Below are 72,089 nucleotides of genomic sequence, written 5' to 3'. Positions count from 1 at the left end.
CTCGTGCTCCTATGTGTCATTTAGATTAAAACAAAAATTCTGAAGTTAAATATCACTGGAAAAAGATTAAATATCTACACCATAATCTCTGAAAAGAAAAGAAAATCCTAGGGTAGGGCAAGGGTTGTATTTACAGAGAGAATGACAGCTGGTCCCTCCAACCAAACCAGGTCAAACTTGTCCCTGTCCAGCCCAAATGGTTTAACCCTTTGTGGCCCGAGTTCCCCTCTGGGAGCCCCTAAATCTCACAGGTTTATCCCTCTCACCAAGGGGCTGGAAATCCACCAGCATTAACCTAAGACATCTGCTCGAGAAAAAAACCTTCTTTCTTCTGCTAATGGTGTCCAGGTTTGAGAACTTTCTTCAGGACACACAACGACATACTGTTTTTTCCCTATACAATAAAGCCATTTTGGTAATGTGGAGGTTATCTGCAAATGGTAAATATTCATTGTTTCTCTTTGATTCACATCCTAACAGCTAGTATCTGTTCATCTTGAGACTGACTCAGTGTAATTTACTCATTCGCTTGGGACTTTTCAGGGGTGCAGACTGCACATTTCTGATAAAAAATGACAACGTGACTCAGTGACTGCCCTTTACTAATGTCAGTCATTTCTTGGCACTGACTCTGCTGAAGATCTGAAGTTCTAACGCGACCTACGTGTTACTCCTGTATTTCTCATTACATCAGTACTGTGTATAGTTGAGTGGCCTGGAACTGAGCCAAATGACTTACCAATCCCAGGAGACAGCGAATTTCAAAAATGGCACCGATGCAGCCAAGGAATCCCATGAGCAGGGAGAGAGCGCCCACACCAATCAGAATGTAAGAAGCGACCTGGAGCGTGGTGGAGGACTCTTCTGTTTGTGTGGGGGAGAAAAAAAAATTAGCAGGAAGAAGGTAAACCACTGGATATATAGCAACACCTACACCAAACTGTGATGAAATTCAGGCCAAATTTGTCTAATGAGTCAAAGTTAACCAAGATCTTAGTGAAACTGAAATCTGTATCAAAATGACTTCATGGGCTGCACCTTCTCATTTCAGTTCAGCCTTTGACAAACACATATGAGTCAGGGAACATGATGCTAGGCTATGACTACTCTGGCCATCTAAACAAAAGTGAGATTAAAGCAAAGCAGAACTCGATTTTGTGTCTTGAGACAAGGAGGTCCAGTGGAGGCCCAATGGAGAGATGAATTTTCTTGGCAGTGTCTGCCTGGTATGTAGAGGAGGTCTAGCGTAGACACAAGACAGAGCTGGGGGTTGGTGAAGGGGTAGAACACGACAGACATTTTGTCCTCAATCCAAGTCCAGTTCTTTTTTTTTTTCCCTGTCTCTACTGGTAGAGCTCCAGAAGTCCAGTTTGTCTGCTAAGAACCTGGCTTCAGATGCTGTGTGTTCAGTCCAACATATTCCAACCACGACCCAAGAACACACACTCTCTCTCTTTATGCCATATCCTCAGAAACTCAACACAGATAAGACTTCTTTACAACATCTCCAGCCAAACCCATATGGAATCAGTCATTTCAAGATTCTCTACAATCTGCTATTGCATTTTACTTTTGTGGCTTAAATTCTAAAAAGGACCAGTGCAATGTGCCTGGCATCTGAAGGATGGTAGTCTACTCGAGTCAAGACTCACCAACAACAACTGTTCATATCATATGATTTGATGCTTACATTCTACTCTTCATCTAGTAATATCCAGAATACCCACACACACACACACACACACCAAACACATGGCATTCCAGCCTACAATTGTCTCTGGGCTGTAGATTATATAGTACATATACATAGTCCTACATATCCTTTGATATCTATATATATCCACACACAGAAGCTATTGGATAATTGAAGGTTCACGTGAAGGTTTCTAAGTAGAGAGGAGGTGGTGTATATAGATTGGATGGGTGTGACTCACAAGGATATCATTTGAAAGTGGAAAATGATAGCACTATGTGAGGTACCTTCCCTTCCCAATGGCACTCAAAAGCAGACAGAAAAATCTAGATGCCACGTGGTTCCTTGGAAGTCTACGTTGTTCAAAAAACACCTGTGTTCACCACAAGCACTGACTCACTTCCACTATAAAGAGTGCAAACACACACAGAGAGGAAGTTTTGGTATTACGCAGAGTTATATCACATTTACAACACACTCAAAGGGCATTATGGAATCAGACAGTGTGAATGGACTACCTGAAAAACACTGGGTGTTTACATATATGCCTTAATATATCAGTGCCACACATTCAAAAACTGAATTCTGTATGCTAATTTCTAAAAATAAAGTGTTTCTAGAGACTAGAAACTTTCTAGAGGCTGGTACTTTCACTACTGCATAAGAAGTTATTGCACTGGTGTTATCTCAGTAATCATGTGACTCATGGCAGTGTGTTCTTCTAGATCACGTAAGGTAAGATCCTTTACTGAAGGCTGTGAACTAATGCTCCCTTCAATATGTGCAACAGCTGTCTGGTGAAAAATGTTCTGTTTCCACTGAGGTCAATGTGTGTGTGGAGGCGTCTGTTCCCCATTATTGGGTCAGGGACAAGAATTCATTTACCTCACTGACCTAGGTCTAGGAAATAGGAAAAAACAAGCTCCCTTGGTGCTTTTTTATAGAGGCATTTGCTTACACAGAGGGATTCTTCATGCCATCCAAATCAACCCTCTTAAAGAGCAGAGGGCTTGATCTGTTTTGTACGAACAACAAATGTATCTTTAACATCTCTGGTAGTAAAGCAATGACATATGAAATGGTGTGCCAGTCATTCACAAGACCTTTGAGTGTATTACTGTGGTTACAAAAACACGTCTTCCGGTCCATTTAGACATTTAGCAAACAAATGTCAAAATGGAATGGGAAAACAGTTTTATTCAAATAAATAAATGAGAAGCAGTTACGCAAAAGAAAACAGTCCTATTATGAGGGACTGTTGCTAGGTAACAGTTAAAAATATAAATTAGTCATACAGAGATTTACACAGGGGATGTCTTTTTGTCTTTGTCAGTACTGACATCAGCCAAAAATTAATATTCTGCGTTAACCTCTTGATGAAAACTGCACGTCTGTATATTCTAGCAGTCAGAATGGCTTTTGGTACTAAACCGCAACCACAACTCAACTGTCAACTTCAATTTCAACTTCAGTTTTAAAGATTTCTTCCATTTGGATGAATCAGAACTGCTGAAGACACGGACTCTGTGAGAAAAATATTAAGATTTATTGCTGAGCTGAGGAAGCAACAGAACAACAATGATGAGTGTGCAACACGGAGAGGAAGTCAAACCTAAATGTGGAAAATGCAGGGCAAGTCTCTGCTGGGGAAAAAAAAAAGAAAAAGAAAAAAATGACATGTACAATTCTCAAGCCTCTTTTTAAAAAGCCAGGCAGCTGTAAAGGCACTCTATTAATATAATCCTGGCTCAGAGGCAAGGAAAGAAATAACTGCATGGAAACTAAAAACACAAGGAGATCCTGTTTTTTGACACAGCTCAATGGAAGCTCAGAGCGAGTGCCACTACAGTCAACAAACAGGACGGCCTCCTCAGCATAGAGAGGTCCCTCAGAAGACCTCCAGGGTACAGCATTTGACCGCCAGGCCCTGCCCATGTTCCCAGAGTGTGGGGTTGGAACAGGAGGAGGGGGGCCTGTGAAAGCCTAGGGGATATCCTCAAGAGTATCAGGACTGGAGGACAGTCCGATCAGTGCTATCTGCTAAGGAGCAGCTGGACAATGAAAACAATAGGGGTATGTTCCAGACATGGTAAAAATGGACTTCACCTTGTGATAAGCAGACACCAGTTATCCTGGAAGCGATTGGAGTGGGGTGAGGGAGGGGTTACGAAAGACCTCAAAATATGATTGCAGGAAGTGGCCGTGGGGTGGGGTAGATGTGGTCTGACTTGGCTTGCTCCAAAAGCTTCATCGAAATCAGGTTGTGTAAACAAGTCAACCTACTTATAGCCCTCTCCAAATGGCTTCCAAAACTTCAAAAGGAAGACTGTCCTAGAGAATGTCCTGATCGATCCCTATTCAGCTTGATATACTGCTTTCACTCACTGACTTACATTAACAGTTATGAACAAGAATTACAAACTCTTCCATATAGACATTTTTTCCTTCCAAATGCAGTAAAAAAAGAGAGAAAGAAAAGAAAACATAAAAACATTTGTACAGACTTCCAAAACCAGTAGAAAGTTGCCAGAAGACACTCCGAAGAATCACTCATACATGAGCTTAAACTGAACAACTACTGCTTTGGGCAATGGTCCATCTGGGCTGAGCACACTGCAAGCATTTATAATATATCAGAGAGATTTATGTTAGTTTCCATGGCCTTTTTTTTTTTTTACAGTGGGGCCTGTGGCTGGCTGAATGACTTCAGCTGTCTGTGTTAGTCAGTATGTGAAACATGGATAGTTGTGTGGTATCTCTGCAGGGCGACATCTGGTAAGACTCTGGGACTGCACCTGAAATCGTGGGTTAGGTCTATATGCGTCTCTGCTCTGCATTTCAGTTTCACTCTGTCTTCCTCTTGTTTTTCCTCTTCCTTTTTTTCATCCAGCTCGCCTTCAAACTGTGCCACAGTTGAGGAGAGCGTACACACATCAGTGAATTTGTGTGTGTGTGTGTGTGTGTGTAAATACAGGGTTTGTAAAAAGAGATTTAGGGATCACATAGTTTACTGGAGAATAAGAGGGAAACCTCTCCACCATCTTTGATACTCTAATTCAAACTGCAGTGGGAACATGGCCAGACACACAAGCATACACTGGTATTTACAACCAAACACAGAGCTTGCAAGCAAGGCCAAAGATGGTAGAAAGACACAACACAATAATGAGTTGCTACCACAGACAGATTTAAAACACTGCCATCCCACCTCTTCGCCCTGACGGCGCTATATAACAGGGGCAATGATAAAGTTACCATGAAGATCAACGTAAGATCGCTGTTCATGACCGACTCCCTGTCCGTCATTACAGGCACCCTACAGCACGGAAGAGTGACGTGTTAACACGGGAGGAACATGGTAACGTCTATGAGCAAAGGACTGCGCAGACGATATTGCTCTGACAAAGTACAACAGATCGATCATATCAGACTTATGAAAGACGGTCTTAAGTAAGGGTAGCCACAAAGGATGTGAAGAAAGCAAAAATGACAGACATAAATCAGTCAAAAAAAAACAACAAAAATGCAGATAATGATTGCTGAGAGCGTGCATGCTCATGTTCATGCTCAGAGTCACCAAGACAGAGAGGGAGAAAGAGATGACTCCAGCAGTTTTAATGAGGATCAGAGCAGTCAGAGAGAGAGAGAGAGAGAGAGAGACAGAGACAGAGAGAGAGAGAGAGAGAGAGAGAGAGAGAGAGAGAGAGAGACAGAGAGAGAGAGAGATAGAGAGAGAGAGAGAGAGAGAGAGAGCGAGAGAGAGAGAGAGATGTCCTCTTGTGACAGTCTGTGAGCAGAAAGTGGGCAGTAGGAGCCCTGGAGCAGTGACCTGCTTTTCTGGTGGGAAGGCACAGTTCTTTCATGGTTTTCTTTTGTGGGTCACATTTTTTGGTTTACAGCTTACATCCCTCTGATTTTACAGCCCTGTTCCCCTGAGAACATAAGAATGGGGCCAACTAGATGAACAACAGATTAGCTGGCCAAATCGGCCGAGCATATTATTTTGGATGGATAACACTGCTTCCTTGTGATTCGTTTTTTTTTATGTTACGTCCAGCACCAGACATGACGGCCGTCCACTGATCCTGTGTACTCTGAGCTGGAGGTCACATTGACTTGGAGCTGAAGTGCAAAAGCAGAGGAGACGCTCTGAAAGAAGCAGGAACTTACGGAGGACCGCGATGAAACTCTTGTTGTCCAGAAGGATCCATAGTCCAAAACCCATGATCACCCCTCCGAATAACTGAGAAGAAAGAGAGGGAGAGGAGTTAGTGAGGACGCGTGCGCGTTTATGTTTCCCACACCACCACCCTCTCTCGCATCTGGCACTCATCAGTTAATGCCATTGTGGAATGGGAGAGGATGCAGGATGTGGACTGTGATTATCCACATAACTGGCACTGGAAATACACAGATGCTTTTGACTCAGTGTGTTCTTTTTTTTGGGGGGGGGGGGGGGGGGTGCTTCAATAGACACATTAAAACATTTTCAGAGCGAGAGAGAGAGGAGAGAGGGACGGAGAATGATAAGAAAAAAAGAAAGATGGAAAAAGCGAAAGATTGAGATAGCGAGAGAGAGAAAGTAAAAGAATAAACATGACAGAAAAGGAAAGTAAGTGAAAACTAATACTGAGGGAGAGAAAGAGATAAGACTGAGAAAAAAAGAAAGAGAAAACAGAGAGGCAGAGATGGAATAACAATTAGGCAAAAGGAAAGCTTAACCCCCTGGAGTCTAGGCCAGTTTTGGGAATGTTTGGATGCTTATCACTTCATGCTTTTCACTGCAGCGTTCTTCACATTACCTCATTTGTGAAGCCCGTGCGACAGTACATGTCTTCCTTTATAACTCAAACTCCTCTACAATCTTATCTTGTTGCTTTTGGCAGCTGACAGACAAAGAGTACAAGACACAGATACATTTTTTCTTTTTCATTCTTCTTGTCTCCTAAAGTTGAGGGACTTAACGGGTTTGTGTCCAGACCCTCTCTGCACAGCTACAGGCCTGAGGGTGTTTACGACCTGCCGGCTCAGAGACCTTGTTTCCTACAGTCAGGATCTGAGTTAAACACCTGCATTAGTCCAAGTGTAGTGAATGGCCTATGAAGTGTGAGCTGTGCAACAGAGGCTGGCTCCTTCACTGGAACTACAGAGTTAGAGGCAGGAAAGCTCTGGCCTGCTTTGTAATTACAATGGCTCCAGCCCTCAGAGGACACAGCAGAGATCAGAGACCAGGCATACATACATACATACATACACATACACACACACACACACACACACACACACACGGAGCTTATTTAGTTACTGGTCAAGCCTGCTCATCATCCGCCCCCTGCATGAAGCAGTTTTATGGCTGTGAGTTCTAATTAGCCAGCGCCTCCTGTGGTTTTATCATAAACCTCTCTCCCTTCCTCCCTTTCTCATCTCCCTTTGCAATTTACAGGCTTGTGATGCACTTAAAAGGGCTGAGGTTTCTGAAGTCTGATTCACTAAAACCTCCAGCCAGAGCAAAAGGCTTTGACTTGTTCATATCCAGGACCATCTAGGCAACTGACTGATGTTTACTTCAAAACTAACATATGGCCAACATTTTACTTCTGTTCTGTTGTGTAAAGCAGTGCTTGCTGAAAGTTACAATATGTAGGAATATTCATGACCGGGTGTATAAATATCATAAACAGCTGAAGTTGACATATCTGTTTTTGACTTGGCACTCATTTTCTGAGAACAGAGACCTAGATGTTTATGCAAATGACCCAGACTGTAAAAATTCAAATAGCACTATGATGGAACAGTCATCTCTTAATCAAAAAAAATGGAGTGTTGAGAGAAGACTCTACTTATTCTACCTGCTGTTATTTGGTCTTTTAACCCTCGCAACTCCCTGTAGTTGTTTCATGTACAGGATGTTAGACGAGTGCTGTGTTAATAGTGTGATATTAATGACGTCCGTTTGAATGTCTCAACTTACAAAGAAAAGCAGGTTGAACAGGAATAGGAAGTACTTGGTGGCGGTAATGCATCCTTTTCCCATGGCTGCAGCTCTGTGGAAGAGGAAAAAGAACTGTGATCAGCATTGTCATGAAATCCCTATCAGATCTCCACGGTCAAACACACACAGCGCAGCACAGCACAGCACAGCACACAGTCAAACCGCCAGACGGTGCGCAATAAGAAAACAGAGGACAACACAGTACAAAGTCGGTAACATCTGTGTCTTTGGGGATACCAGAATTGTGTTGCAGAGATGATCGCACTGAACAATGCTTTGCTACATTGTGTCTGAGCTCTGTGACCTTGTGTAAACCCTGGATTAGGGTTAGTGACACAGATCAGCCTAGCCTATAGCCTGACAGCATTTATGGGCCTTTATGTTACATGCACCATTAGACTCTCAATCTCTGTCATCCATCACATTTTGTTTGCAGCAGGGCAATAACTGTTTAAGCCCCCCCCCCCCCCCCCCCCCCCCCCCCCCCCAAAAACCTTACACGTATGCATCTATGGGCCTTTTGCATCGCAAAACCATATGTAAAATAAGGCTGCGATGTGTGAAGCATTCTGGGAACTGAATATGTACAGCAGTGTCTGCAGGAACACTTCAGCCAACAGGCAGAAACAGCACTCTCCAGTTCCACAAGGTCGGGCAAATGTGACCAAAAACGATTTGCATAATTTTATGTATAAATGTTTTAGCCTACAATGCAAAGTTTAGCCTGTCAAAATATTTGATTACTGATTGTTAACTGACTGAGTCAATATGTCACAACCACAATATGAATGTAGAGAGATAAGCATGAAGTTCGAGGTGAGCGGTGGCTAGTCACATGCCATGTACACCACTGTCCAGAGGGTGTCCACACGAATATCGTGCTATCCACGTAGCAAATGAACTATATAAATATCACTTGTGTGAAAACCACATGCGAGAGAATGTGGAATGAGGCCGCAGAAGGCAGTCTGGCTTGCCAAGATGACGCACATCACGAGCGCTCTACACAGATTAGTTATTAAAGGAGAAGATTTGATAGGAGAGCAAAACTAAATGAAAAGAGAACAGTAATTTGCATTCTGGGCATTTAAAAAAAAACGTGCTGTGGTGAGCTGCAGCAGGAATTACTCTCTAACACAGAAGATCAGTACATAACTAACTGTTTTTTCAGGCTGTCATCATTCTCACTGGACCTCTTTTTTTCCACAAGCATCAAAAATAAAAGTGCTGTGAGGGTTTTTTTTTTTCTTTTTAAAGGGCTGAATTTATCTTGTTAGGGTAACACCCGGAATATCAAATGACAGGTCCCAGCACTGGGTGTGTTAACCCCATACCACAGCAGAATATTTCTCCTCACCAATATTTGGGCAACATTTTTCAATCCTCCTACCCATCCTTCATTCCTCCTTCACTCTCCTTTTCCCTTCACGCGCCCTCCGTTCCCGATCCATAATGGAGCTGTGCTGGGCGGAGGCCTGAAGCATACAGGGGGCTAGACGGTTACAAAATCCAGTTTGGCATACTTTTTCTGGAGCATGTTTGTGAAGTCTTTCTATCCGAGTGCACTGTAACTATTCTGTCATTATCACTATCGTTATCTGCTATGAGTCTGTCTTTTTTTTTTTTTTTTTGCACCGTTTTCCTTCCACAGGAAGCCTCAGCATTATACAACGACCTGTGTTTCTTTCTGTTCTCTGTGGGTTTAAACTGAAAAAAAAAAAAAAAATCTAATATTCAACATCATGTCGATTACATGTGGACGAGGAAGCATGTGTGGCCAGACAGGGAAAAGTCGGAATGAGTTTCACTCTCATGCACTTTCTCCGCTCTGCTTCCTCGTTGTGGGCCGAATCTTTCGCTGACAGTGATGGAAAAAAAACACTTCTTAAAAGAGAGGTGGAGAAAGGGAAAGTTCAGAGCGTAGCTGTGCATGCGGGGAGCACAGCTGCAGTGCATGTGTACACAACCTCAAGCGATCATGTCTATACAGAGATATTTGCATAAGTCTACACTTCAGGTATAAAGGCTTTTCATTAATCCGCACGGAGGTGGGACAATAGCCCACAGCTAAAGGTGACGGTTAACCAGACGGCAACCAGAATGATTCTGATCCCAAAATATGAGGCCCACCAAGAAGGTAAAATGAGCTACAATGCTAAAACTGTCACTGTCCTTAAATGCTAATGTAGCACTACTGATGGAATGTCTCTGCAGTCAAAACCTCTAGTGTGTGTGTGTGTGTGTGTGTGTGTGTGTGTGTAGTCAAAGGGCCTGACAAAAGAAAACAAATCTACCTTGAAAAAAATGGATAGGTTCCAATCCAACTTAAATCTACAGTCAAGCTCTATATATCTCTGTTCCATAATCCATTCCTGTACATCAGTAAGGTCACCTCTATACCCCACACAGTGTGTGAAGAACACCCCATTCTACTATACCTTCTTTTCATCAATCCTATATTTCTATGACCCCTCTCCGGGCCCCCAAAAGAGCATGGTTCCCAACACCCCTCGATCCCTCCCTAACAGAAAAAAAAATTATGACACTTTGCCCCAACTCTGTCCCATTCATACACGACACAAAGCAAGCCTTTTCCCAGGCCTTTTAATGCGAGACAAAAGACTACGTGAACATGTCCCAGCAAGCTTCACTTATACAGGGACATTTGCAAATAAATGATCCAAGTCGTGAGGTTCTGGCTGGGATCACATGATGTGATATAACCCATACAGTCTAGACGAGTTTCCTTCTGCTTATCTCCTCAAGCAATAGCCGAAAAAAGGCTTTAGCATATAACAAAAGAGATTGGCTCTACTTCACAGCATGACTTCGGTAAATGTTTGCAAACTTGACTTGGATCAGCCTGTTAAGTTCATAAGCAAGTCTGTCGTTCTTCAGGAGTGTTTGGGAATGGTTAAGCACACGCAGCACTGCGATCACCCTTAAATATGAGCTAACATAAACAAGGCGCTATTTATGTTCTCATTTACCACTCCAGAAAAAAATCCCTGTATTTATCAAAAAGAGCCAAGCTTATAGCTACAAAAAAAGGCATCCGCAAAAGCTCTGCAGTCTAACACTCAAGTCTTCTCAGAGGCTCACACCCTTTCCCACGGTGCACGGACACACACACACAAACACACACACACACACACCCCTAAGCCTCCCTAATTCTTGCAGTAACCGTGATGAAGCCATTACAGCAAACATCTCACGGTGACCAGAGCACCCCAGTCACTGTTAGCTTGTTAAAGAGCAAAGCTAACACAGGTTGCATACAGTAGCTCAGATCATACTAAAGAAGAAAACTGTCAGCTACTATAGTGTGTAGGACAAAAAGCACACAAACTCCACGCCCTGTTTCTGGAGGGTAGGTGACCGTGTCACGTGAGGTGGCAGACTCGATCATGAATGTCGTGTACCTGAGACTGGCAGCTCACCAAAAACAAGTCGGTATAAGACAAGCCTGCTTTGCTTTTTTGTATAATTAAAATGATGGGATTTGACTGGTGGTTGGCAGGTGAAGTGAAGGAAGACCAGCTGTATGACCTCTATGAGCTAAACACAAGGACTGCCAGATGACCAAAAAAAAAAAAGAAAGAAAGAAAGAAAGAAAGAAAAAACCCCTCCTGGCAGAAAATCAATCAGACGCCGCAAAACGGACTCACTGATCAGTAAAACAAAATGAAAACACCACTCAGGTTTGTGCCGCTGCTATAGAGACACCCAGGCACACCACAACGGAACCCTTAACCCACAGCATAACGCAGAAACTGTCAGGTGACACTTGTCACTCAACATTCTACTTTCCAAGAATAAATTAGGCCTAGGAGAGAATCCTATCTAAACACAAATAAGAGAATGATGATTTTTAGCGAAAGAACCAGATGAACCACAGCTTGAACCCTCTGACAGTAGACTTGTTCACACTTATCATCATTAGTCTGAACTGAGAACTAGATCTTCCAGGAAGTCACTTACAGGGCAGTGTACAGTCTAAGTGTGATGTACCACTGACAGGAAATGACAAAGGAATGCAAAGGTTACAAAAAGAGAGGGGCCAAACAGGGATATAATTTCATTTTTACTGTTCTTTTCTGGGCTCAAGTGAGTCAATCAGTGGCACTTCCAACATTCACCAAGGCGTCAGGCTGAAGGGGGTGATTTGTCACCGACTAACACTGCAAGTGATTTGCTTAACAGCAATGCAACACTGAGCATGCAGCTTTTTTTAACACCATGAAAGAGTTGCAGTGGAAAAGAGGGCCACAGATATATGTTTCTTCTCAAGTAGCCAAGGATGAGTTTTCTTCAGACAGGGAATGAAAAGGTTAAAGTGTTGAAGCAGAGGAAAATGCAAATCCCACAAGGCGATGCTTATGCATTCATCCTTGGGATTGGGGCTTCCCACAAACTAGGATATTTCCAGAAAACTTTGCTCAAAACCAACACCAGCTTCTAAAAGTGAAAGTGTGCAAGTGTAATGACAAAGAGCTCATACAAGAGTCAACCAGAAACTGAAAATAAACCTGGAATTCCTATCTTAGGGAATCTCCCTAAACACTGATCTAAACTGTTAGCGCTTGTGTCAACCAGTCCAATGCTGACAAAGAATCAATGCCAGTATGTTTCTCAGAGAGCAGCTGAGGACAAGAGGGGAAAAATACTCGTGTAGTACTCTCCTAAATGTTTTTCAGTTTAGATTACCAAACTGAATCCTCATAAGGAAAAAGCTGCAGGCTATATTTGTGGCTAAAAAGAAACAGAACATGTTGAAATGTGCTGAAATTTCCAAGTCACAACAAAGTGCTCACTGAGCAATTAAAAATCTCACATCATGGCACCGTGGGTTAGTGCTGGCACAGAAAAGAAGTCTATATGACTGAGTAAAGTTTATTGACTGATACAGACGCTCAAGGACGGACAGAAGGATAGTCTGCAGAATGCACATTTCATTGGACATTTGACCTCAGCGTTAGAGTAAAAGCTATGCTAGTTAGGTATTTACCTAACGTTACCGGGAGGGACACTTGTGCGCATGTTGAATATGAACAAATGAAAGTGAAAAGAGTTTGCCCCGCTCCTAAACAACATCTGTGTACTGACTTGTCCGTTCTGGATTCCCCTTCATGAGTGAGTGGGTGCTGATTTTGACGACAATGAGGCAAAGAGTATGACCCCTGCCAAACTGCTCAGACCATCATTATGGCAGCAACTATCGGTCTAAACGAAAAGACTTGACCTATTTCCACATTTGGGTCGTTATTACAGTATCCCGTAGGCATGACATTAAAAACCACACAACATACCCAAAGCCGTTAATGGAGGGGACAGGATAAACTGTGAGAGCAGACGGGTATAAGCCACATCTTTTGTTGAAACAATGATCCTCACTCAACTGTCCGAATTTAGTTCAAGGGATAGGATTAGGTTAAGGAGCAGATAATCTTTACACATTTACAACAGAACTACAGTTTTTGCTTATGGGAAATGTGCCACAGAACAGCCTTACGTAGATCAAGGCATGCCTTAAACAACTTTTTAGTGTCTCACAGCTTACAATTCGTGTGTTTAGGTAGAACGTGAGCGGCGGTGATGTAGCGACACAATTCACTTTTAGACCGACAAGAAGTTGTTAAGTACTTAAGCTGAAAAAAAAACCCCTGTTGTTTCTGAAGTTTCAACTAAAACCGGAATGCATGAAATGAGGTTAAGTGACATTCATCAATAAAAAGAACCTGGGCGCCAGAGGCGCTAACTCAAAGGTGTAGAACCGAAGATGTCGAAGAATATACCAATACGACATGCAATATGTCACATAAGCATGACACGAGACATAGTTTAAAATACAAAGAAAACAAACCAATAAAAATTCTTGTTAATCGAGTTGAGTCGAGTAATGGTTAATAGTTTAGCTAGTCAACATTATTTACATAATTGTGACTAAAAGTTTTCTAAAAAGAAGTTAACGGAGTTAACCGCTAAAGGTGGCTTCGCGCACACGTTTCTTATATTTTAGCGACACATGAGTTAAACACACAAATAAGTAAAGAAATGCAGAAACCACTTGTCAATTAGTGAGTGAAACGAACATTATAAGCGCGTGCTTACGTCTTAAGAGAGCAGTACGAAGAAGGGATCCTCTAAAATGACAGCAGTCCTCAACTCTGTCTTGTTTCACTGTGTGTCCGTATTGTTGCTTGAGGCTTATGCTATAGCATGGAAAAGCGTCGCTGCCACACGATAGAAGATACTTTCTATTAACCCTATCCTTTCAGATCCAAACCAAGTGGAGAAAAAGATGAAGCGAGATCGTACTTAACCAAGAGTGTGGCTGCTATCCCTCGAGACTACTGAAACTGTAATTTAGTGGGTGGAGACAAACGCGCTTTTAACCGTTTCTAAAACAATAACAACATGTTTTTGACAACGAGACGCTAAGGCATGCGTGTATAAAATCTTCAGAAGTACACAGTAAAGATCGAGTACGAAAGACTAACAAACAAACGAAACCCTCCTCACCCTGAAGTTACGATTTATAGCGTAGGCTACATTTTTAAGCCTCCCATGCAAAAAGTTTATATCAATAAATCTCTAAGTGAACAGAGTCTGATCCGACCTGTAGGAGGCACAAAGGTTAGCATGACATTTCTATTAAGATTTTAGTACACAATTGCAACGTTTTCATCCATACACATTGCCACCAGCACCACCACCACCAACAATCAATCAACAAACAAAAAAATAAATAAATAATCGTACTAAAAAAATTGAACTCTCACCTGGATGATTCTTATATAGTTTAAAAGTTTGAAGTATGCAGTATCTTCATGCTGTCTAACCTGACAGATTTTCCGGGGTGGATCTATTGGGGTTGTCTATCAGCCAATAAAAAAAAAAAAATACTATGCAGATGATCAGAATTCCATTAATGGATTGAACTGTACATCAACCAATACGAAAAGCTAATGTCCCAGAGTCAGTCAAGAAACTGAAGCTGAAAATTGAATTTAAGAGCGAGGTAAAATCTTTAAACGTATCTCAAAATGAACCACAAAATACTTACAGACAGAGAATCAAGATGCAGGTTCTGGCCTTCGCAGCCCCCACCTAAATATAACCAAAAACCTGTGAGAAAGCCTGAGGAGACCTCTCAAACATGCAGTGCAAGCAATGAGAACTGAGGACGTTTCTCATTAGTGATAGAAAGACACTTCTCCAGCTTCAGGAAATGTTTGAAAGCTATTATGGCCGCTAAATGATGCATTTAGCAACTCTTAACTGACAGTTTTGCACATGCAGTTTTCATTTTTGAAATAACGACTGTTAAAAATAGCATTTATCAGTTAAACTTTGTACAAAGACATTGTGTTTAACTTTATACTGAGAAGATGGGGCGGCGCCCGGGTAGTTTCTTCTCACTTGGAGATTCAACGAATTGCAAGCTTTGATCAGGTATTTTCCGAAGCATAAGTTACATTACAGAGTAATGTAAAGTCTCTGCTTTGAAGAATGTGGAGAGGGTGTTTTAAGTTCTCAGTCAAACACAGGAGACACAGCGACAAAATATAAAACCATACAGAAACATTGCGGCATGTTACAAACACATGCTCCTAACCACTACACTTCACAGAAGGCAACTCCTGAGCACCTGCATAGTCTTGCACAGTTGACTCTAGAGTTGTTAAAAATCTGTACCCAGCCTGAAGTTATTCTTGCCAAGACCTTTAGATTTGACAACATAATTACCCTTTACAAAGGCATACTGGGCGAGGGGAGAGGCAGACTTATTTGTGTTAAGGCATGACGGAGAAGAAACCATTGTGAAATGGCATGGTGGGATCTTTGCATGCCATTTTGATTGCTTTGTGTTGAGTAGAGTTTTGCTCAGGATATCCTGTTTGTAGATGGGTTACTGACAGATACAAGACATCAAAGAACTCTACACAAAACACCTTTAAAATCAAAATTACTTTAATGTGCATAAAGATTTCCTGCTTAATGAGCACATTTCTGCAGAAAGCCTTGATAAAACATATTTGTTCACCACAAAATGAAATGCAGGATTTTGACTAATGCAGGAGGAGCAAAAAGCTAATACAAGTAAAATACTTTGATTTAACTTCAGCTATTTCATTTGGCAGAAGCTATTTAGACAAACTCACATGACATGGATCATCCAAAGAACAACAGATACTGACAACAATATTTAAATCAGACATTAGCTGCACAACAGACCTTGATTTAATCACAAATTCTTAATCCCATCGAGATTTGACAAGACACAACAAAATGCATACTCAGTGTTTGAAAGATTAATTCTATCCTATTACTCTTCAAATAACTCCTTTGCTTCTCTTTTTGTGACACCACAAATGCTAACTCCACACACATGGAAAGTCCACCATCTACTCCTTTGTAAATAATGACAAGGAAATCTTTTAAAAACCCTAAATATGTGTTTGGTTCAGCCTCAGACAGTACTAATAAACTGTCGATGTAGTGACTTAACAAAAACCTTGAAGTAAAGTACTGTTTTTTTTAATATTCCTAATTAAAAGCATCTAGCAGGACTATCCCCCCCTCCCTTCCATAGCAAATAAACTAAAGGCTGCACCATGTCTCCCTGTAGTTCTCTCTCTCTCTGTCTCACACACACAGACATCAGTAACCACAGCCTGTTCCTTAAGAGACCCGTAGGGTTTCTGGGTCAAGCGGTGACCACAGTTAATGTAGGGGTTCTTACTAATGTGCCTACGCCCTGTGTGTAAGAGAATAACGTCACCTCCACTAAACTGCCAATAATAAATTGTTGAACTGATTTTAGAAAACTAGTGGAAAACCATGGCTTTATGTGCGCACTTGCATGTAAGGGCGTTTGAATGAGAGGGGTTCGATACTTTTGGAAACACTGCACTCTGTAGGTAGACTACAGTACTGCAAGCTACAGCACTGCTATTTGTGATTTTCATGCAGGATGTACCAGTATTCACTGGGGGGTATTCCAGAAAGCGGGTTTAGTGAAAACTCTGAGTTTGTTAACTCACAGCAAGTAGTAAACCTCCTAATAGAAGATTCTCCTAGCAAAACAAAGCCATAGGGCTCTTCTATTAGGAGAGCTACGACTTACTCTAAGTTTTCACTAAACCCGCTTCCTGGAATACCCCCCTGGTGGTGTACACAGCAGCGAGTACAATGTCACTTCAGTTATATTTGAAAGGCAGACTCAACAGCACTCTCAAATTTGTTATATATTTCTTTATTCCAAAACATAACACTGAAAATCCATAACAACTATTCTCTTTAAATACAATATATACATACACATTAGAAAACAAAGCAAAACAAAACAAACAAAACCATTGTGACATGTTTGCAGATTTTGACTGCCTTCAGAAGAAGTCTCAATGCTGTTTTCTAATAGGTTAGTATGGACAAAGTACATACTGCAAACAAGTCCAGAGCAGAAAGATAAAATGTTTACCCTTTGTGACCTTAGGATTTGAGTCTCGTAGTAAGGAGAGCATTGATAATGATCTGCCTCAGCAGGCAATTATAATAATCATCCTTTCAGTGTCTTTTCATACCCTGATGAAGTTAAGATAGGACTTGTGTGGCACTGACACACTGCTCAGAAGCTTACTGATTAACAGTACAATCAGACTCCTAATTAATGCCGTTGAATGAAAGATAATTAGGAAGTATACATTTGGAGTGGCTGTGAAAGCCGGTACTCAGTGGAAACTTTGATAAGATATTGTGTTTAGAACTTACTTTAGTTCATAACAAAGCGATTTTACAGAATACCAAAATACCACTCTTTTTAGACCAAATTCCTTGAGAGCTTCAGCTCTCCAGTCTATGAGAGAGAAAAAAATGTCTTGGTCTTTCTCTGGTCTACGTCTAAGGCAACTGAGATTTGGCTTTTTCTTTCCTTACTGTGATTACCTCTATTCAGCAGAGTAGGACGAGAGGTCGTGACAGGCAGAGTTCAATGCAAATGCTAATTAAAGAGGACAATTTCAGCCTCCCAGTGTGCTTAAGCCAGGCAAATAGGGACAAGACCTTCAAAACATACAAACACACACACACACACACACACACACACACATACCTGCATCAAAATGCAGACATAATACCTCTATCAGGAATGATCATACTTTCTGTACTATATGCAATCTACATGAGGAACTCCTGAATTAATACAACTGTACTTTTCAATAACAGTTCTCTGTATATAACTCTAGAGGATACGCCTTGTTTTGTCAAAATACTGCCAAAGCAGTGTTTGTTTAAAGGAACATGACCTTTGATCCAGGAACAGAGGCGTTCAGCTCTGTGTTCACTGTTGTTTTAGCTGTTGGTTTTTTCCCTGTTCAAGGATATGCAAAACTACTTTTGGACAACAGATAGCAAACAGCATAACAGATTACATACATACAAACAAGCAATACAGATATATGGGATTTGACTGCTGCCACACACACACACACACACACACACACACACACTCCTATGGTACACTTATTTTAAACTCAAAACATTTCTGCTTAGCCCTAAACCTGTCCAGAGTAGTTTTCCACTGCATATGAATACCTTTACCATAACCACACAGCCATCATAAAAAACCCTTAGATGTGTACCCAACCCCCTCAAAATGGCGGCTCCATTCTACACCTGAGACTATATACATGCAGTTCTCAACTAGAGCTGATCACCACATAATACATACATAAATAATATCAAAATTTAGTTAAGCATTGGAAGAAACAAATCCAGACACACTCTGGTAATTGGCCAATAAATACACTCTTAACATCATTATGTATACGATGGAAAATTATACAAACACACACAATTGTTCTGCTCTGTCTGAAAGGATCGTGCTATTGGCAGTGAGCTGACAGCTGAGTGCGTGTGCAGGGTGGCTCCTATCCTAATAAAACTTTATTAAGGCAACACTAGAGGTTGGTAGTAATAAAACTGCTACATTGAATGAATCTGACAGGGTGACTGTGCTACACTGGGGGTGCCCTGTGCTTCCTACTGAGACTTAAATATTCTTGATCAAGTTTCACTTCTTTATCCGCATTCTAACGTCACGCTCGAACAGAGAGAATTTTGCAGTCGTTTCACTAGAGGCATGCACACAACATAGCTTAGTTAAACTGAGTAAGAAATAGCTAAGTTAATTTTCACGGTGAAAACATGTTCCTTTCCTTTTTCCCCCTAAAAGAAGTTGTTTATCTGTCCCCCGAGGACCACTTCTTCATAACCTATGACCAGGTGAGGCTTAATTGGAGATGTTTATAGAGGTTGAGCTGTCTTGTAAGCTACATAGACTAAACGCAGTGTTAACCTGACCAATGACTTACACTACTCATCACCACTTGGTAATATAGTAATATCATCATGGTTCCAAAGTACTGCACTCCTCAGTAATTGTTTGGACTATATATAAGAACACGGTCAAGGATAAGGTACTAAACTCTACCCATAAAAGATCTTTCGATGCTAAGGTGCCAGACCAGTCAGATCAACTACAATCAGCTGCTTAAAGAGACAATGCTCTCCTCTGGATCACAGCAGCTGTCTACAATGATATTCTGGATTAGAGAGAGAGAGGGAAAAGAAAAGAAAAAGTGTAAGAAGAAAAAGAGTTTGACACTACTCATACAAGTCAGCTCGTGTTAGCAGTAAGAAATAAAGTAAAAAAAGAAAATAAACAAAACAAAAAACATGAACATAAGCCTAAGCCCTGTAGGAAGTCTCTTGGTTCTCCAGTATGAGCAATGGGAAGCTGTGTTTGTAGCACATCACCCCACTTACGGTTCAAATACTACATTTTTTTTTAATTTTAAAAAAGAAATAACTACATAAAATACACCATTTAGTGTTCACTATCCACAATTTAGGGTACACCGAGTCACATGACTAGTGGCTAAGAGGTTGTCAATTTCAAGTAAAAAATAATAAAAAAAGAAAAAAAAAAAGAAAAAACAATCGTACAATTTTACCAGATCATACAGACAGTTATTATAGCATTCCAAATGTAGCTAGAGTGTGACAAACCTCAGTCGTTGATAATGCTGACTCAGAAAAGCTACACAGTGACTCTGCACAATCCAACAGAACGACAGGATATACTTGATGACATTTTACACACTTTGAGTGAAAAAAAAGAGCTTTGTAGTAATGAGGCAAACTCCTATGATATCTGTAAGCTGTGAATTACATAAAAAAAAAATAGACTTGATTCATGGGTACTTAGTCTTTTTTGATGTGGGGCTAACCTTGCAGAGGTTAACTGGGTGTTTGTGGCTGTATTACTGTATAATTCTTCTCACCCCAAAAATTTAAACCCAGTGACTCCTACAAATCTACACCCCACCCTCCAACAGATCTCCCCAGTGCTGCCCCTCTTCCAGCTTCGGGAAAGCGGATGCAGAGGAGAGATCAGATTTTCTTGGGCCTGCGTCCAAGGTGGTAATAGTAAGACAGGGTGATCACGAGGAAGAGTATGCGGCTGAGGAGGAGGAGGATGGCGGCATTGGACACAAAGCCCAGTTCCACCAGCGTCACAGAAGTTACTGGAACATATATATATATATATATAGAGAGAGAGAGAGAGAGAGAGAGAGAGAGAGAGAGAAAGAGAGAGAGAGAGTGACAGAAAAAAGAAAGACATCATATTAAACAAATTCTCTGAGTTAGGACAGACTCAGATATGTAACAGGTACACAGACTGTCAAAAGAGTGCCACAGATCTTTATTGTTCTGTTTCCTAAAACATCAGAGTATTATAAAATAATTAGTATAAGAACCAAGCAGTTGGGTCATTCCATCACTAATTCATTATAAAACATTCAGGGACCATATTATCAGTTCTTCCCAAGCTAAATATATAGTGTTTGCACAAGTTCAAATGTGGGATTCACAAAGCTGTCTATTTTAGCTCAAAGCCAAAATCAACGAGTACTGATAATGTAATGAGTTGAATCAGGTGTGTTTGCATAGGGCAACATTGGCCAACCTAGTTTTATCAGTGAACAGGAACTACAGCCCTGTACTTCTCCATGGGCCACACAAACCAATTTCTCTCCACACTGCCACCAAAGATTTACAATATTTAAAGAAATTATGGGTAATTTTTACATTTATATTTTAGATTATAACATTCATTTCAGTTTTTAGCATATGTAAATCTTTGTGATCGCACACATACACTGTGAACAATGAGCAGTGAATTTGTCCTCTACATTTAACCCATCCAACACACCAGTAGTGAACACACACACCAGACGCAGGAGCAGTGGGCAGCATTCCTTGCACCCAGGGAACATTGGGGTTAAGTGCCTTGAGTTTGATTCCTGGGAATCAAACTGGCAACCCTCCAGTCATGAGCCCGGTTCTCTAACCTTTAGGCCACGTTGCTGGGCTGTACCAGTCTTCTAAAGTTCCAAGTAAGCAACATTAAAAGAACACTAACTATACTTTAGGCCTGACATTCCACCAGTGAATGCGTAACAGTTCTTTCTGATGTATTCCACTGATGAAAAAATTGGCGTTCAGATATAATTTGATCATTTTCACTCAAACGTGCCCCTTTTGCAGCCGCCCGCTTTGATCCATATTCAGTGCACGTTCTTCCATCAAGTCAACCCTCGACTCGCAAATAATCTGCTCACTAAATTTAATCAAATTCTGTGAATTAACAATGGGTGTCTTTTTTTCCCCTCTCAACTTGAAAAATGAGAGGAGTACAAATGAATAAGTAATCAAAGAATTATAGCTTTCACATTTTTAAATATTTTAAGATTTATACGGGCCACAGGCTGTTCATCACTATTGCAGGGTTTACTAAAAAATGCTCAGTGTTACAGATAGTCAACACAGGAATAATGTGGAAAACGATGTTTTTAAGGCTTTGAGATTTTTGACTGTACTCTGTGATCATTACCACTAGATGGTGCTGTTTGCTTATCCAGAGACCAAAAAAGTCTATCAGTGAAATCTTGAGAGAACATTCAACTGAAACGAACCTCAATTTAAAACCAGCTATTACAGCTGATCAGAGCAATCTGAGAAGACCAGACATCACTGGAAGTACGCTAAATGTGAAAAAATTACCAAGTAATCACCATAATGGTGAATCATTACTACTTAAACTTATGCTAATCATTTTAAATTTGTTCAGGAGTTGTGAGGTTTGGCAGGACAGGGGTACCAGGGAGGAATTAATCAGGAAAAACACATACATTACAATGGTGAGTAAATGAGTCCACTGGCTCTCACCTAAAAACTGGATGGCGAAGTAGCACGCTTCACTGAGCAGAGTCCACTGGATAATGACCTTCTCCGCCGTGTACAGGCCATTCCACATGATGAGAGACAGACCTGAAAGGGGACAGACAACACAGATATAAAACTCAAGACATTTGCAAAACACAAAACGCAAGGCATTCTGTGGTAAAGCTGCTATATTTTGCAAAAGCAGTGTCGTTTCAGTGGATTGGATATGACCAGGTAGGGGGGTTCTGTAATACTTTTTTTTTTTATTTTCGTGTCTTGGTTACCCTCAAGATGGTCTGCCTAAAATAAAGATTACTGCATTATTTGTGCTTATCAAACCTACTTTTATGGCCTGTAAAACCATAAACACCATTGTTGTTGATGGCCAAGCATTTACTAGCTTTAATATTGCATTAGACAGACTTCGTTCTATTTCTCTGTTTCTCCGTGTTTCTGGATGCTATTAATTGTTCTCTTCTCACATTAAGACCTTACAGTCCCGCCTCAGTGTGTTCTCTGTTCTTCTCTCATTCACTAGTCAAAGAGCTGCTGATTCAAGGCAGGAGTGTGAGCAGCGGTAGGAATCTGCTTGCCCACCAGTTCACTCTACACTTGGATTCAACCTCGTCTGGGCTTTAAGACTGCCTGTGCCAGACACTTGAGGCGGTAGGCAACGCAGGTTTACATATATCCTCTCCATTGTTCTCTGTGTTTTGTGTTTACCAAAGTAGAATGCCAACAAGCATACTGGAGGCACACAGAGGGAGGGTTCTCAGAGGCGGTTAATGAGGGGAAGGAAAAGAAGGATAAAAAGGACAGCGTGAGTTAACAGAGGGAGCCAGAGACACAGAAAAACACACAAAAGCAGAAAAGTCACAGAGAGAGACAAACAGGGGGAGAGAGAGAGAGAGAGAGAGAGAGAGAGAGAAAATGTTGACTACCAGCCATAACAGAAATCTGGTGTAATTTCTGTTGTCAAAGCATAGCATATTTTATATCGGAGATGGTTTATATCTGCGCCACCTTTGATCTTAAGACACTTTTGCTGTTTGACACAGTATAGAGCTATCTTAAATAACGCACATTACCGCAATCACTCTCATTTCTAATCCCTTTTGGATGGCAGGTCAATAGAACTTGACGTGGCATGTCAAGGGTGTGGGGTTGGGCTGGTGGTTGTGTTTTTATTGTTTGCTACTGCTGGCACTGAGTAATGAAGCAAATTAAGAGGAGACCTAATGTGCAATTAACCAAGCGAATCACTGTCTGAAAGTGCAAACAATTTATTCCCCAAGATTATTTCATCCCACCCACTCACCCACCCACCAACTCATTCATTCATCTTACCCCCTCTCCTCCCAACTCACTCCCACACACCACTTTGACAGGGTTTGGTATGTGTGTGTGTGTGTGTGAGTGTGTGTGTAGAGTGAGGTTTCTGTGTACTGAGAAGAATGGAGAGGCTTATGGAAGACTGGATGAGTGTAACTGAATGACAGATAAGTCACCTTTGACGCAATGATTCGGTATAAATCTCAGCTCAACACACAGTGCTTCCTATATGCAGTAGCACAGGCTCTGACTGAGATGTACTACAAAACAGAGGAAAGAGGGAGAGAGGGAGAGACCGAGATAGAGTCAGAGAGACAAACTTACTCAGCAGCGCTCCTCCGTAGAGACGTATTGAAATGCTTGTGACTGTTTGCTCCTCTTCGAAAACCACTTCGTATAGCTGGTTGGGGAAAACCAGTGCCTATAGGATGCCGACGATAAAAAAAAAACCCAAAACAAAACAAAGCAAAAAAAACATACAAACATCAATTACTCTGAAGCCTCACAATACCAACTGCTTCTTAGCAGTAAAGTTGTCGACAGTTATTGTTCACTTGAATGATAATCGTCTCAAACAAGCAATGTAAATCATTCCCCAGAGGCATAACTTTATAATCCCAAACTGGGATGGAGACAGAGTACCTGACACAAAACAACTGAAATGGGTACTGCTAGACATGACAGCTCTATTGTTTCAGTTGTTTCCACTGTGCCTTTAGTCACGTTACTGACACTGGTTCCTGTAAAGGTCTTACCAGTCTTTCATGCTTATTTTCCACAGTTCTGTTCTCTATGAGTTATTTTTTTTTTAATGATAGCCATGCATGTTTCGCTGCACTCACCATCAAGGCCATTGCTGTGAAGACCACTGCGGAGAACAGGATCCATATCCTGCGGCCAGAGACAAACAAAATGAACAGCTGCCGCAATGACTACCATTCTGTTAGAGTAACAATCTGTTAGATTGTATTATGTTTATATGAGAGAGATTTGCCAGTGCTGGCTAATGATAAGCAAAGTTAAGTGTGCAGTCATCCAGTGGCTGAAAAGCAGTGGGAAAAGCAATATTAAAAGCCACTCTATTCATTATGGGGAAGATAATGGAATGTTACTTTTAATTAAATTGAATTAAATTAGCAGCAGGTGCAGAAAGTTAAAATAACATTCTTGTCCAGTCTGATCTTGACTAACAATGAAAAGAATATTATTATTAATATGTGGCCTGTTGAAGTGGAAGTTAGACGTTTTCTGCATAATATGAAATCATCAGTGTGATCTTTCTGATATGCTGTTACAGGAGACCAGAATTTGACAATACTTTTAATTGTTCGCATCTTGAAATCCAGTGAAATTTTTCAATTCATGGGCAACTTGAGTAAAACAAGCTTTAAATGCTGTCTGAAAGCCCAGTGGTAAAGGACTCAGCTTCACCTTGCTTCCTGTGTGAGCGAATGAGAACAGTAATAACCAGTTACCACAACACATACAAGGCCTTGTGCTGCCTCGTATTAAATCCTTTTTGATATTTGCAAAATATTGATTTGGGACTACAGTTCTGAGAGATCCACCACTGTTTATGGCATATCTACACAAACCTGTTTAGTTTTCAACACGGAAAATTAATATTCTTCATGTAGAAGAAATACAGATAAACAAAAGTAACTGCCCGGGTAAGTACTAAAATGGGTCTAGATGCCGACCAGAGTGAGCATCCCTTAAAGTCAGCTAAAATATTCACATCGTAAAAATCATCATCAATGGTTCTATTATATCACTTTAATCTACATCTGGTTATACAGTTTTTTCTCTAAGATAGTCGTCCAAGAGTGGTATTTTGTGAGGCCTGCTGTTTTGCCTCTCTGTGGCGCAGGTTTACTGAGGACCCACAGTGGGGAGTCTCTGGTCTCCTGAGCCACACAGGAGGATGGAAAGTAGGGCTGTTCAGACAGCTGAGGGGTGTCAGTCCCATACCTGAGTCCCACCGGCTCCCGCACCGCAAATTTCATCTCATTCCCCAACATCTGACTGATCTGAGACAGAAACGGAAACAGGGAGGGAGAGGGAGAGGGAGAGAGAGAGAGAGAGGAGAGAGTTAACACGGATGTGTACAATAATTAAAATGTTTCATCATTATTCATCATACGTCATATCATACATATTCATATTCACATCTAAATCATGTTCACACACCAGTATTATAATATGAAACACTGTATAATTTCTAGCCTAATATGAACATCCATCAGGCTGAAGCATGGAGGGCCAATTGTGCATGCTATGTTATATACGGTTGTGAAATGACAATCACTGAGACGTCTCTAATTAGAATACGTTCTTTTGTCACTGATGGACCTGACAGATATTCAAATGAAGTCGAAACCCTATTAGTGAGGTTCTCTAGCAACAGGTGGATTAATAACGGACCATATTTAGCGTAAAATCTAATTTAGTAACATATTAGCCAATTCCATTGCTCCCCAGACCAAGTCGTCCCTGTTATTTACAGTTTCCTCACAGAGCAGGTCAGAATATACAGCTGGGATGACCCACAGACACCCACATGTTCAGAGACTACAGCCAACATGTGACTCAAGTTATCTGTAATGAGTTATTCACCACACTAACCCTGTTTTTGGCTTTAAATTCATATTTTGTATCTTAGTGCTCATCACTACATCATTCAATGTGTGTGTGTGTGTGTATACATTACACACACACACACACACACACACACTCACCGTGCTGACATAATGCCACAAATACCATGCCTGCATATTAACCCTGAACATGAACTACTGTAAAATTAGACAATTCCAATTTAACATGTAATGGTGTAAATTAGCTGCCATTTCTCTCTACACTGATAATGATATTACTCCAGAGAGGGAGAGAAATGATTCTTAAATCTTTGAATAATGAGCGATAATTCTTAAACCCGTTCCAGGGGGATCAGAAGTCGCTTCACAAATGTATTGTCACTCAAGCCTTTCACACCTGACACGACCAATCAACTCCTCACGCAAGTTAAACCCTTAAAGCCTCCTTATGCTTACAGCAAACATTCATAACACCACCCTGGTGGATGAGATGAAAAAACGTCATGAGAGAGTAAAGGAACGAACCATGTTGATGTGTCTGTAGTGGCACCTAATTGTCCAAATGACTACAAAAAAACCGACAAAGTATACAAAAAAACATGGAGCTGTTCCCTGTAACTGTAAAAGGTTCCCTGTAACTGTAAAAGGACCACTCATGCATGGCCATTTTTAATGACTATCGCTGCTCAACGTCTAAAGCTTTGGTCTGTCCCAATCAGCAGACATACAAATGAATTTCAAGACTCTATTCGGGTTCATTTACAGACTCCCTTGCCCTCAGAGAGATGGACTGACCAGTGAAAGCACCACTCTTTGGTTCAATAACATCAGCTCTGTTTTGTGCTTGTCTTTTTTTTTTTTTTTTTTCCTTTAGTAGAGGAGGAGACCTTTTCTCTTTGAATCACATGCTTGGATTCACCGTACAGAATCCACTGCTGTTGATAGTAGGTCATGTCTTTATTAGGTACCTCTGCAGAGAGCTGAAGTGAGAGAGCCAAGGAATTCACAGTTCCTGCACAACTACGGCACCAGTGAGAGATGAAAGTTGGAGACTCTGGTTTGAGTTCTGTTTATAGCACTGCTGTTGCTTGACTGTTTGTTGTTTTTCGTCTGCTACTTTTTTTTCCGCCCATTGGGTTTTGTGCTGATTCTATGCTGTATAAACTCAAGAAATCCCAAACTACGAATTCCCATGAAAGAAAAGAGTTGGAGAGAGTGAGACAGAGAGAAAAGATAGAAGATTAAAAGGGGAAAGAGAGAAATGGCTGAGAGATTGACAAAGGATAAGTCTTGCGAGGAGAAAGGACAGGTCCCTGAGGAGAAGACTCCAGACCGCGTGGCTTGTTGAGACACAGTTAAGGATGGGCTTTAGGCTTCAGGACAAATTAAGTTTTGTCTTGCCAGGATGCAGAGCGGTGGGCAGGAGCTGAACAAAAAACACACTCAAACACACACACACGCACACTAATCTGCTAATCAACCCTTTTTTCTGCATGGGTGACTAGCACCATGGAAAACAAACAAAACCAACAACTGTGATTTTTGTGGATTCAGGGATTGTTTGGCTCAGTTTGAATCGAGTCTGTAAACAAGAGTTTCTCCTATCTAAAACACACACATGCTCACACACACACACACAAACACAAACACAAACCCAGTAAGCCAACCTTTAAGAATTCATCCGTCAATCACCTTGGACTGATTCAGTTCATTAAGTAAGACAGACAAAAAACACTATTATTATGATAATAGACACAGATGAATTTTCAGCTTGACGGAGTGTACCACAATCAGCAGGAAAGCAGTCTTCTGCATGAGAAGCCAGAGAAATGTCAAAAAAATTCAAATGGAATTAATAGGATGCGGCGTAGAAAAGTAGACCTCTGTGACTATTTCTTTTCTTAAGCATTGCCAATTGCTATGCAACACTGCGAAAAGGGGAAAAAAGGTGCAATTACTTTTAGCTTAACTGCAAGCCTAATAAATCTGACATGGGAGAAGTATTTAATTGGACTGAAACTCTCTGAACAGACCAGGGTCTTGGGTTCAGACACTGTACAATAACATATCCTTTAATGAACAGACTACACTCTTTCTAATGGGTTGTCATACACACACACAGACAAGCAAATACAACTAATTAAAAAATGTTTAGGGATATTTCCTTTGTGTCAAGACACATAATTGTCACCTTCAAAGTGTCCCCCACCCTCTTCTCCACAAAACCTTTTTCGGAATATCTCAATTTCTATTTATGAAAAAAGCTTCCTGTGACCATACACGAAATTCTCTCATTTGTTAAGAAATGTCATGTTTTGGCAGGTAGAGACTTGTCAGGAGGTTAAATATCCCATCCAAGCTCTTCCGCAGCCTGCACGAACCTGTGGCAATTGCCTTTTTGAAATGGCTCACATTCCCTTTTGGCAAAAACTGGTGAAACATTAGTGGACATTCTTGCAAAGTAACCTCCTTAATACAGCAGCCTGTGTGTATGTATCTATATCTATCTATCTATCTATCTATATATATATATATACACACACACACACACACACACACACACACACACATATATATATATATATATATATATATATATATAAAAAATACACACATATATATACACACATGCATATGCATACACATGGGTTTCCGTTAGCCGGTAATTACCGGGTTTTGCCTGGTAAAATTTATTTTAAAAAAACAGATAAATTAAAAACTTGCTGGTCAAAATGTCTGGTAACAATGCTGCGATGAAAAAAATGAGAAAATAAAATGTTACCTGGTAGCCTATAGGCTACATTTGATGTTATGTAGGCCAAGCCTTTTTTAACAGGCCACAGATGTTACAGGTTACAGATGTTTCGTAACAGCCTATATTTTAGCAGCTAATGTTGAGGTTTTGCTCAATCGTTACTGTTCAGTTGCTTAATCGTTTCTGTTCATTAAATGGTCAAACTGATTTGAGGTCGTTGTCATTCTTTTGTCAATCTAGGTGTACATTATATTTGCGTTTGTAGCATAGATTGTTATTGAAACGTGACCGGTAAGTTTCAAATTCGTCCTGTAAAATAAATTTTTCCGGGCACTGGGCCGGCTGAAAAAAATCCTAGTGGAGACCCTAATATATATATATATATATATATATATATATATATATATATGTTTGTGTGTGTGTGTGTGTGTGTGTGTGTGTGTGTGTGTGTAAGTTCTGTCCAATCAGATGGAGCCATTATCAAAGACATGGCAGTTCAGTGCCTAAAAAAGTAAAAGAGGAGAAAGGTGGCAGTGACATATCCTTTGATAGAGGTTTTAAAGCCAGAGGTAGTTTTAAGGTTGCCTACGTCATGACATCATCAGAGAGAGTGGGAAGATCAGAGGGAGAGAAGTAAAGAACAAAAGGGAAAGACCAGCACTTTTTTCCCCCCCGAGGATTCTCTCCTTCTGTCTCTCTGCTCCTGCCTCCTTAGCACTCCTGTTCCTCCCTTTCCTCTCTGTCCCTCTCCCCCACCCCTCTCTCTCAAATCACAAATTCTCTTTTATAGCATGTGAATGTCTTGCTTTCATTTGCAGTGCATAAACACATTATCTACACCATTTTACACCACCTGAACTGTAAAAACAACCGAGCATTTCTGTGTGTGTGAGTAGCACTGAGGCTTTTCCTGACACAGCGGTGACAGTGTGACTGTTTGAATAATAGTTCCACATCGTGTTTTTTTTGGAAGGTGGGGGGGGGGGTGTCGAGGGGGATGCTTTTCACAGGAACAGGCCTCAACAGCCACTGTAACTCAATCAGCATCACCAGTACCTCTAGTCATCAAGAATCCTTATTCAATCTCTGGCACTGGGCAAGGGCAGGAAAGGGAAGAAGTAAACAATACCGTTTAGGAGGAGACGAACTGGGACTGTGTGATTGCCTGCTCTGACATCCATCACAGACTGGCAAGCACACACACACACACGCGTGCGCGCACACACACGCGCACACACACACAGGCACACACACACAGGCACACACACACGCTCACAGAGCTTTCCCGCTCTAATAGAGGAAGAGCATGCTTACTGCAGTTTGAGATACTCCTCGTTAGATATTCGAAACCATCTGTATAATTTAACTGGCTGGATGAACAAACCGAGCTCATTCAAAAATCTCAAAGATGGACTGTGAAAAATCCAGAAGGTATATTTGCCACTTTCAGTTCTGGACGTTCACAAAACTCAATTTATTTTTTCTTCTAGCCTCTAGTTAAAACAGCTGATTAGCCAAATCAGCTAATTACCAAGCCCGTCATTAGCGGGAGCAGGCGTGTCGGGACTGAGCAAAAGTAAAAATATGCAGTTCTGTTCAGCAGCATGACTCAATGTGATAAACAGAGCTTCAACTCTGATGTTGGACATTGTGTTATTACAGCCGTTGAAAAGAATATTGTCTGTCCTCATTTAGCTTATCCGGGAAGCTTTGCTTACACACACACACACACACACACACACACACACACACACACACACACACACACACACACGCGCACAGTGTGCACAGGAAGAATGAGTGGCTCTTTGCGTCCTTCCCTCTTTTGTTTTGAAGCCGTTTGAAAGTAACGTTGTCTCTTCTTCCTCCTTCATGTGAATTCATTTAATGGTGGTATAGGGCTCACTGACATATGCTTTGTGTGAATGACTGATCCCAACACTGCTTTGTGCTCCACTGAATGTGTTTTTTCTTTAAACAGTGTGAGGCACAAATATACTACTTTTAATAATTCATATACCAAAGCAACCAGTTTGTATCCAAATACCCGAAGCATTCAATACTTGAAGAGCACAGCACAAATCATAGATAAGCGGGTCGAGAAACTATTATGTAAGTCTAGACATCTTTCCTGCATGAGGTGTTGAATAAAATAGCCCAACAGTGAATCCACAAATCTCAGAGCTCTCCTACTGCCTTCAGATCCTGGATTTTTCTGCAATGTGAAGGCAAGCATCAAGAAGGGTAGACTGCAGTAGTCTTACTGAATAATCCAGACTAAGTGGACAACATCTTCTGGTTGTGTTACTTCTATTCAAAACCTTACATTTTATTGCATAGGCTGGACACGCACACACGTGTTAACGAACTGGCATGATTAAAAAGTAATGCTTGGACTGACTCATATTCTCCACTAACACTGCATTGTAAGAGGACTCAAGGGTTGAGGAAAAAATCTTTCAAAACACATACATATTCTAGGTCAATGAGATTCAGTACTGAAACACTAGAATGAATGAAATTCAAATGAGGAACACAATATGAATCAAATCTCAACAGGCGTCGTTAGAATCATAACGAATGTCACACATGGCACCACGGCTATTTCTGTGACTCAACCGAGGATTGACAACCCGTGTGTGTGTGTGGAAGCAACTGACTTGTTTTGTGAAGTAATCTCAAAAACAATCTGTGAAAATGATGGAGAAGAGGAAAAAAAGACTAATTAATGGGTCTTTCCACCAGAAGTAGAGAAAAATTAAAGGAGGGGAGTCACAGAGGTATTTTATTTTGAAGAAAATGAATCCTAGCACTTAGCTTCTGTTGTCTTTGTTATGCAACATATTTCAGTAAAACATCTGAAAAGTCACGATAAATGTGTACTCAGTGTTCTATGGCTAGGTGAGAAATAAAACATACTTGGCTTTTCTCATTCTGCTCAGGCACCAGTGAAATCAGGAAAATGAGACTTGCTGCAGGGAGTGTGTGTGTGTGTATCCATTCCTTTACTTGCTTTTTGTTTTCTACAGGTGCATGTGGTTCTCACAAACAATGTCCAAATGTGTTTACACGTTGTCCATTTGAAGTGTTTTTAAATTTTAAAGTTCAGCATCTGGAACAACTTCCAATGGGAACATATGCTATTTATGCGGGTTTGAAAGCAGATGTGTTCAAGCGCAGTGTGACAAATTGGTGCCGACCTTTGACCTGTGCACCTCTCCGTCGTCATCCTCGCCCCCGACGCCCAGGATCTTCCGAGTCTTGAGTCTGCTCACCAGGTCAGTCTGGCTGTGCTTCTTCATCAGAGGGGGGTGAGGTTTAGCAGCCATACTGGCAGCCTGCGGGTTGGGGGCGGCAGGTAAGGGGGAAAGAGGCAAGAGAGAAACAGACAGAGAGATGAGTGAGTCACTGAGCAGGTAAGTAAGTGAACAGAATATGAAATACTGACTGTACTGTGAGAGTACATATTTGTGTGTGTTTGTGTGTATGTACATATATATACACACACACACACACACACACACACACATACATATATATATATATATATATATATATATATATATATATATATATATATATATATATATATATATATATATATATATATATATATATATATATATATATATATATATACACACACACATACACACACACACACACACACACGAGTATGGGTCCCAGTACTTCAGGCTATTCTAAATGTTTCAAAATTCTCATTCCAGATGGAAATATTTGAGTCACTTCTATGATTTGATTTGATTCAATAAGGCATATCCCACAGTGGTTAGATGAGTCACTGTAAAGAGAATTCAGTAAACAGACCCAGGTCATTACAGCAGGACAAGACCACGATTAAACCAAACAGGCCTGCATCTGTGAGAGTTTTTTCTCTCTTTCTCTGCCCGAGCCTGTTGTTAAACGATTTTTTTTTTTTATCCGTAGTACAGTGCCTATCTGCCACTTCAACAATAACAGGGGCGATTTGTGCTTTGTGTGCATAGTATTGGAAGAGGGGGTCCGCTGCTGCTCTCCCTCGCCCGTGCAGTTTCACTGTCACAATCGATAAGTGGAGGGAAGAAGCGGCACCTGAGTTCTCAGTGAGCTGTGTAGGGCGTCGTGTGCTGCGGGGAGTCGTTTGCCTGCTGGGCTATGAGACAAAGCCATCGCTCCGTCATCAGAAACAAAGCATCTAAAGCCCTGCAGTGAGGGGGCTCAGTGTGACTGCTGCAGATCAGTTGTTTGTCACAATTCTACCCCAAAAAATAGAACCCCCCCCCCCCCCCCCCCAAAAAAAACAGATGCAGGGCATATGCAGATGAGTTTCATCAAAGTGGTGCATATCAGCTGGAGCGGATGCTGTCTCATTTTCTCTGTTCGTCGGGCGATCGGATATGACTGTCTGTCACTCCGTGGCAAGCATACTTAATCACTAAATTACACAGAGACACGTTTAAGCTGTGTGGAATAGAGCACATGTACAACCTTTTTTATTGTCCCTTGTTTTTGTTTTTCATTGGTTGTTTGTTTTTAGAAACACAGACACATGCACAAACAGAAGTTTTTGTTGTTGTTGTGTTTGTTGTTTTTCCCAATTTGAGATGGCCAATTATCCCTGCTCTTGCACTTTGGCTAAGAGGGTGAAGACTAGCACACACTTCCAATGGTCTGTTTACAACCAGCTGTGGTAATGTAAAAACTTTTTTTTTTTTTAAATTATAGCTACTTAGTCTTGTAAAATTACTACAATTTGCCTGAAGGGGATGAATATTCACTTAACCCTCTAACTTACATAAGACACTCAATTCACAACAAATTGTGCTAATGAAAGGGGGACACACAAACAAGAAAAAAGGAATTGTTCCTGGTCTGCCAGAAATCCTGAGTCTCAGCTGTAAAACGTGTCTCTGGTGGGCAGGATGGGTAGGAACTTCCTGAATTCCCACACAGTAAACAAACAGTATCCAGACAAATACACCAGGCCAGTACAACACAACAAGGTGCTGTTCAATACGTTTGGGGGGATTTAGACTCCCCTATGTCACTATATTGACATTTTTTAAAGATTAAACCAGATAGACAAATTACATTTCATCATCCTGTCAGCTGTAAATTCAATATGAGATCAAAATGAGAAGTGGGATCATTTGGAAAGAGCTAAACTCATTAGAGTGTGTGTGTGTGTGTTTGTGTGTGTGTGTGTGTGTGTGTGTGAAGTAATGCTCTTGTAGTGAACTGCATGTCCGGGGGGCTTTCTGTAGACTTTAAGATAAAAATGCCAGCGTGCAACCACACGTGGAAACTTTTAATTGGTCTGGGAGATGTTATACGCAGAAAAAACATGCTGCATCCAATTCAGGTCAGAAAGTCTTATTCAAACTGAATGTACAGTTCAAAATTTGAGCAGCTGGCCAATACAAATGCCCTTAAAAAGAGAAAAGGAAAAATGTCAGTTCCCGGCACCCTATGATTACGATGATGTGGTTTCGAGTTTTCCTTTTTTTTTTTTTTTTCCTCGGGTGCTGAAAGACCAGTGACAGCTTTTCCGTCTGAAAAGAAAAGCAGAGATAAGGATGAGGGAAAGAAAAGGTCAAACCGGATCGGCAGCTGACTGGGAAAGCAGAACTGAGATTGTGAATTATTGGAGAATGAGGGAAAGTAAAGCTAAAGAACGGTTAAGATCAAAACGGTGAGAGCAGCCAAGATGAAATGACAAAAATGTTTGGAACGTTCGGAACCTGGCAGCCCACCTAAAATCATGTAGCCCACGCTCTGAGATGCCTATTCAGTGGATTACTGGATTCAATTTCTCTCTATGTCCTTTCAAAAATGTGAGATATGTGTAAATTCTGACACTTTTTGAACCACTAAGGACAGGCATCATGGAACATGAGTTTGGTCCTAAAACAGTTTGATCAGTGGTTAATGTTTCGATCTGATGTACTCACATCAAAACATTACTCTGATGTAGGCTTGGATGGGATTGAATACTATGCTGATACAGTGTATAGACATAGTTGATCTCATGTAGGTTTGGATGGGATTGACCACTATGATGATATAGTGTATAGACATAGTTGATCTGATGAAGGTTTGGCTGGGATTGACCACTATGATGATACAGTGTATAGACATAGTTGATCTGATGAAGGTTTGGATGGGATTGATCACTATGATGATACAGTGTATAGACATAGTTGATCTCATGTAGGTTTGGCTGGGATTGACCACTATGATGATACAGTGTATAGACATAGTTGATCTGATGAAGGTTTGGATGGGATCGACCACTATGATGATACAGTTTATAGACATAGTTGATCTCATGTAGGTCTGGATGGGATTGACCACTATGATGATACAGTGTATAAACATAGTTGATCTGATGAAGGTTTGGATGGGATTGACCACTATGATGATACAGTGTATAGACATAGCTTGTGTGCCGAGGCTGATTCTGCCAGTGCAGTGCCTTCTAAGATGAAAAATTACAACTTGTAATCAGGGCTTTCTTTTTTTGAGGGTCTGGCATGAGAATGCACAGACATTATGAATAATAAAATTTCCCACAGAGGACAAGGGAGCAGTTTAGAGAGAGCAGGGTGGTGAAGGGTTAGGCGAAATGATCTCTCATTCGAAAAACGCACTCAAGTTCACGCACGCGCAAACACGCACGCACGCACACACACTCACACAAATTTCATGCACAAATGACTCCATTTGATGAACTCTGTAACTGACTAACTTTCTCATTCGTCTGCTCTCTCTCTTTCTTTGGATGAAGATTTTTTCTTTTTCTTTTTTTTTTCCAAGACTGCCAAACTTCTTAACACCATTTGGCACAAATGAAAAATGAAAGTGTATCTTGTCAAAGCTTTCTCCATATTCCCTCTGGGCTGTGATGAGTCACAACACAAAGGAAAAAAATGAAAAATAAATAAACGTTTAGTAACCCCCCCATGCTATTAGGTTCCCTCTGGGGACACAAGGGGACTGGATGCAAATGTGAATGACATCTGTGCTTCATGAGACATAACAAAAGACTCTCGCAGTCACATGGAACAGACACCAGGCTCTGACTCATTGAGCTATTAACTTTTTCTTCCCAAAGCCTCTTAAGAAGTCATATTTCACTTCTAATTCACTTTCACAGTATGAATCAATAATTATGGATGCCAGCCAGGTAACAGGATGTACTTCGATAAATATGTCACCAAAAAATTCTGCACACCTTGTTCGTTTGACACCTATCAATACTTTCTCTTCTATTGGCTCCTTGACTTGGGATTAGACTAGCGCGATGCTGCTGCTGTTGCCTAGCAACTCCTGATAGTGCATTTCACACACTCTCACTTTATCTGTTTCATTACTGAAAGTGTATTCTGAGATGAGGCTCCTTCCTCCAGCAACTCCACTTATTCTTTAGCTTTTCCCCTAATGCTTGTGAAGCGGTGCTTTGATGCAAATTTAAAAAAAAAAACCAAAAAATAAACAAAAAAAAAAATCGCTGTAAGCTCCCAAAGGTTCAGTGTTCGGATTTGTTGGGCCACAAAGCTCTACAGCGAGTCTGTTTTCATGTCTGATTGTTTCATTATGACCACCTGCTGGGACCGAGATGCTCGATCATGTGTAAATTACACATGACTGCAACTAAGCAACAGGGGTAATCATCGCTGTATTTCCGGGATTCCGCAGCATTTCCCAGTCTGTTGCCCTGAGACACACAGACATTTCACACGTTTCTTCTTTACAACTTCTAGCACAACTGTTTTACAGCAGCAATGAATTGTCAAACTCTCCAACCAGACTCTTACATCCCTATGCGGACAGCAAATCTGCAGACAGACAATGAGTATCCTCCTTATTTTGGGAAACACTAAGCTGTTACGTGTAGTGCCTTAAATTCCAGATACTTGTACTGAGAGCTTGCAACATCTTTCTTCCTCCTTGGAACATGATAAGAGGTATAGGAAAAATGATAAGCAAAAATGGATTAAGCAACCAACTAGTATGCAGCAGCACAGGTGGGAACAAAGAAACAACAAAGCCTGCCGGCTACAGCCGCACAACAAAGGATTCCTCCACAAACCAGTTGAAGCCTGCCTGAGGACCCGCAGCCGTGGTAACAATCACCAAAGAGACAGCAGGCTGACAGTACTATCAGCCAATCACAAGCTGGATTTGTAAGATAAAGTCCCTCACTGATCCAGAGATGTTAAAACTACGTTGACAAGTGGAACCAACGACACAGCTCCACAAACATCTGGTGTGATAACTCTCTTCAGTGTGGATTTTAAAGTTATCAGTCCAGATGTGGCCCTAATGACACTGCCTGATGACACTAAAATCCACACTCAAAAGTCATCATTCCAACATCATTCCACTACAGACAAAAGCATATCAAACATTTCACATAGTAACATAGTTATATATCATATCATATATATCAGAGTCGTGTGATATTACTCAGATTTTATTACAGCAGCCCATCAAAACAAATCAAAATTTATGACTAAACTTGTGTTATAGCATGCAGTGCTATTCTAATTCAAAATTACTGCCATAACTTTGGATGAGTGGGAGAATTTCCACTGACAGATAGTGCTGTCTGAGCCGCCACAGTTTCTCCCACCAAATATGGGCATGTGATTCCAAACCAGCACGACAGCCATTCATTCCAACCGTTGCAGCTTCACCAGCTCAACTTACTTTCTGGCGCCTATAGCTGATCTAGGATCAGTTTTCAGTGCTCTTTTACTGATTAACTGTGGGGTTGAAATGTTGCCAGTGAACTCAGCTAAGGCACATAATGTATCTACCTTTGTTGCAACCACTCTTACATCTGTGAATGCCAAAACTTCACTGGACATTTCTAAGGTAAATCCACTCTCAGAGGTATGAAGCTACAGTGAACCCTGCAAAAGTCTCCATATTCACATGGGTAAAAAGCAGTCAAACTGAACCAATTCAAGAATCAATTTAGAAGCTCAATACAGTTTGCAAACTCCTTTTTGTGCCTCACGGTCTCTAAAATCAAGAGGTGAGGGCCAGGTCTTGATAAATAATGCGAAGCTTTTGAGAAACTTAGTGCAGACTTACTGCAGTGGTTGCTTCTCTGCAGTACTCCTCAGAGAGTGTCTAGAACAAAAAACCCCAATGCATTTTGCCTGAAGGACAAACAAATAAAATGAAAGAACAGGAGTATAGAGAAATGTTGGGTAGATGAGGGGAGGCGGAGCAAGAGGTTGACAGTGCGGAAAAAAAAAAGAAGAAAAGATTTGACCATTCTCATGAACCTGAACAACTGGAATGGCCATTAATCATGAGAAAGAATAAATACAACATTCGCTCACGAAATACAATTCAAAGTCACTGTTCAATTTTCTGAGGGTACTGTGCCTCATTCTACCAGAGTTTCACAACAGTTGAATTCCACAATAGTTGAGAAAAATGTGAGATGACAGCACAAATTGCAGGACTGCCAACGTCAAAAATACACTGATAAACACAATTTAAATGTGATGGGTTTTTTTTTTTTGTTACAAATGTTCACAGCTAGCTACTACACACTCATTGCTCTGAAAAAAAAAAATGCACGAAACAAATGAAGCAGACAGTATGAAACAAACACACAGCCACACACTGATTCACTGGGGAAACTCCCACGTGTGTCGACAGGCAAGGAGTGCTTAAAAACTAACAGTGTTGTCAATGTTTAATCTCAGAAAACCTTAAACTGTCCAGCTCCAGCCTACTCTGCTTCAGTGGTTTCATGGTTGCTATTTCCTAATTCCATCTTTATGACCTACTACGTGCCAGAACGTGAGAATCGTGTGTTCTTCTAAATCCTCGGGCCCCAACAGCTTCTGTTAATGGCTGTCAGAATGCCACATCTTGTGGGTGTTCAGTATTTAGCCTTGCAAATGCACTACCTTCATGTTTACCTAATTCTGTCATTGCTTCGGTTAAAACGATTATAGAAGTCAAGGTGCCGCGTGGCACTTACAGAAAACTGCAGTCAGTCACACACTTCCAGGCTGGCTAGTGAAAAGTTCACATAGAGAAAAAAACGTAGAGTTTTAGTGTTTCAGAGAGATCAGCTAATCTGAAGCTATTTTAACGATTTTTTAGCCCTTCTCTAAGGGGATGCTTCCCTGAAGATTTAGATACGCGTTGTGGAAAAAAAAGGCAGCTGGGTGCGCATACATGTACTCTGGTAACACTTTCGCCGATTTAGATTTAGGTGAAAGAGGATAAATGCTTGTTCCTCACAAACCACCATTAAAATAACATTACCACTTGTTTGAAAATGGCTTACTAGACTTTGTGCAGTAATTTGTGCTGTTTTTAGCTCCTCTCTCTCTCCGTCTCTTCCTAAAGGCAATGAGGGAAAACCAGCGTGTGAGATGTGTTTTACCTCGGCAGAGTAATGACGAATGACCGATGATGGCCAACACATGTAAACAGTGCAGAGACAGAGATTTCCTGTTTATGCTAACCGGCTTCTATAGTGCAATGTTCCCTGGCACTGGGCAAAGTGGAGAGAAAATGCCACACAGATGTCCCTATGGATACGTGCCATCCAGACATACACCTCTCAGCTGCCAGCAGATAGACGATGGAAAAATGAAGTAGACCACCAGTGTGAATGCAATAGTCTTTTTAGACAGTTTTGATAGAACAGTGTCTCTCATTCATTTGAGTCGTAGCCAAAAATGACAATAAAGGAAATTCTTATGTCATGCTGAAAATGTTTCCTGTACTGTCCAGATTCTTTAATAGACGTCATGGAAATGTCAAGCTCACCGAACTATCGGCCTGTGAGGTTTCAAACACCACCATCATGTAAATATGGTAAGGATGGATGTGATCCAATTAGAAAAGTTTCAGTAAACTGTGATAGGATATTGATATGGTTATGTATGTTAGTGTGCCCAGACACATCATGAGATCTTCCCAGTTCAGTTTTGTTTGGCTCCGTTTTATTTTTCCTTGACATATTCTTTTGGTCCTAATGCATTAAGTCTGGTGGCCCACTCAGCTTGCAGTTTACATCTGCAGGTACATAGCCATGACACAGCCTGCCAAGCACCTGCACTTCTACAGGAGATGACGGAATACACATGCTGTCGTGGGCTGTGGTGTGTGTTTCTCGCTTACCTGACGGTCGGTGAAGATTAACACAGCCAAATGAAGCCTGATGGGCAGTTATTCATGCATTGACAATTGCAGATCACAGGTTTTCAGAGCTTGTCCTGATGCCTAATTTCATGATCTGTCACAAGAGCTTACTTTGAGTGACAGGCCAAAAATGTAGAACGCTGAAGCGCCCAGCTGTGTCTCTGGCAGTTCCCTCGCAATGCTCCACTGCAGCACAGCTGCTCCCCCCATCTAGGCCGGGAGCAACCAGGTTTTTGGAAAGAGTCAGATGTATGAGGTAACCTGCCACCACAATTAGTTCCAGTGGCAAAATCTTGGTCTGAGAATTAGAATAAAGTGTTTCAAACAAACGCTGGCCAGGTTCTGTTTGAGTACGACACAATTCAATTTTAAAATTCATTGAAACAGATTTTCTGAAATTCAGTTTATTGGCTGTACTTAGAAATACTTGAAAAGTGTGACTGTGTAAGGCTAATTGAGTGACTGACGTGCCTGCTTATTGATTTTGATTTGCTAAGCTGAATATTCAGCTTGAGTTAAAACTACACTTGTGGGTAAAGTAACCACTTGGCCAGGGGTCTTTGAGTCTACTAAATGGAATGTGTGCCAAAATAAGGGTTATTAAGTGAAAATACAGGGTTTTGGAGTTAAATAACTGGGTTGTAAGTCCAATTGCTGGGTTGTGAGTTGAATCACTGGATTGAGTCATGTCAGTCATGGCTATGACTCAAATTAATGGTTTTGTGAATCTAAGATATGACTCGATATGACATTCAGTTGGTATTTCATGGCTTTCCTGAGAGTGCAGTGTGAGAGCTTAGGCATGAATAATATGCAGGAAAGCCACAGTGAGATGAAACAGAACTGACACTTTCTTCCAGCACCTCTCTTCTCTGAAATGACTCAGGAGGCCCATTTTACCGTGTGTGTGTGTGTGTGTGTGTGTGTGTGTGGGGCGGGGGGGTCAGGAGGCGGTGCTGCGAAGAGCCCCGTGTCCTCTCTAAGACACAATACAAAATGCCCTTCCACAGCACGTCTCAGCTCCATCTGCCTCACGCTATAACAGCAACCAGCACAAAGACTCCTCTTCATACAACTCAACTAGCCATTCAAACTTATGGTACTCTTATTCTTTTGTTTTAAAGCAGCAGCCCAGGGGAATTAAGTGGCTGTTCGGAGGAGCGGGGGTGGGGGTGGGGGGTTCAATTATCACTCGGTGTCGAGGCCAGCCCTCTTCTTGTCGGGCAAATGCCAAAGCTCATGCAAATTAGGTGAAACAAAGTGAAGGACAGAACGGAAATGTCACAGAGTGAGTAAGAGAACCTTGGATGTGGGCCAAAACAACGTCAGGTTTCAGTAAAATCCAAAAGCACGATGTGAATCATTCAATGTCCTATTTTATCATTATGCTCCTTCAAGCATATCCCTCTCTACGGCTTGGAAACACATCCAACACAGACACACACACATATACCCCTCCGTCACATGCAAGTTCTTACTCATTCCTCAGTCTCCAAGGAACGATATCTTCCGTCTGAGTTTTGCAGGGCTAGAGCCATCCCCCTTTGTTCCCTGTTCTGGGGATTGTCTATTTTCCCCAGTGCAACAATGATTGGATGTTCGACAGATGGGAACAAATGCCTATCAAATGGACTGAGTAGAGCAGAGATATGCCATTATTCAGATATGAAGGTCAGTAGTGTTACAGGCTAAAAGCGAAAGATGATGTTGTCATTTTGATACGGCATTGTTTGTTTTTCAGCCAACGCACAGATGGAGGTGTCTCCATTGAAATATGTTAATTAAGCTGCCATAGTTTGGCTTGAGTGACTAGTCTGCTGTTGTCTTTGGCGAAGTAGTGACAGACTGGACATTTTTGACTCAAGATAATACCCTGCTGGCATCCATAAGCATCTCTGGCTGTAGCTGCCATTCAGAGATCTCGAATATCCATGGAGTTTCATTTAGTAGTGCCAGAATGAAATATTGGGTTCTTCATAATCTCCCTGTACATTTTCATTTGATTAACATCACTTTCTCATTTGTATTACATTTATATAAACATTTTAAAACATTTTGCCCATGGTCTCATCATTGTACCATCTGTAGCTTGAAATTGAATTCTAACCCTTGAGACAGTTACCAATTGTAAGCAATTAGCTTGCTGCAAATTTATAAAAAACAACCTTGGAGGTGACACACACTATGTTTACCACTTGTCTCCCTTGGTATAAGCCATAAACAAGTGCAAACACATGCACGCACGCACACACAAAACTATGCTTCCAGCTCTTGCCTGTTACAGGGATTGTTGCAGGGCTGTATGCACTTACAAGCATGAGACAGAATCATCAAAGCATTTGTGACAGTGACAGATTGACCCCTTTGAAAAGATGGTGTTCAGCAAGTGGTTGCATGAAAGCCTTGAAAGATCAGCAAGTTAAATCCACACGGTGATTAAGTCAAACGCGTGTCAGTGAGCGTGTGCATGAGAGCATGTGTGTTGGTTATATTTAGTCCTTGAGTAGATCATCATCAAAAAATAACCAAGACATCAGATGGTATCCTCACTTACTCAGCATCCCAGGTAGGCTAAATACACTTACATACAATGTCTGAGGAGACAGTCTAGCCTCATTAACTAATGTGGAATCAATGGCAATATTTGACATGGGAATAGTTAGAACGGCATGTGGAGAGACCCAGATCTACCCCTGTCTTTAATCATTGGTCCCTCACACGCATAAACACAAACAGTTGATATTGAGCCCCCCTCCCCCCCTTCCACCCACTCACTCACCCACCATGAAGTGAAGAGTTATATCCACTAAAGCATCTTGTTTCTCCCACTATCAGACAGATCTCTTAATCCATGTCATTGTGCACAGCAATACACATGACCAGCTTGATAAACTATAAAGAGAGCAAATTACAACGTGGGAGACCTACAGGAGTATTCCACATTGAAATAAAAAAAACCTCTTAATCTCATTTTCATAACGTGGAAGAGCCTTTATGGAGGGGAGGGGGTACTTTCCTTCTCACACAATCACTAAATAAATAAATAAATAAATAAATAGCAGCGGGTGCCGACATTAACAAAAGTCATTCAGTGCTGATACTTCTTTGCCAGCCCTCACAGTTTGACTTCCACCCACTCTCTTCCCCCCCCCACCCCCCCAAACGTTCGAGTCGTTTGCCTCCGCTCTGCCTGGTTGCTAAGCACTCCTGTTCATTGATGGATGATATCCAATAGCATGGTAGGTACCACGGTGTCAATGCACACCTCATCATTGTAGAGGGAGGGATTTATTAGCTGCTAAGGTTGGACACAGAGACACTCAATATTTTGTGATGCTTCAGCATGTATGTTTACAGTTGATTTAAACAAAAAACAGATTAATGAAATTCTTACTGCTCTCAGATAACTGGTCCTGAGTTTGTGCTGAATATAAGCATATGTAACACTTTGGGATCAATGTTTTTAGATAGGTGAAATGTATAAAAATGTCAAGACATGTCAGACTACCTCAAAAGTGGCTGACAGGTCTCAGACTCCAGAGGGTTAAGAAGACATTGCTTGGGCCCTTTCATTAACATAGTTCACCGATTCCCCATCATAGTTGCTACTACTGCTTAACTTTCCCCAGAGAGTCATCCCATGGAGTGCCAAAATATCAGTTAATATGTCAATCCAATCCTTTTTCTGGTGGATGTACCTAACACTACAGCACTAAGACTGAGGTTCAGGACTGTAAACCCAAGTGCCTTTGGTTCCCTGCAAATAAACAACAAGCAAATGTGGCCTTGCAGTAAAAGCTGTAACTTCCTTTGTTACCCACTAAGAAAATGAGGTAAAAAAGGGAATGGGCCAACACCATAGGCCAAGCTTTATTTAGCAAGTAAACAATTAGCGTGTATAGCTGAATCCAGTGGGATTCATCTGGGTTTATTTAGTCATATTTGCTTGTCAAGCATGGTTGTGCCTCAGCTACACCAGGTGGGGGAGGTCGATGCCTTAACATTTTGGCTGTGTCCGCCACCCCCCTTCTTTGTTACCTGTGTTCGTGAGCCAAAATTGGCAATGACAATCCTATGCATCAAGAGTAAAAATGTTTAAGCTGACTGAGGTATATGAATAATTAACACGAGACATACTTTGTTAATGGGGCATCCACTCTTTCTGACCATCACTAATCACATTATTCCTGCTGGAAGCATGGGCTATTTATGGCATTTGGTCCTTCAGCAGCAGCTGTGGTCAGTTTAGGACAAATAAGAGTCACGTCTGTCAGACTGACATAATGCTACAGGATGTTCTCTCTCTCACCCTCTCCCGCTCTCTTTCTCTCATTCTCTCTCTCTCTCTCAGACACACACAGTGATTGGTGAGTCTCATTCCACCTCAAAACACCCAGGAAAGTGCCACCGCCCCCAAAATCTTTGATTGTTCTTAAACGATTTGTATAGTTAGAGAAAGATAAAATGAGCATTCCTATATCATTATTTTCCCTTGAAACTCTTGCCAGTCGACAGCCACCCACTTCCATTATTCATGTCTGTCCCACTGATGCTTCTTTGAGGTAGTGTACTTCTTCTTTCTTGTTCAGTTCACACCATTAGTTTGTTAATAATTTCATATGTCTACATCTTTTTTTTTTTTTTGTAAGACTGAGCTTTGACATCAATTTAACATCTTATATATTTTCTCATATAGGAAAAATGGCATATGATTGTCAGAAAGTGGTTTTTTCTCTATTATATGGCATGACCAAAAAAGAAAAAGAAAAGAAAGAAAGTTACAAAAACAAACAAAACAAACAAACAAAAAAACAAGAAAGTTTAACATCACAATCTGTGTTAGAGGAAAATACCATAATTTTCTGATCATAGTCTGTGAGCAGTTTTGAACAAATCAGAAGTGGGAAACTATTTTTACAGTCAATATTTGTGATTCTAAGTAATCAAAGCCTTCATTTTAGGTGCAAGTGATTAGCTTCATTTTTCACAAAATCAAATCATACATGGCTGATGTTACAGCATAATTATCTTGCTGTTCTCAAATAGTGCAAATTATTTAACAATCTGAAACAGTTATCTCTGTGTGTGATTTGAGATGGAATCACAGTGAGATATGTATAGATAATAAGTAGTGGTCAATAGTGCTGCTGCCTCTCCCATCAATGAAATGGTTCAGATGTGGATTCCCTAGCTAAAACCTTGTCAAATTATAATGTTCGACATTAAGATGGAAGATGTGAAAGCATATACTTACTCCTTCTAAATCACAGGTCTGCCCTCAATGTCAGTGTGATCAGGAGTGAAATATTTATGTATGTATGTATGTGTGTATATATATATATATATATATATATATATATATATATACACACACACACACACACACACACACACACACATCATTTATATTATGTAACTTAGCTTTATAACCAATGACAGAAATACCATTTCCCCAACTTGCCTCACACTAAGCACAGGCCATTATATATATATATTACACACACACACACATATATCTGTACATATATGTGTGTGTGTGTGTGTGTGTATGTATGTATGTATGTATGTATATGTATGTATGTATGAATGTATATACACACACCACACACACATATAATGTACTTGGAAAAATGTTGTAACATGGCAACAAAGCAATGACATTGTGTTGAACAGCAGAAGACTAGCACCATATTAAACCAGAGGTAGAATTTTTTTTTTTTTTTGTCTTTGGTCCTCATGCTAACTGAATCCTGAGGCTAGTGCACACTTTCCTGTCAGACGACATCTGGTGCAGCATGGTTGACACAGCTTGACATTACACATAACAGCCCATAAAGAAAGACATTTATTTCAAAGCCTTTGGGTATGCCAGAACAAAAGAAAGGACATTATAACGGAAACATTAGATTTAAAAGAAATAATTGGAGTTCATTTTGATCCCGAAACTGCCATCAGAAGTATTTCTTTGAAAATGAAAATTAAAAGGTCCATTCAAATTGGAAATGGCCTCCTGAAATTGAAAATGGCCCGATTTGAACGGACCTAAATTGGCTCTAATGCACTTTGGTCCTCTGCTAACTGGAATAAATTGGTGGTGCAAGACTTTGTGGGTCTGTGGATGCCGAGGTTAAGCCCGATCTCTTATCTTTGAGACTATGGATCTTAAGCAAATGTCTTGTATTTGCTTCTTGCTTTTGTCTTTTCTCTGTCCTGATTCAACCCTCAGAAAGGAAGGGGGGAAAAAAAAAAACCAAAGCACTGTGATCTCCTTGAGCCAGAAAACTTTTCAATTAAGAGGCAGGCTCTTCAAACTTTGTCAGCTCTGGTATGAGTCATCGTGCTTTTGATCAGACGCAGAAGACGTGCTACTCTGCTCTGTTCATTGAAGAGCACATGCAGCGAGGCCTCACTGCTGATACTCCAACTGACCACAGGATGTTCAATATCCTGTCAGCAATGCCTGTGATATCCTGGCGCTAACTGGGTCTGTTGGTTATCAGATGGAAGGAGGTGTGTTGCTCGACTAAGGTGAATCTGGAGATGAGGGGGGTAACGTTTCCAATGTGCTTCTCTCATGGGAGTTGATATTCTAATTTTGCAGTTCTCTCTATCCTTCGGGAGGTTGCGTCCGGCACTATGCCTGTGAATACCACAGTAGAGTCTGGAGAATTTCTCTCCCCCTCCAGTGATAGATTTTATATCCTAGAGGCCCAGACTTCTGCATCAACAAAAGAACAAGGCAAACCATCTCTGTCACTCCCCTACCCTCCTTTTTTTTTTTTCTTTCTGTCTTACCAACCCCCCCTCCCCCTCCCTTTCTCACACACAAAAAGTACACTGAAATATTGTCTCATTGTTTGATTCTACGGTTGCCACCAAGGATTTTCTTGGCATAAGTTAGTGCTCTCTGCATTCATTTTTGGATAGTAAAGAAACAGGCCCATTTCAGTCAGAATGTATGTTTAAACCCACTCAGAGTTATCTTTGAAGTTCAGGCCAAAGCCAACAGAGGAATTATAGCCTTTAGGTGGTGAGTGCAAAAAGGAAAAAGGAAAAAAAAAAGAAAGAAAGAAAGAAAGAAAAAAATCCACATGCTTAGATTTCAGTGTGGGCTGCCTACTGCGATGTCTGTGCCTCCTGTAACTCTTCCAAACGCAGTTTTAAATCCGGCCCATTCAGCCTTTTTAAAAAATAAATAAATAAATAAATAATATGGACTGTAATGAACTGAACAGCACATCATGCTTTCAGAGCGATCTGTAGTTTTTTTTCTACAGAAAAGCTGACCCTATTCAAGCTGAAATCCCATTTGACATCACAGTGGTTCACTTTATAGGCACATACTGTATGTCTTCACTCTTTTTTGATGTGCACAGTTTTAAACAGGACATGGAGAAGATATTATACTGAACGTGTGAAGACACAAAATACACATCCTAAAATACACTGAAAAGAGTGTAATCATTGAAAAGAACATAATCTGGGTTGTTCTTTAGCATCTGTCCGTCTGTCTGTTTCAGGATTCAGCAAGATAAGGCAAGGCAGAGTTAGATGTCTCATTAAAAACCTGACGCCTGTACCTAAAGATCAAGAGCTAAGTAAAAATAATCTTGCAGATAAGGTCACAGGAAGTAAAACAATAGAAAACAGTGAGAGTATGGGAGGTAGTGCCTGGTTGCACAGAAAAACAATATAAAATGCAGCTTAAGTGCACAAACCTAGTTTAGATGTGGCGATCACCATCTATAACTGAGAGTAAGATGGTACTGTTATGCATGACTTCATAAATATGTTAATGGGATAAGAGAGTTGGATTGGGTGCAATGACGTAACAAGCTAATAATCGAACCCTAAATGGAGTATAATGCAAGAAATTATTGAGGGTAACCTGCTAAATGACTGAAATAATCTTAAATCAAAATACTGCTTCCCCTTAGGCGGCAACGCGTCATTTGATAAGACTGCAAAGGTTACTTAAATTCATCTCCATAACTGTATGGTTCTGTGCAGTGTCTCAACCCAGAGTTCCTCAGGGTACTGAATAAATTTGAAACCCTATGCATGTAACCAAGAGATGGGTGTATAAGCGTGGCAGTAATGAGTTCTTTAATAAAATGCGTGACTATCGCAAAGAGCAACGGTCAAAGACAACACATAACATTTACATTGTGATTAAACGCACACAGGTACTGTCTACACCTTAGCCAATATGCCTCTGTTCATCAAAATATTTGTGTCTGTCTCTACTGTAATTATGTCGTAAATTTAACTAAAGAATGGACAAGGCCACAACAGTTCCCAGTGTTTGTTGACAGAAAGGATTAAACAGAAAAAAGAAGAGAGTAAATTCACTGATAAGCTTTTCCACTAATGGCCATGGTTAGACCAACAGCTTGTGGCATAACGAAACAAACAAACAAAAACATACAAACAAATAAAAAAAAAAAAAAAGGTAACTGTGCCATTTTCATAGAAAATAACACAGACAAAAATTAATTTACTGTGCATTATTCTCAGATACAACCATATGCGTCATGAAGTGTAAAAGCTCAATCCATAGGTCCAAAATGAGACTGCTTGGTCTCATTTTAGTCATGGCACTAATGTAGGGGTAAGAGCATGTGGGACATTCCAGAATTGGAGGACATTTTCTATCCCACCCATGAAATTTCAAATAATCCACACACAAAATACTAAGACATGCACTTGCTGTGCAAATTATACTTGTCCTGGGACAAAATGTATATGTAGTTGCAGAAAAAAAAGTCGGTCTAAAATGCTATTTAAAATACCAAATAGCTCCTGAGCACCCCCTAAAATGGCATTTTTCTCTTGTCTCAACTTCTTGATGACCAACTTGCATATCAAATATAACAGTTAAAACAAGCTTTAAATCTACTTTTTGGGTATGATTTTGTTGATATAGGTCTCTTGCCACTGTTAAAACAATTTGTTTAATCATCAACATATTTTAAATAATAGTCACGTTGCCGAAACCTATTTAGCCTAGCAGAGGAGAGCAGAGAAAAAACAGTGAGTTATGTGACACAGAGGAAATGTTATCATCAAGCCATTTGCCAACACCATGGGTAGACCAAATGTAATTCCTCTCTTCTATTTTTCATATTCCTCCAGTCTTTTCAGCCTTGACTGAGTGTATCACTCTAACCAACACAACCCTGTTACTCAAATTATCAGAATAAGACAAATGAATTTCAAAGTTTTCTTTATTTATATAACTAAGTTTGTCCTGGACCATGATAGTAACCTTACATTCAACAGCTAACATCTATTACTGAGAAAAAGCTAACATTAGCATTGATTTGCAACCCTGTTACTGTTACCCTTGCAATCCTGTTGATCCTTCATCGAAAAGATATATAAAATACTATTAAACAACATTCCTGTGGTCCTGAATATTTATTTGTCACATTTATGTCACGATCTGCAATCAAAAGTAATGTATCCATTTAACCCTTTTACTTTCCACAACCTTGTTAATCTCATTCCAACCCTGTCAGCATATCATTTTCATTAAAATAATCTCAAATGATTTTCTCTGCTCGAGGGTTTAACCTAATAATAGGTTAATAATAGTTTGAATGATTATATGCATAATGTATTTCAGCAAATATTTGAAAATAAGTACTGAAATTAGTAAAAAAACAAACAAACAAACAAACAAACAAACAAACAAAAAAAAAAACCTTAGCGCACAGTAAAACACCTCATAAAAACTGTACCTTTGATGCCTGAGCTGGAAGAATCAAATTATTTGGCAGTTTATCTCCATTTTCTGTTATATATTTAAGAAAAAACAGATCAAATAAACTGTCAATTTTTCAAAGGTTTTGATGCCTAAATTGTCCTCCAATTCTGCTATGACCTATGTGCAGAAGGCAGAGCAGGTGAGGATCTTCATTTAGTGGGTTTAAGAGACAGAAATATCTGCAGGAACATTGTACCCTCCTGCTTTCAGAGACAGCTTCTTTAAAAACTGTTGAGAGAAATTGGATTTTTCTTGACAGCTTCTAGACAGCTCATCTATTTCTTCCTCTCTAGCCAGAACCAGTGTGCTCCATTAACGAAAGGTCTGCTTTTCGGAGCTGTCTTAACTGGCCTTAAAATCAACGTTATGTAACCACACCGTGGATTTCAATCAGTCAGCCAGCAGGTGGGAAGGCAGTTAAAAGACATTAGCATACATTTACATATAGAGTCTGTAATATTTCCGCAAAAGAGAAGAGGATTATGTCAAAATTCATATCATAGAAAAATGGGAAGACTCAACAGGGTAAAACCAGCAAGGTGAAGCACAGAGATTAAATAATTAATAACTGAAGAACTCTTCATCGTTACTTAGACTTCACGAACAGAATTCATTTGTCAAGCTACACCAACACCATTCTATTCCTTCCCAAATCTGGAGATTAATGGCTTAAATTTACATTTAAGGTTGACTTTGCAGACACACTAACAGATGGCAAGATACCTCTGAAGGTTAAAAAAAAAAATCTTTCTGATCTTGGCGCTGACTTAGATCTAGTACAAATGAGGACCTCTGCAAGCTCTGGGTGATTTTTGTCTGGTGTAGTTGAAGGATTTGATTTGAGCTAAAATCCACACTTCACTATTGGCAATGAGAAGAGCCTGCCCTGAACTGCTGTGCGTCTTTGCCTGTGTTTGTCTGTTATTGTAACATTCCTGGCATATGACCCAAGATGCAAAATGTGCAGATCATTGTGAGTCTCTTAAAAAAAGGAAATCCCTCCACCTAACCGTGTAACCATACAAAACAATAATAGGGTATAAATACATTCTCTTAAGCTTTCAACACCGCACCATACAAATGTGACCGGTGGTTTTATCTGCAAAACAGGAGCAGGAAACACATAGCCTAAATTCCTGTCTGCATATAGTGTGGCGAAACAGGAAACTATTGCTCACTGCACATCTCCTCAGATTATCATCTATGCGTATGTGTCTATACTGGAGCAAAACATACCAGGTACTGTTATCTTACCATATTCCCATTTCACGGTTCACAATTTGCTATTTTTCCCCAGTCAAAACAAATGTGTGCTGGGAAAACTCCTGTTTCTGCCAAATGATAAGATGCATGATATTTCTCAGTTTGTTTTCTCTGGAAAATTGAGTTGCAAAGCAACAACAAAAATCAAAAACGATAGAGGCTGGCATTCATCGTAATCCATTTTGAGTGAGACCTCTTGGACATCTTTGTTCTCTGAAGCAGTTATATTATTAGATTTAACATGTCCAAAACAAATATGAAAATCAATACCATTTATACAACTAAATTCTCTTGGCATTCTCTTGCAATTGATGTGAAGTGAAAAATCAAACATCTTGTTTAGGAGATATCTTTGAATACATCTGCCTTGGATTTAATTTTGGTGCCATTCATACTTGGGCTGAGATTTCTGTGTTTAGAAGGGGGTGGGGTGAGGTGGGGGCAATGTTGACTGACATAAAAAGTGCAGTCTTGTGATTTGTGTCTGTGCAGAACTGTAATGCAGCAGGCTATAACGGGGGAGAGAAAAGCATGCTTTCGCCTGTCACAGCAGGGCCATTGCTACAAACTAACAAACCATGTGAGCAGGGGCTGCGGAACAGGCGTGAAAGGAGGATTTGTGCTCGTACCGAGAGAGAAATTTGACACCATGTCATTAAACAGTGACACACACACAACTCCATACAATGTGCTACTGTGAGCATGAACTGCTGTCTGAAAGCCACATTCCTTCCAAGCAACTGTTTCCCTTAAAACAGCCGCCATGAAGTCACAGTTAATGCCTTCAGTGAGCGGAGTTTTACCATATGACCACTCCCACACTTATTTTAAGATTTACTGTACTTTTAATGGCACATAATCGATTATGTGTGGGCAGTCCCCTCTGGAGAGCCAAACGCAAGGTTCACATCCTAATCGATGATTCATCGACAAATTGGACAGCTGATAAATCGACTGTCCCGCTCAGTTGCTAATCAGGACCTTGAGCAGTGAAGTCAGATGTGTTTTGTTGGAATCTAATGGAAACGCATGGATCCTCCATAGGAAAGCCTGACCACCCTAGTACCACCTTGGACAGCAAAGCATAGATTACTTAGGTAAAGACTTACTCAGATGACAGTGTTCCTCTGTGAAGATGGACTGAGGTGAACACTTAGATCCTGATACCTGTCAGTTGCTTGTCAAGCACAGCCAAGAAACCCGACACCGTCTTCCTCTTGCAGGCAGAAAAAAAAAAGATACGAGCCTAGAAAACAAAAAAAATCAAAACAAAATCAGGTTCAAGAAAAGGTTCAGTTTGTTTTGATCTCATCTTTTAGGAAACGGAGGTATGTTCAATTGAACTGAATAATACTGAATATGAGTTTTACCTAATTCCCCACAATGACTGAATGTAACCACCTCACAAACCAAATAAGGAGACTGACAGGGGCAATACTAAGGCAGGATTTAAGTACCGTCAGGATTAGTACAGAGGAAGGGGTGGATAAATCATACTTAATATGGATTTGGATAAGAAAACCTGATTTACACTGACAAATCACTGTTCATTCTCGTGGCGAAAGGCCCTGATGTTCCCAGAGCTCAACGTGAATGTCCCCTGGCAGGCTAAATCTCACATTAATCAACTTTGCTGCCCTCTTAAAACCTGTTTAAAAAGATCACATCTCACATTCCAGCGGAATGAAGTAAGAAGACTAGGCACATATAAGAGCTCAACACATACTGCCTCATTTCCCAAATGATGTAACTAATACCAACAAGACAAGCAAATGGCTAAATAAAAGCACAAGATTTGGGGCAGCAGACACGCACACGCGAGAATGGATAAATAAACTCAGAAACACGATAAATTCACATCAGAGAGCTCTCCTCTAATGCTAATGGACCAGTGACCTGTGGGTATAGAAATACATCTGCTGGTCTTATCTCTCTCGCCTCTCAAGTCCAGAAAGCCACAGAATATAACGAAGAAAACAGAGCATTTGTTCCAACTAAATTAACAGTGTCAAGACAAGCCACATATTCATTGTTTCTTTAGGAGAACACCTTAACGTGCCTGACTAGTCCAAGGAATCATTTCAGCCCATTAAAATTTTCATACAGCTATTTTTATCACACGTCGAGAAAGGAGTCTTAAGTTAGAGGTACAGCTTTGTGGTATTAGGTGCCAAGAGACCCAAAGTGTATGTTTGGAAGACAGGTGAACATTCAAGCAGGAGGTCCGGCACATACGGTGAACTACCCGTGGTCTGGCAGATGTCAAGGCAAAAGGTCTACTGCATTTCCAGCAGCATACGTTGCACACTGCCCTCCCTTACATTTTCAAACACTAACATTTCAGAGCAAAGTCCCAATCTTAAACAAAGAATAATAATTTTTTGGCTTGTGTAAACTGTGCCTTTAACCAATACAAGGCTGTTGTGAGATAGTGAAAATCTCTTTTTATGTAACTTCACACAAACACATGAAGCGTCTGTTGTATTCTTTTGTTTTCTTTTTTTGTTCTCAGAAAATGTTCAACATTCTTTATAGCCATGTAACCACCTGATGAGCAAATCTGCACTTTCACAGATATTAGAGTAGGCGGTTTCCCTCCCCCCCATCAACCTGACAAAGAAGCAAATTTTAAAAACTTGCATATTTCCCTGGGTGTTGTAATTTAGTGAGAAGGGAAAAACAAGGGAAGGCATGGTCTCATCTTGTGGCATACTGCTGACCCGCTGACACAATAGTGTTAGAGGAAATTAAACTAAACACTGCTGGAGGACAACAAATACACACACACACACACACATACACACCATAAAAAGACTGTTAAACAATACAGAATGCCATAACTTCACAAAGCCTTTTACGTGCCTAACAGCACAGCAGATCAAGATGTGTAAGAGAACTCCAACTTTGTGTCCCTCCAAAACGGCACCACACTGGATACAAGGTAGGACATAGGATTCTTAAATCCTGACCCAAAAGATGAGATAGAATGTCAGAGCTCAACAGAATCCTGATCTTCTTGTTATTTATTTATTTATTCATTTCCTGAGATGATAATTCCTGGAAGTGTTTGCTACAGAGAGAATGACATTGTCCATAGCTCTTCCGTCAGGTCATGTGGAGACAGCCTCTGTAGTAATGCAGATCACAGGGCCAGTGAGAAGACAGAGGAATTGTGATGACTACCAGTCATGGATCTCGCAACATTTTGACCCCAGTCTGAGGTCAACAGTGAAAAACCACAATCAAAATGAACCTTTACAACCTTAAATGTAAGTTTTTTACCTGAGACTTTGACTGAACTCGAGCGCTCTGGGCAAACTGTTGTTCCTCAAAAGTATTGCAAAAACAGTAAAAGAGAACACTTCCTTAACAACGACTTTAGTAACGATTCAAATGACATTAATTTCAACCTCTGTTTTCTACACAATCTTCAACATTATTCATTTGTCTTTATAGACTAGCCTAAGTGCTGACATCAGAATCCTTATTCTTAAATCTTTTAAATCTGATCTCATCTCTGTTGACTGTGAATTAAATCACAAGTCCTAACACATCCATAGAACTGAGCTTGACAAATGAGTCCTGTGAATGGCTTGGGATGGGAAAGCGGGTCACCATCTGCCTGTGCTATCCCTAGTGCAGTGCACCCTGGACCTCAGGGACCGGCACTGGCTTCCATGGCTCTTTGCAACTATTCTTTTTGATAGGTCACACTCCGACTGTTCTCTTTGGCTAAACATCAGTATAGACTTATTTCACACCATCTGGATATCTCCTCATCTGGACAGAGAGCCGCTTCTCCTGATGACAGTCTCAACATGAGTGGGTATATGCTCTCATAATTAAAAGGAGTCAAGAAAAGAAAACCAAACAAAACCAGCCCTGTTCAGCTAAATGGTATAAGACTGCTTGAAAATAACTTAAAAAAAAAACAAAACAGCCTCATCTTCACCACATCCAAACAAAAGAAAGAACTCGTCTTATAGCCTCCTTAGCATTTCCAATGAGGGACCATTAAAGGAGACAGGGCACAGAAGTGCTTGGCCTTACATACATGACACCAATCAGGAAACAACTCACAGCCACTTCAGACAGAGGATAGTCCTTTCACAATGGTTGATCAGGCACTTCAAGCACTTCTCCAAAGGCACTTTAAAGAATAACAGGGAATGAACCTCTGTCAATCTGCTGTCAGGGCCTCTTTCACAAGCCCCGCCCATCAGAACATTAATGTGGCTCTGAGAGGAGAGGTATTACAGCAGCTCCAGTTGTCACAAACCAGGCACAGGCAATATCACATTCCTTATTATTATCCACACCACAGAAGCTGTACTGTCAAAGTCAAAGTCTATCTGTCCTCTATCACACAGATGTTACCTGCACGGCCTGAATGAATGTTACTCTGGATAGGATTTCTGAACATAGGAGTGCCTACAATTTTCCATTAAAAAGACACACAGACATACAGAATAAACAGATCCTTTCAACTGATCTATGCATTTAGAAGTCCAAACACTTAACTGTCCACTCTGTTTCAGTATCCACTGTGAGGGGTGCCCTGTGGGAGTGAAAGAGTTTCTGTGCTAACACGAGAAAGGCTGCCCCAGTCTGCCCTATTAATTTCACTCTGTCACTGTACAACTATGAAGCATTCATGTGCTTCTCTCTCTCTCCTTTAGGTTCTGCTGCTCTTTATTTTTGACAGACACAGCTTCCCTGTTCACCATGGTAACAGCTGGGGGAAAAAAAAGAGGGGAGATATACTGTATATTCTTTCTTTTCCATTCCTTGGATATAGATTAGAGGTCCTTACTAGTAGCTGCCTGAATCCAGCTCAGTGAAAGATTCCATGCAGAGCACTGCCAACCCGCTGCACCCGTAATTACACTCTGATTATAGTAAACAAGAATCACTGCCCTGTGGTGGGGGCAATTCACACTCTCAGATGTGTAGGTTTTAGCCTCCATGGGCAGAGCCATTTAATAGTGTTTCCTTCGCACTGAGGGAGTTCATTGTCTGTGAATACGAAGAACAAGTGGACTGTTACAGGGTGTATCAACCTCCTGACAAGCATCTTTTAAGTGACTTCAGCTGAACATAATCAATTATTCTAGTCGATCTGGCACACGCTGACAGGCAATGGATAAGGGAAGGGAAAACGGGTCAAATTAGGTCTTGGTCTGAGTTACAGACAAACCTGAAACTATATATCAGAGCAATTTCAATCCAATATTCCAAACAAAAACTATTTCACAACATAGCATCCCAAAAGAGAAGTAGAGTCTACTAGGCCAACTCAGCACACAGGTTTTAGTGATGGTTCCATTTCAGTCCAATTTGACTGAAGTATACTGAAATATGTGGAAAAGTAACAGAGAGATATAAGACAGTGAAAGCCACAACACATTCTCAGTCATCTCAAACACCTGAAATGCAGTAGCACTTGATCATTCAGGCACATACAGCAGATCCAGCAAAACTTTTGAAAAGTCTACAACAAAAACACAGCTCTCAGAACAACATGGCATCACTACCGATGCAGTCTGCCTACCTATGCACACTCTCCACTCAACTGTAAAGTGGGAAATCAAATTCTGATCTTTTTTTTTCCTTATCTTCACCACCTACAAATTGAAGTGGTAATTCGATGTGCTTCTATCACTCCTGTTCAAAGGACTGCTGGAGTGCACGCAAATATTTCATGAGCATTCAAGTTCCATCAAACTTGTATTCCAGGCAATAAAACTGTCTCGGAACAAAAGCAGACAACAGATAACAAGATGAAGATTGCACAATTTGGTTAAAGTTGGGTACTGTGGAATGAATATGCGTCACTTATTGTATACAATAGCCCAAAGTATGCATGTTGACACATGAGGAACGAGAAAACGTCAAGTACGTCAAACTCGCACATTAAACAAGCGTTCTTTGTGGCCATTTGGAAGCGCCTATACATCTTACTATTCAATAGATTGTTGTCGGTACAAAAGAAAAAATAATGATAATAAATACGTCGTCTTAAGCACATTCATTAGCAACTACGACAGTGGTGGTCATGATAATGCTGGTGATGATTATGCTGAAAACTAAGACATAAAGAAGGTATGTGATGTAATCTAAGCAGAATGTTACAACTTTTTAAACATGAATTTGCATCTTTGGACCAGATATGAAACAATTCAGTCCCTGACGCAGCACTGAAGGCTAATATTCAGAAATTGAAAGGGGGCAAAAAGGATAAGATTATTGCAGAGGACCAACTGAAGAAAAAAAATCGAAGGAAATTATAGCACACATTTTAAAGCGTAGCATTTACTCATCGAAGCATACAGTACAAGACAACATGTTTCAATTTTATGGTCGAATTAAAGGTTTGAAGCAACAACGTACTTCTTATATCGCCCCTGTTGTCTGATTAATTACGCCAGGTGTGGTATGGATATTGTCAGTTGAGCAGAGATACAAAGACCCGCATAAGCGGATCTGACAAACTAGTTAAAGTACTCGACAGCTCAAAATTGATGCATCCTGAACATCTTGCAATTTAGTACTGTCATCAACCCATTGATAAATCATTAACAACGACATCACGTTGTCTGCCTTTTCGCCAAATACATCGCGGTAGCGCACCAAGAAAGCACATGGTTCTTTCTATTAGATACTTCAACTATATTGTGAGTTTTCTAAATTATATAGGTCTCAGACAACGATCTTTTAAACCAGATGTGAAAGAAACTAATATTCAGTGTCATTATGACGAATTGCGACAAGAGAAACTTGTGTTCAAGTACGTGAGGTAAAATCAGACAGCAAAGAATAATTGTTTGAAATGAAAAGAGTAAAGAAATGCTAAAAAAAATAGTTAGGTATATTCTTACCCCAGTAGGCGTTAATCGTCTAAAATATTTATTCTTTTGTTCAGTAATTTCTGACGCGAGGTATTTGCGGTTGATAAGTTTACATCGCTGTGCTCTTTGGGTTTGCAAACATCCAAGAATCCGACAGATCTATAAACTTACCGTACTGTGGCAAATAGCTTGCGCAAAAAACAGCGCGAATATCCTGTACCGTAATACGTAGAGTAACCGCTACCATTTGTTATCTCTTTTGGCTTGTGTGCATGACCTGCACTAACTTTAATATCTCAAAAGTGGGAATTGAAATGGAAACCTTCATTTTATGTAGTACGTTCCTTAGGATGTGGCAGCATTAATATTGGGGAGCAGATTATTATTTTCTCACACGCATTGTTATATGCATGTGAGAAAACAGAAAGCATGCTGCTGAAAGCAAATTGCTTTCAGTTCATGCTGTATATCCATGTGAATGCATGCGCGCGCGTGCGTGTGTGTGTGTGTGTGTGTGTGTGTGAGGGAGAGAAAGAGAGAGAGAGAGAGAGAGAGAGAGAGAGAGAGAGAATGAGTGATCATGGTTTATACCAAGGGGAATAAATGCTAAACACTGTGTGCTTGCCTGACTCTCTGTGCATTCCTTCACCTTAATTTGCAGCAGAAATCTGATATGTCAACAGCAAAGACGCTCATGTATATCATGATTATCATCATGTAAAGCCTTTGTTCAGTCATCCGAAAAACACCCAGACATAATGTCTATATAGGTTTCAGAGGGTTTCAAGTTAGCACTTATGAGACATGGCTTATCATCTGCACTCCATAGCCATAGGAGGTAGGAAGTGAGGTTTCTTCTCTCCCACTCATTTATGTGTTTCTTCGTTTCGCCGCTGTTGTCCTCAGAAACCTCCTCAGTGTTTGTTTTCTGACAGCAATTTCAAAAAGGTGCTTATGACCAGTCACTCAGAAAGAGAAATGTCACCCAGTCATAGCACCCCCTTCATTACCAATCTGTAGGTGGTGATTTACACATCAGCCACAGAGCTATAATCCAAACATAATTCATTTCACTGATTCTGTTTAGATACTAAACAGCATTCAATGCACCAGGGGTAGAATGCATTTACAATATGAAGGAAGTGTCTTTCCAAGATTTGTTGTTGGCTCACATGCAATTTCAAAGCAATCTCCCGAGACATCAACCCACGCGTCTTTTTGAACTGGTGCAGTCTTGCCAAAACCATGTTTAATATTTCAATGTCAACACATGGGCAGAGGAGGATAGACAGTGGAGAGAAATCCTGTTGTACAATATCCCATATGAGGATGAATACTAAATCCCCACATTCAAACTGAGGCAGAGGAGAACAGCCAAAAAAAACCCAATCCACAAATACAGTGGAGAGAAATAAAAACAGTATAGGTATATTTTGGCCAGTCAAATGGTTTTGAGTGATAACAGTTAGATGATAGTATCAGTAAATTTAGTCAACAGAAAATCCAGTAAAATGTAAACATTCCGCCAGGCAAAAATGGCAGTTTAAAACTGGTCAGTGACACAGAGGTAATAGAGATTATATGAAAAGATTGGGATTTATATAGAGTACTTCAATAAAATTTGACAGGAGCAGGAATAGTTTGGTTTGCCTTATCTCATTTGAGTGGTCACATTGTTATCAAAACAAGACAGAATAATTACTTGAGGCCATTTGAGGCATGTTAGTAACATTTTAAACATAACAGATTGGATACTGCCCAAGCTGGTCTCATCTGGGTACCAGCGTGATGCCTGAGTAAGTAAAGCACAGTGGATCATCTTTTTTTCTTTATCCAAAACTAAGGGGGGAGATGGCTGTATCACAGAGTCCTTCTCCATTAGTTTGGCTCCTCCAAAATGCTGATAATCTCTTTGGGTAAAAGACTGATCATACGTTCCACAGTTGAGGTCTAAAACCACAGATGTAGCTCCCATGATCGAACGCAACGCTGCAGTCGTAGCTGACTACAAGAAAGATCTTCTAAGGCATAAATAACATGCAATGTGACTGGTAATTATTTCCAGGAAACTCAGATGACTGCACAAGGTTCCCATTTGGCCATTTTCCCATTTGATGAGATAGCTGTCAGTAAACAGAAAGTTGACCTTTCACATTTTAGCAGATGCCAGTGAACAGTCCGGGTTCAGAGTTCAGCGGGCTGCCGACAGTGGCAGGGACTGCTGAACGAATGAGATGGCACTACTTGAGGTGGTAAAATCAAAACTCTCTGTTCATGCTGAACCCGATCCAGGAGAGCCTCATGACGAACGGACAAGGTTAATTATTTTCAGCCTTTGATAAATCATTATCTCTTTCTGACCCTGTACCTTCAAAAGTCACCACATGTATCCATTCAGCTGTGCCAATAAGTTCTTTTTTTCCCTTCTCTGTGAATAATCATCTGCTTTTATTAAAAAGCGAAAAGACCGTGAAACTCATTTATGCCTGGCCCACTTCCATTGTTTTAGAATTTGATCTGTCTTTATTGAGGAACAGTTGAGGATATTAACTGAGCTTTTGTTTTTGACTCTTGGACAGACTGGGGCATGTTGGGAGAGGGGGAGTGACTGCTCATTCACCTGAACTGTACATAGTGTCTTCTCAAAGGCCCAGTGCAAGCGCTGGTGATTTCCTCGCCACTGTGTGAGATCAAAACAAAAATAAGCTTAACTCCTAATCTGCTTTTCTTGTGAAAACAAAACCTCCTTTTCTCTTTTCTTTCTTTCTTTTTTTTTTTAGGTAGAACTTAATCTCTCACCCCTTGAGCTATCTTTGAAAGCAGGGAGCCTTATTGAGGAATGAGTCTTTCATTTTATTAATGAGTAAATTAATTTCATGCCTAATTGACGTTTTCAGGGGTCTATTCACCTCCTCTTGTCTCACTAATAGGAATGGACTTTCATCTGATTTGGATAATGGTTGCCTACTATGTGTGAAGCATCATTCATCTTTCCTGCTGCTGATAAGCCAAAGGCTTGTGTTACACATTTGATATCACAGAGATCAATGAGAAGCGTGGTCTGGAAGGGAGAGAGGCCTTTGTGGCTGATAATGTCAACAGGTCTCTTTGATGAAACCCTACTTAAAATGCACCTGCAGGAAACAACAAGGCAAATGAATTCTCCCTGGTGTTTGGAGGCATTAAAAAGACCATTAAAACAAACAAATAAACAAAAAACATGATAACTCTCATTCAGGGGAGTCCATTAGATTACTTCCCTTTTTTGTTCCACCATATGGAAAACACATGCCCTTCACAGATGTGAGCCTAGTCGTTTTTTCTGACAAACTCCATAACATTAATGCACAAGTATAGTTCCTGCTGCAGCACATTTGTGGGATTATCTTATGTATACAGTTTCATAAGACTTTCATCAGCTCTTTAGTATTGAGGTTATAATGGGCTGCCTCTAGGTACCGGTATTGAACGTCTAAGGGTTCAACTTCAGTTCAACTTCTGAATCTCTCCCAGCCCACCTCTGACAGGATGTTGTGCTGGCTAAAGTCAGACCAATAAACAACAGTTTAATGACATAATCACCCAGTAATTGTTTAAGGTTGAATTTTATGGTGTAAATCAATAAAGTACTGTACATTTCAATTCACAAACAAGGCTGCTTTTTTAAAAATCTGAGATCCATTTATCGGAATAAGCTGAACGGACATTTTTCATTGACAGCATGTCATAAGTTTAAGTTCAATGCTCTGTCAACAGTTCAGGGATGGTGTGTGACCTCAGACCTGGTGGGCAGTAGCTTTGTGTTGATGAAAGGTCTTTGATTTAGTAGTGGGTAGTGTGTGGAGATCCGGAACAGATATTAGAAAAGCCATGGTCTGTGCTCTGCAGTTTGTCAAGCGTCAATTAGGTCAACGCATATGTCACCCCTGTGATCCAAAACGATGTTGAACTTAGAGAACGGTGCTGTCCCTTGTTGCCTTTAAGATGTCCTCCCTGTTGGGAGTGTGAGCTTCTCGGTCTTCTCTGTCACAGCAGCAGAGATTAGAGTAAGGAACAGTCTGGTGGTCCTGATAAAAGAGGGGGATTTGGCCTCCCTGTGTTGAGTGTTAGGTCTGCATGAAGATTAAGGACGGGCAGCCCTTCAGCTGGAAAAAACATGGTTGAGGTGTTTCTGAGAGCTTTCCAGTGAGGAAGAAAAGAAACCAGTTAAAAAGCAAAATCAGCCTCTGTTTTTCAGATGCCTGTGAGTGCTGATAAAAACCCATTCAACAGATAATGTAAAGTTCCCCATGCAAAAAGACAGATACACAAACCCCCCCCCCCCCCCAAAAAAAAAACTCTTGTTCCTTATGTTGTAATTCCTTTTCCATTTTTCCTCCTTTTTCTCCATCCTACCCACCCACAGATATATAGATCTGATATAGATTTGTTCCCTGTTATTTAACAAGGCCAAGGTCAGACATTGGATGTCATTTAACTGTACGGTTGTTTTTCATGGGGAAGGTTATCGATTTGGACAATGGGTTCCGCTGACAAAGTGTTCATTAACACTGACAAAAGCTGAAGGGGAACGAACAGTTCTCTTTCACAGATTTGGTGAGGTGGCAGTGCTGGGGGAGGGGGAAGGGGGGGGGGGGGTGAGCATCATGGACAACGTGTCCTCTCTGGCGTCCCAAAATGGTCTGAGTCACATTTCAGTCAAAGAATCAAGTCAACATCCTTGAGCCCTTGCTCTGGTCTCAGCCTTGCTCCTCATTCTTCTGGAGCAATCTGCACCAATAGCAGAGTGATCCAAATATGAGAACAGTTATGTACGTTGCCTGTCATGATAGAGAACAGTTTTCTGAATGAAGCATTTAAAAACAGCATATTCTGATGTGTTAAGTCACAGTTTCGCCAAATGTATTCCAACCAGGTCTCCCCTTTGCCTGAATAAGAAAATGAAGGTATAATGTAGTCAGGTGCCTGTGGGTGAACTGGGTTGGTTTTTCACACAGGACAATATTTCTGCTGGTTTATCAGTCATTTATCATTTATCAAGCTGTTCTTCATTGTAGATTGCACACAGACTTACAGTCTTTTGCCTGCATGAACACAATGCCAAAGCAATAAAAGACATTTTTTGTTTGGCTTCTGCATTGACAAGTCAGTGGAAAAGAAGGTTTCTCACATGTACATAAGTCAGAGCACTTTGTACCATGGGACCAAATTCAGCTGTAGTGTGTATGTGTGTATGTGTGTGTGTGTGTGTGTGTGTATGTGTGTGTACATTTTTATGAGCCAGGTATAAAAGGTTTTGCCTGAAGACATCTCCCATTAAGACTGTTCATGGGAGAACATAATTGTGTCATCCAAATAAGTCACTCACAACACATCTAACAGATTGAAACTTAAAAGGGAAACAATTAAGAGAGAGATAGAGGAAGAGAGTGAGACAGAGCAGTCAAAATGTAATTTTAAGTTTTGTCATTCCAAGTATTATTAAAATGTCTGCTTTTGTACAGTTATAGTAGGCTTTGTATGTTCATTGTGCCAGCAGGGTAATTACAAACCCATTAGTCTTTTTCACATAATCAGATGAGGGCCCCACCACATTAAGCTCTCAGGTTGATTGTAGATTTGATTTTGAAACCGATAGTTTTAGAAATTCCCATTGATATACAGAAGCACATATGTAGGCTTCAGGCTCTAGCTCTGAGTAAAACCATCTGATTCTGCTGATTAAAGTCCTGACGGTGTGAACTGAAATAAAATCCTGCATTCTCAACACGACTCTAACGGAGTGTGGCCTGATTACCAACCTGTGCAGGGGGATCTAAAGACATATGGTACTCCATCCCAGATGTTTCTTTGTGCCTCTGAAAATGTCAGCACCCCCCCCCCCCCCCTTGCTTTTTTCCTGTTTTTGTACTGTGTCAGTCACTGTCTCCCTCACAGAAGAAGGACAATGCTAACCCACGAAATGCCACATCTTAAAAGCAAAGCTGATGTGGTTGTGTTGTTGTTTTTTTCTTAACAGCTAAAAGCAATTCTGAATCTTGTGGATGTGGGCAGATACACTGAAAAAAACCCACAAAGGTTGAAACTTCTCAAACAGTGAGCAATGTTTCTTATGTTTCATTTAACGGAGGTGTTGAAGTTGTTCAGCAGTCTCTATATTTTTGGCTAAATCTTTATAGAATTTACATGAATGAGATTCCACATGTAAATACCTGCTGAAGAAAGAAGTCCTTTCCTCAACTTGAAAGCTTCAGTTAATGGATCATAACACTGAAAGTTTTTTTCCCCTTTTTTTTACAGGCTGTAGGTCAAACGTGAACTAATGTTATAATAAATGCAGTGTTCAGAATGCAGTTTAAAGAACTGTTGACATACCAGCTTTACCAATTGTTACATCCTTTCTGCTCCCTCCAGTGACCTTTTAGGTCTAAAGCAATAACATAAAGTCAGCGAGGGTAAATAGTATGTTGAAGATGAAGACAGAGCGAGTGTAGTTGCTGCTGCCTGTGTCCTTGCTGGAGGGAATGTGTATGGAGCTCATGTACTTTATGTGTTTGTAGGGTGGTTGGGATGGACAAGATCACTGAAGTGTAAGAGAAGCTGACAGAACTAATGACTTACCCTCAGCCCTTTGAGTTATGCCCACAACAGCTCTGAAGGGCTACAGGGGATAGTCACACACACACACACACACACACAAGCAGCACACACGTGCACACATGCACAAAAAAAACTCAATTCTTACATAAATAAACCCTCTCACATGTCTACATGCATACATACACATGCAAGGATTCCTTTGATGTACACACACATGCACACTCACGGGTGCACACACACACACACACACACACACACACACACACACACACACACACAGTCAGGCATTAACACAACCCAACCCTTACTTCCCAAGAAACTACAGAGTCACGTTAAAAAGAGGGGAAAAAAGTAAGGCAAAGGGCACGACACTTTTTGGAGCATATCATGTGTCTCTCCCAGAGAGCTGATCTTCCCACATGGCTGGCTGTATCCACGCTTAATTATATTTCACACACTCCATCAAAGTTCCACGAGGGCCACCCGGACTGAACCCTCCATCTAAAATGTGTTCATAAATATCTGTGGAGTCACAGTTACAGCGATTAAAACCTTGGCAAGTGGCTAATTAAACCACCAAGTGGTGTGACCTATCCTGACAAATTGCATGAAAATCAGGCCCAGAGTAGGCCCAGAATGGGGCAGCAAAGAGACACGGCCCCCGACACATTAGAGAGGATGGAGATTTAAGCAGTAGTTGGATGCACAGTTCATGGTTCAGGCTACAGTGGGGGCTCTGCGGTTTTCACTCACATCAGAGTGTCTAAGTCTGCTGTGGTGCAGGAACTTCTGACAGAATCAAGCTAAGAGAGAGAGACAGACAGAGAGAGTGAGAGAGAGAGAGAGTGAGACAGACAGACAGACAGAGAGTGTGGGTGGTGGAAGGCTTTATTAAAACTTAAGTCGATCAAAATGAGGACAGCAGCAAAGGACCGGGACCAGAGAAATGAGCAGGACCGGGAATGAGCAAAGTGTGGGAGAGCTTTCATACATTCATTTATATTCTTGTTTATCTTTCTGCTCAAAAGATGTGAGACTTGTTTCACTACAAAACATGCTAAAGAAGACTCTGTGAATGTGATATAAAAAAAAGGGAGAGAAGGGCGACTGAGGGGGAGAAAGAGACAGCAGGAGACTGAGAGAGTGAGGAAAGGTTAAAGAAGGATAAAGAGTAAACCTCAGAGAGAAAGAGAAGGAGCTTTAAGCAGGTTTGAGCCTGTAAGGGAATGAGATGAGGCAGTAAAGAAAAGATGTTGACTCATCGCTCTTTTTTCTCTAATCACTAGCCCCATGACAGTAAAACAGACCTCTTCATCATTAAGGCACATATTAAAAAAACCTGCAATGCACTTAGTGGTCTCATTAGTAGAGTACTCAACACAGGTTTATGAGAGCATCCTCTCTAGCCTCCAACATACACCCACCGGACACTTAGACACTTTATTAGAAACACCTACCATATAGGTGCACCATGTTGTACATCATGTACAGTTAGAGATTATGGCTCAGCTGTTGGCATGGACAGTTTGTGTAAGGCGTCATCTTTCCCTTTATCAGCAGTCAGTTTCTGACCATAGGACCATATTGGCTGGATTTTTTTTTTGGTTGGTGGACCCCTCTCAACCCAGCAGTGACCCTGACGTGTGTGAAAACCCCAGCAACACTGCTGTGCCTGATACACTCATATCAGCGTGACACCCACTACCTCGTCAGTGTCATTGCTGTGTTGAGAATGGTCTGCTACTCAAATAATATACAGCCAACAGCAGCCCTGTGCTCAGAAACTGAGCATTGATGAACAGGAGTGGCTGACAAACTGTGCATAGTCTATACAGTCTGTAAACTTATATAGTGTACCTGTAAGGCAGGTATACCTAATAAATTGGCCAGTGAGTGTGGGTCCACTGTTGGTGTTTCTAATAGAGCAAGAGTATACACACACCCACACACACACACACACACATATATATATGTGTGTGTGTGTGTGTGTGTGTGAGTGTATATACATATATACATATATATGTACACACACACACACACACATATTCATCATATTCACAATCAAATATTCACAAAGTTTGGACTGGGCTGAATGCTGTTTGACAAGGAAATGAAGAACTCATCAGAATCCCCCCTTTTCTTAAACCATCTTCATGCTCCGTTCAAATTTGTATACTTATACCTGACCATGACTGGCACAAGAAACACTGTTACTGTCTCCATAGTGACTAAACTCCAGACTGATTTTGTTCTCCGGTCACATAAGGAATTAAAATGCTCATTTATTTGTAGAATTGCTGCTTTACATTCTACTCTCGTAGGAGACACAAGTGTCAAGGCCCTCTAACCTCAATATAGATGTAATTTCCAAATCAATTAGAGATTCTCTGGCAAGTAAAGTTGGTCATGTCATCATAAGGGACCTTATGCATTAGCAGACTGAGAGCAATCTAACTTTATCCCCCACTCCAAAAGTGATGAAAGGACAGAGGTGACCTCAATGGACACCTGAGACTTTGTTTAGTCATCATGCCAACAGTGTACCAGACCTCTGGGCACCGCTTGTACCATGACTGAAAAAAATACTTATGCCAGGGGTCAACAGAAGAGTGTTGTATTCAGAGAGTAGATGTTCTAAGGCACAGAGGTGGCACTCTGAAAATCTCTTTTACGCAGACAGTCTCTGCTTGACATTCTCCAGGTTTCCCCAGGCAGGGTGACTGTCATTCTTTTCTGTATATCAAACAAAAGAACTCAACTTCTTAAGATCAAGCTAATAATGGCTGGTGTGAAATATATATATATGTATATTTTTTTTTTATATATAAGACGGACACTTGTCTATTCAGGGAAGGACAACATCATTCCTATTCCCAAAGAAAGGTGGGTGGAGGGGGGCAGGTTTCCAGCTATCAGTAAACTTGTAATTCTCAGTCTTGCACTGAAGCTCCTCAGTTGATGAAAATGAAGCTAGCACACACTCCCTTCACATGTGTACAACTGACCATTGCCCTTTTCTTCACTCCAAAACACCAAGCATCACCACACAGCATCACCAAGAGTAGAGCCTTACAGTAGAGCTTACATCCACTGCAGCAAGCTCAGCCAAGTGTGGTCCTTTGATTCCCAGCCACAGTTGATGAGGGTAGCACAGCAGATTCTATTATCTGAACTGAATGCAAAACACACCTCTGTGCTGTAAGAAAGTGCATTCAGTGGGTGCACCTGCTCTGAGGGGTTGGTCTGATCACCAGAACTGAGTGGAAAGGCAACCTTTAAATAGACTACTCCGGACTGACCACTGAGACTTGTCAAATCTCTCTGATTGGCCACGGAGAGCATCACAGAGTTTTCCAGTTCTCTTCACTGAACACCGCTATTACTTTTCCAGCAGAATTGGTGGAATATGAGGTTGTCAAGCATCAGCAATTAAGTGGACATTTAAGCACTCAGATGTGACATGCACTGTTGGAGGGCTAATGAATGCTTCAGTCTATCCTCTTTGATTGGCCCTATTGTGTTTTGTCTTCAGCACTAAACAAAAATAACTTCTTTTTTTTCTCAGTGCTATCACTCACTTCAATTGGCTCTATTTATATTGTCACTATCCCCTAAAGCAAACTCTGGGATTTTGCCAGGAGTAACTGCCTTGTGAGGAGAAATAACCCAGAAAGGGGGCATTCGTCTAATTTTTCATATACCACAGATGCACCATATCCAGCCTCAGGATGGTGCTTTTGACAAGAACTGCCTGCTCAGAAAATCATTTACAAAATTGAGCAGTTCCTTCCTGAAACCAGAGAGATCATTCTTCTAAAAGGTGAATTATGAGGTCCCTGAAACAGGCAAAACTGAAGAAAAAGTGAAATCATGCAGGTAGAGAAACATCTAAATATTGGAACTCATGTCTCCATCCAAACTGATGAGTTTTAACCCAGTGGGACAAGGTGATGTAATCAGCGGATCCAAGTTCTCTTGAAGGCCTTTTGAATCTCCAGGGCAGGGTGCAGCTTCAGGGTTTGTTTACTCTTGCCAGTTTCAAACAAACAACATTCAGCAACAGACATTTGGTCGTCACCCGGATGCATGATAAAGCAGTGTGTTTTTTTTGGCAAGGGATGTGTGGATTTGAAGCTGTAAATGATGTGTCCATGGAAAAGAAACTCCTATTTTTCATCCATGCCATCCCTGTTCTGCAAGACCATGGAGTTTAATACATCAACTTGATCAATAACTCCACTCTTATAGCAGATTCCAGTGTCATGGTAACAGAAAACAGAGACAGATAAATTCAGAGAGAACATTAAACAAATACGAGAGAGTGAGGAGTCTTCAAAGAGGAGAGATATCCTGTGTTATAGTTTTGCAACTGTTTTGAGACAAATAAATCTCCCACAGAAAATAGTGAAGTGTGTTTGGTAACCAGCAGTGACAACATGAATTTGTTTCGTTAACACTTACCAGTAATACTAATATAAGATGCATAAGTTGATAAATGCTTTTAACGAAAAAAAAAAAAAAGACAAAACACCCACTTCTTTCAAATGCTACATTTACTCACACTTAAACAGTGAAAGGCTGCCTGGTAATTGCTAGTTTAAGGCTGAGAGTTATAAATTAGCCTGCCTGGTAATTGACATTGAGGTCAGTCTGACTAGATTGGTTTGGACTGGACATTTAGATTACAATGCTACGAATGCAGATTTCAGTACACAGAATCCAGCTCCATTCAGGGTAGTTCTGGACACAATGTGCTCCAATCTAAAGGACAGACAGGAAGAAACTCTGTCAGCTTCTCTTTGATGTTGAATTGCCCATGTTGTGGCCATTATTGTCAGCATTCCTTTGAATATTTTGACTTGATTTGATTCCCCTCTCCCACTCCCCCCAACCCCAGTGAGGATCTCCCTCATAAATGTCTCTCTCCCAGTGAGGGTCTAGTGGCACCCCCCCCCCCCCCCCTCTTTTTTATGTTAACGCATTTGTGATAAAACAGGAAAAAGAATGGGGAAAAAAACAGGACACACGTACAAACTTCCTTTTTTTTACTCCTCCTCCCAACCTCTGGGGACTGATTCATTCGTTTGCAGATTTATTCATTTTGGGTTGTTGTATATTTATTTTAAAATTTATCACCGGTATTGCCACTGGATCACAAACACACATCGTGTTTTTCAAAATCTTCAAGTGGGTCTGGAGCCCATTGCTGTAACGTAGTTCCTCACGTCCTCATTTGAATTTTAAAATCTGCTTTTGTTTTTAATAGAGACATTTTCCAGCTCTGTTTAAAAACATTTTTCACCTCTAGTTTAACTGCTGTTTTTGATTTGAAGCTAAAACCTTTTCTCATCATGATTTTCACTTTTTTTTTTAAATCTTGCTATTTTCACATAAGTCTCCAAGAGTTCTGCTCTAATTTGAAAACTCTTGATAAATTTGTTGCTATCTGGCAGTGCCAGAGAGCAGTGCAGATCATCCCTCATCCTCAGAGAATCTATTTATCCCAATCTCACAGGGGCCAAAATTTGTGTGATTTATGGATAAAACCCCTTGTTGTCATATAAATGCCAATTAATACTTGTTTCCATGGTACCGGTGTGTCTGCTGTACCTTCACATTTCATGTGGATGTTAATCAGGTCAGCTGAGAAGCTTTTGGCATAATATGAAGATATGAAAGCTACATTATTCATATTTTATTTTCCTACCCACTGTCTAGGCTAAATCTTTTGTGTGGGGGACAAAAATGACTCCTGATACTTTCCTTTGCATATTTCCTTCTTTTATATAGTTGGCATTGATGCTATAAATAGAATGTAATTTTGCTGAAAGCTTGTATTCTCATATGACCTTTGGACAGATTCATATTTCATGATGTAGCCTTTTGCTGTTGGTAAAGTGTTTTACAAACATGATGCTTTTGTTTGTCAGTAGCTTCATGACAAAAGATTATCTGTTAAACAACCACTTATGCTGAGGTATTAAAGTCTATGTCATATTTTATGCTGTTCTTCTGACGGTTGAAAGTGGAACTAAAGCCAGCCAATGAAGGTTTGCTACAGAAAGCCTGACATTTTGGGAAGGGCATCCGCAGATGAACTAAACAGGAGTAATCTAAAAATACAAGGGGGGCAGGGAGGGAAAAGTAAAATGTTGAGTGTAAAGACCTGTAGAGAACTTGTGCAGGGTTAATTAAAGGCTAGACAAAGTGGTTGCCTTTTGGCACAGTTTAATTACTTTACATTTAATGTCAACAATCCATCTTGACACTCATTATATGAACACGCCCGTTTTACTTTATCTGGATTGTAGTTTCATGTAAGACTTTTATATTTGAAATAAACTTGCTGTTGGCAAAGGTAGACACATAAATGTGTGTGTATTTCTCCTGTTTTTTTTTTTTTTGTTTTTTTTTAAATACATCTACTCTAAAAGAAACACTTTCAGCCATTTATCTGGGATATGTGAAATGGACTGATTCTGTTTGGGATGCACCTTGCAGCTGAAACCAGAGTCAAGAGATCAGTTCTCTAGAAGATTCTGTGGAACACTAGCCAGGTGGCTTTGGATTCTTTCCTCTGCCATCTGTTGCTATGGGGCTAGGAGCAGCCTCTGGAGAATAGCAAGAATAACTGAAGAGGTGATGTGTTCTACAGATGACGAGAGAGTTAATGTCACCTCAGCAGGGGCCAGGGAGGTGCTTGATGACAGAGACTCTGTAATGGAGTGGTGTAACAGGTGTTGATGACACTCCAAATGCCCTCTTGCTGTTTTTCACAAATTGTTGGGCTTAGGCAGGGGTACAGCACCTCAGTTCTGTTTCATATCTTTGAAGATGCAGGCCCTCTTGGACTACAGTGCCTTGCAGTGATGTGTCTCATGACATTCTAGACAGAATTTGTTGTCATTCATCTTGCTCAAATAAAATTCTGAACATGATTCTGAACTTGTGCTTCATTAGAGAATGTGAAAATGCTAACTGGTTAAACTATAATACTTATCAGTGTTGCCAAGGTATTCAACATTACTCCAAATTTGTTATCATGACCTTGTCACACAAAAGCAACAACAACTAAGTGATTGTCATGGCACAGAACCTAAACAATCCAGAAACAGAAACAGTGCGTGCCAACACAGCTAACCAAACATGAATCATGGACCTGACTACCTAAGCTAATCAAAAGCTCATAAACCGTACTTTGGTACAATGAAGCTAAACAGCAACACAAATTATAGTGCAATCAGCTTCTGAAATGTGAGTTCTGCTGTCAAAGTGGAGGCAGATTCTTACTAAGTACAGGCCCTCCGCCCAGCCCCTAACACAAAAACATCATGGTTAAAAAAAAGATAGAGGATCGGTTGGTCGATGGGTGAGGTGGAATTCCAGATGGAATGCCTCTTGAATAGTAAAAGATTACAAATGGCAAGAGAAATATACCTAATAAAACCTGGAAATGAAATGTCATGTAGCTTGTAAATAAAATGCAATAAGTTTCAATGTTATATTAAAAGAGCATTAAAACTTCAAATTGATTTTTGTACTGCAACTCTTGTAGCAAGACATGTATGAAAAGCATGGTTTTGGTGACAGTGAGTGACATGAATAGCTATGGTCAAGCAGCCCCAAACACTACTCCACCACCACCATCACATTCCTTTCCTACCCCTTTCTCTCGCTCACCTGTCTAACAGTACTGCTCCTGTTAAAACACTTAAACTACTGTTATTATCACAATTACTGTTATTACAAACTATTTTAGATTTA

The 72,089-nt window shown here is 40.6% G+C and overlaps 2 protein-coding genes across 3 annotated transcripts in view; both read right to left on the bottom strand.

Annotated features, from left to right (window-relative positions):
* Positions 1 to 14,013, bottom strand: part of cd82b (CD82 molecule b) — a 19,838-nt gene extending 5,825 nt beyond the window's left edge. The window contains exons 1-4 of the mRNA XM_030776435.1: positions 13,797 to 14,013; positions 7,665 to 7,737; positions 5,864 to 5,936; positions 740 to 864 (exon numbers count right to left, since the gene is read on the bottom strand). Coding sequence (XP_030632295.1) covers positions 740 to 864; positions 5,864 to 5,936; positions 7,665 to 7,727 — 261 coding nt within the window. The 5' untranslated portion in view covers positions 7,728 to 7,737; positions 13,797 to 14,013. The remainder of the gene's footprint in view (positions 1 to 739; positions 865 to 5,863; positions 5,937 to 7,664; positions 7,738 to 13,796) is intronic.
* Positions 14,014 to 19,699: 5,686 nt separating this feature from the next.
* tp53i11b (tumor protein p53 inducible protein 11b) lies at positions 19,700 to 57,841 on the bottom strand. Of its 2 annotated transcripts, XM_030778247.1 has the most exons (8): positions 57,756 to 57,841; positions 51,987 to 52,123; positions 31,862 to 31,999; positions 25,281 to 25,339; positions 24,152 to 24,200; positions 23,634 to 23,730; positions 21,981 to 22,082; positions 19,700 to 20,275 (listed from the first exon to the last, which is right to left on the bottom strand). In XM_030778247.1, the coding sequence occupies exons 3-8, from the start codon at positions 31,988 to 31,990 to the stop codon at positions 20,142 to 20,144; spliced, it is 570 nt and encodes a 189-aa protein (XP_030634107.1). In that variant the 5' UTR covers positions 31,991 to 31,999; positions 51,987 to 52,123; positions 57,756 to 57,841; the 3' UTR covers positions 19,700 to 20,141. The 2 variants fall into 2 exon arrangements, with proteins under 2 accessions (XP_030634107.1, XP_030634114.1); XM_030778254.1 differs by lacking the exon at positions 51,987 to 52,123 and having other exon boundaries at positions 57,756 to 57,835.
* Between the last annotated feature and the right edge of the window lie 14,248 nt (positions 57,842 to 72,089).

The sequence above is a fragment of the Chanos chanos genome, chromosome 1 (assembly GCF_902362185.1).
Source record: "Chanos chanos chromosome 1, fChaCha1.1, whole genome shotgun sequence".
Taxonomy (NCBI): domain Eukaryota; kingdom Metazoa; phylum Chordata; class Actinopteri; order Gonorynchiformes; family Chanidae; genus Chanos; species Chanos chanos.
Note: the sequence above shows the minus strand (reverse complement) of the source record. Positions and strands in the feature narration are given on the sequence as shown.

Excerpts from the sequence above, each read along its gene's own strand:
- tp53i11b (XM_030778247.1), bottom strand. The coding sequence starts at position 31,990 with ATGGCTGCTAAACCTCACCCCCCTCTGATGAAGAAGCACAGCCAGACT. Across the intron at positions 23,731-24,151 it reads TCACAGCAATGGCCTTGATG|GCACTGGTTTTCCCCAACCA; the intron begins GTGAGTGCAGCG and ends GGCATCCTATAG. Across the intron at positions 20,276-21,980 it reads CTTCGCCATCCAGTTTTTAG|TAACTTCTGTGACGCTGGTG; the intron begins GTGAGAGCCAGT and ends TATATGTTCCAG.